Below are 72,089 nucleotides of genomic sequence, written 5' to 3'. Positions count from 1 at the left end.
AAAACGCTAAAATAACAACATTACGTGACAGGAATACAATACAAAAAAACGCAAGAACACTCAGGACAGAGAAATACATACATAAATAATATAATTATAGTACATTACTACATGTAAACCACAGAATAACAACGGACACCGCCCATGTACATCACAATGAATTATGAACTGTGAGTCACATACAACATGTATACTTATATAAGAAAATGGAAATCAAAATTTTAACATAGAAAAAGAAAATGTTTTAAATGGAAAATGAGTAAAAATTAGGACAGCCCTCGTACTACCCACATATTACTATCGTATGGAGGCTGTGATCCATGACAGTCCTGGAGTCTTTCAATAACAGGACTTTCAATGCATTCGTTAGATTTTGTTTTAATTAATGAACTACAATTATGTATTGTTTACGATTTTCTAATAAAGCGTAATACAAAAACAATTTTGTTTTCCTGTTTGGTCTGACCTTATCTTTTTCTTTTTTTCTTCTTCATGTGATCTTGTATCTTGTACACGTCTATAATTCCTATTTCCTGTCATTGAATTAAAATGCATGCGATTCTGAAAGATATTTTACCTATCATAACTTAAAATACCTCAATAAAAGCAACAAATCCCAGAAACAAGATGAAATAAACGTTCATTTGTACCACTGTTGTCATCGCTATGTTGAAGTCTAAAATAACATAGAAGTGCAACAGCCGTTTATACTTGTCTTGAAAAGGATGTTTTTCCCCTAAAATATAATCCCGGATAAAATTAACATTTACTTATGCATACTTACGTTAATAATTCGGTATAGATGCGACAACCGTTATAATGTACAATGTCACCAACATGTGAAATATCAATAATTTAAACAAGCCACACGCATAATTTGACATATGATGCGATTTATTGTTCGCTTTAAATGTAATCTAAAACGTTTTCCAGTGTTACGTGAAATGTCGATTATTTGTCAACAAAAAGGAATTTATACAATTAATCAGACTGGTGTAAATTTACCGCAAATTCATAATTAGAATTTAATGCACAAAATTGTAGAAATACTCAATTTACGTGCCATGTTTTTATATACAAAGAAGGAAACGAGTGATGACTTCTCTTCATCTAATATAAGATTTACTGCAAGTTCCAGGCTACAACATTTAACATCTGTACCTTTTAAAAGGAATCTAAAGATCGAATCAAAACGTTCAAACATAATTGTTTTCCGCCTCAAAATAAATAGGTTCGGAAGAAAAAGTTATCTGTAGCATGAATGTGTTCTTCAATTTTTAGATGCGAAATTTACGCATTGTACGTAAAATATTTCAAATTATTTGTTGTGGTTTGTTTAATTTATTGACATTTCACATATCCATCACAACGTATTACATGTTTACTCTTTGTTTAATTGTGAAATTTATTTACGTTAAAATGCATAGGGAAATGCTACTTTTATCCGGGATTATATTTAAAGTCTAAACCATCCTGGTTAAGACAAGTATAAGTTGCTGTTGATGACAACTGTGTTACAACGTATATTTAAACTTGTATCTGGGATTTGTTGCTTTTTACACTAGTAACGGGTTTTACTACTGAAACGGTCATTTTAAACTGAACAACTCTTAAATGCCTGAATTTACCGCAAGGAAAAATGTCAAGATCTTTTTCAGTTGTTCAGTACATGTTCAGTACACTAACTATCGCGATCGATTAAGTATACGTACCAGTCAGTACTGGTTTAGGTAATTAAGAAAAAACGCGTAGCGTTAAATCCTGTACTGTTAAGTACATTTTAGTACACGTCAGTTCATCGATAAAATAGTTGATTGGGAATTTTCAGTAGCATCCAGTACCAGGTAAATCTATCAATTTTGACATAAAATTGTTTGTGCAGATTCATAAGGTTTGTCTGCCTTTATTCGAGCTTGTTTGTAAAACCACGATTTCTCAATTATATTCATGTCCTTCCATGAACATTTTATTGCTTTGTGCAATTGTCCAAAATAAAATATATGTGAGGGTTAAATGAGAATAAATTACAACTAAAATGAAATATGTTTTCGGAATTGCGTACAAATTTACCTAGCTTTAACGGCTTTCGGTAAAATTCTACAACTTTTAACCTTTAAAAAATGTATACTCAATTGATCGGACTTGACAATTAGACTTTGTTTTTGTAAAAATCAATTTTAACTATAACTATGACATGTAGTTTTATCAGATTAAAATTCATTGAATATCATTTAATTTGCAATGTATATTTGTTCATGTTTTAATATCAAATATACTCTATTGCAATCATAAAAATATAGCAAGTTTTCAAATGGAAAGAAATATTGATGATCGAAAATAACTTTTACATAAAAACTGTAATGTATTTTTTACTTCTTTTTGGTAAATTGTATCTATAAAGATTATGTTCCGTAATGACAGGAATTTTTATTCGAGGTCTGTAAAAATACTAGACACAAACTTTTATTGATACTTCGTTAGTTAGCAAGTAAAAAAAACTCGAAATTTATAACAGTTAAAGAATATTGTTTATACAGCATAAAACATAAAAGGCACCTTAAGTCTCCATTCGTTGCTGCATAATGAGTCGCTAAAAAACGACGATTTTCAAATAAAATGTCCAAAAATAGTTGTCAAATCCGTGAGTAAATACGTAAATACGTTAACCTTAGCAACAAATACCATGTATTGTGTATTTTAGATATTCAAGATAATTGAAATAAAAATGATCACCCCCCACCCCCGAAAAAGCAATTTGATTTTTAAATTACATGTTTACATTTATGGACCCATTTCCCATGTTATAACAGGAGATCTTAACATCGTTCAAGACCGAGAGTTAAAATCATTCCTCAGTAAAGGACCTAAATATCGTCCCCCGTCAATTATTAATTGGTATGAGTGTCGTAATATCATCCACGACTCACTCCATACTTACTGTTTGAAAAGGATAAAACGGGAAAAAGCTGACAAAAAATCTTTGGACTCTTTTTTTAATTCAGTAATGAACATAGTTGATATACGTATTCAATATTTTAAAGAACATTTTACTCTTAACAATAACCACAATAAACCTATTTCTCGTATCAAACATAAACTAAAAGAACTAGCCAAGGAATTTGTTTTTGTCCCGGCCGATAAAGCTGCTTATAATATTATTATTGTTTGACGTAAATTTTACATTGAGGTTCTGAAAAAAGAAATCACCAATTCACCAACATTCCAACTGACTCCATTTTCAGAAAACGACATCTGTAACAAACATAAACTTTTAGCTACCGCTTTACAAGCAGAACCAAAAACACTGAAAGTCCCAACTATGTATTGGCTTCCGAAGCTACACAAAACACCTTACAAATATAGATTCATTTCGTCTTCAAGCCATTGTTCCACTACTAAATTGTCTATTCTTCTTACCAGTACACTTGGTACAATCAAAAACCTGATAATAAATTGTTCAAATAAGGCCTTCGAAAAAAGTGGAATTAATTACTTTTGGAGTGTCAAGAACTCGTTGGAAGTACTTGATAAATTACATGCATATATTGGTGATTTTGAATCTGTTCAAAGTTTTGATTTTTCTACCCTATATACCACATTGCCTCACATTCTCATTAAGAAAAAATTCTCACACCTAATTAAATGGGCATTTAAAAAGTCAGAATGTGAATATATATGTTCAAACTCTTTTAGGTCATTTTTTAGTAGCAATAAACAAAAAAACTATGTCAATTGGACATGCTTTGATACTATATATGCCCTTGAATTTTTACTAGATAACATTTTTGTTCGCTTTGGAGATTCCGTATATCGTCAGGTTATCGGAATTCCAATGGGGACTAACTGTGCACCACTTATTGCGGACCTTTTTTTGTATTGCTATGAGTTACAATTTATGACAAAAATCAGCAAAGACCCATCGAAACAACATCTGATACACAAATTTAATAATACTTTTAGATATTTGGATGATATTTTGGCTCTCAATAATGACGACTTCAGTATGTATACTAAAGAAATTTATCCTGTTGAACTTACTTTAAATAAAGCTAATACTAACAATGACCACTGCCCTTTCCTCGATCTTGATATCTATATTATTAATGGAAAGCTTAATACTAAAATATATGATAAAAGAGATGATTTTTCATTTCCTATCGTTAATTATCCATTTTTAGATGGTGACGTTCCCTTGTCACCATCTTACGGTGTTTATATATCTCAACTTGTACGATTCGCTCGTGAGTGTAGCGATGTTTTGGATTTTAGCGAGAGAAATTTATGTATTACTGAAAGATTACTACACCAGGGTTTTCGATATCACAAACTTGTCAAAACATTTACTAAATTTTATCATCGGTATAAGGACATCATTCGAAAATATAGCTCAACATACAGACTTCTTATACGTTCAGGTATTTCACATCCAATTTTTTATGGAAATATTCTTTATAAAGCACAAAAATGTCAGTATTCACCTCTGAAGCTAACAAAACCTTTAAATAGACTTATTAAGAAGGGATATAGTTACGATACTGTTGTCGGGTCATTAAAGATTGCTTATTTTGGCGTTAATATTGATTCACTTATAGGGTCTTTGCATCGGCACTAAACACATTTACTTAAAAACCAGTTGTTGGCATGACACGGGTTATGTTCTTCTCATATATGTTATGATGGTATGATACTAAACCCCTAACGGGAAGGATTGTGCCTGATATTCATATGATGAAGACATAATCTTTCAATCAGTTTAATTGAAGTCTGGAGCTGGCATGTCAGTTAACTGCTAGTAGTCTGTTGTTATTTATGTATTATTGTCATTTTGTTTATTTTCTTTGGTTACATCTTCTGACATCAGACTCGGACTTCTCTTGAACTGAATTTTAATGTGCGTATTGTTATGCGTTTACTTTTTTACATTGGCTAGAGGTATAGGGGGAGGGTTGAGATCTCATAAACATGTTTAACCCCGCCGCATTTTTGCGCCTGTCCCAAGTCAGGAGCCTTTGTTAGTCTTGTATTATTTTTAATTTTAGTTTCTTGTGTACAATTTGGAGTTTAGTATGGCGTTCATTATCACTGAACTAGTATATATATTTGTTTAGGGGCCAGCTGAAGGACGCCTCCGGGTGCGGGAATTTCTCGCTGCATTGAAGACCTGTTGGTGACCTTCTGCTGTTGTCTGTTCTATGGTCGGGTTGTTGTCTCTTTGACACATTCCCCATTTCCATTCTCAATTTTATTAAATTGGATATTGGTTGGCTTCGTTCTTTGTTTTCTCGTGTTTTTCTTTTTCTTTTAATGACAAATGAAAAAAAGAGTCTAATATTTATAATTTTGTATAAAATAAAATTTTTACCAAAATAAAAGCCCAAAATTTGTTAAATTACTTTAATAAACGAGTATTCAATTATAATGTCCATGCCGTACAAAAAAAGCACCCGGAAAATAGCAGTTTGATAAAGGGATACATTCGTATATGCCCGGCAAATAATGACAAATACCAAATTCAATTATTATGTATACATGTATGTATATTATATAATCATCACAACTGTATATTATTGCTTATGTGTATAATATCATCCAACAAATTTCCACTGTCCAGGTGACTGCGACCGATCGATAATATTAGACAATATGCGTGCCGTATGCAGAATGTCGTACCTCCTCTGGTCGGTGGACAATTTAAATATGAAATGACAAGTATAAACACACAAGAGACAGATTATTCGGTCTGTACATGTCTGTATTGGTTGAAGGCATATAAATGCTGACATATTTGTCATTGAAACTCTGATTGAAATTTGTCTTATTGGCATCATACAACATCTCCTTATTCATATTTTGAATAAAATGTCACTGCCAGCGGTTATGTATAATAAATGATAATATTGATGAACTAATGTTTCTCTTTACGTTAAACCAAATATCAACATTTACTCTTCCACCAGACAGTCTGAAATATTTTATTATTATATAATGTACACTTTTATTTGAAGCTTCCGTTTATTTTCTCACGTGTTGTGTTTAAATTGTTCTTTTCAGTGAAAATTAACAGTAAAAATGAATCGAATTTTTGAGGGTTTTATTTGTCAGTTATATTGATCAAGAAAATGAGCAATGTCCAAGTATGTAAAGTTTTTATTCCACGATTATACTTAATCTAAAATACTGCTCGTTACCACGACATTCAATTATTTTAACAACCCGACAAGTATGAATGTACATTTGTATGAATATATTGGGTATAAGTGAAAAGTCAGCAACCCCACGAAAACAATATGCAGAAGACATCACAAGACCAACATACAGTCAATAGACAGTAGACAAGTTTACCCATATAGAGTTGAGAATTAATCTAACGGAAACAATAAAATATCTGCAATCAACGCCCATTTTATTTTTATAAAAAAAATTCTGAACATGTATGTAATATTTGCCACTGGACGTTAAGCAATTATCAATCGATCATTTTCATGAAATGACATTATGTTTTGAAGCTCAAAGTAAGTGTATATTTATATATACATCGTAACACGTGAAGTTGTGATACTGTGATTTTTTTTTTGTGAAGATGTTTTAAAAATATTAGAATTATTTAGAATCTCTAACTCAAGTTAAACATGTTCACTCAGCAAGGTCTGTGTATAATATAAATTCATTTAGGAAATGAGTGTTTAAAAAGAGTAAATTTGGTGTGGGATAATATCAATTTGGCAATAAACTATGATCATCAACGTGTCGTCTATAGAGAGAATGCAGTCATGCAGCCATTGCCGTGAAAGTACATGCAAATCTTCCATAGGTATACATACAATTTATCATGATCTAATTTTATATCATCTTCATGGGAAGCCTATGTCTGAAACTTATGTGGAGTTCTTGTAGTTTGTATTTTTAATGGTAACACGATAGCATGTTTTAAAACTGACTATTTTAACCCCCTATTTTACATTGTATCATAATCCTTAAAAGTACATCCGAGAAGAGAGTTGAAATAGTTTTGTAATTTGTAGAAATAAAATGTGCAAACATGTACAGCTTGTGCATGCATTTTTTTTAGATTAAAAGTTAGAACTTAATATACACAAGTAACTTTCAACCGACTGTAACATGTGATTTAAAGCCGAGGTGGACATCCTTGATTGGGTTGGCAATTAGCTTTTTCGTTAATTTGTCTGATACATGTATAGTGTAAGCCGATACGAGTCACCGAACACTAAACACCTGGTCATGGAATTAGCCTTATTCGGTCACTAAAATTACGGTACGTCTAAAAACCGCTCAGGACCTCCTGAGTGCACTCAGAACGTAAAAAGTGCACTCAGGACATGTTATAGATGTTTTAGTGTGCGTTAAGGGTATGCATTCAATAGATAATTTAATTTTTGATCTTATATTTTTTTTTTCATCAAATCAATTCAATATTTGAGAAGTTATTTTAGTTTTTATCGGCACGCGCCGTATTTTGGGATATGCATGACCGATGGTCATATTCAATACCAATTATCAGGTTGATTAGGTCGTTTGATCTTTAATAATTAGGAGTGTCACTGTGATTAGTGATGGTAATAAACACATACAAGTAAACTTGGCAAACAAAAAAGTTTTCTTTTGAAAAATGATAAACATACTGAATTGTAAAAATGTTAAATAAACTTTTCGTTTTGTTTGTAATTATTGAAGCCAATTGAGAAATCTTCACAAAGTCGGGAAATTTTCCATTCAATTTATTTCATTTGAAAACGTTAAAAAAATATCAATAAAAGTTATTGCCAAATGTGGCGTCCTTGGGGATCAAAACTCCGTTTTAACAGCGTTTGTCTACTTTTGTCTATTGCCGAACATTCTAAAACATAATGAAACTTGTCGCCAATGTCACCGGAATTACATAAAGTACAAATAAAATTTTCTCTCTGATTATTTTTCCATCTACCAATTTCAATAGAAATTTTTGTGTTCTAAATCTACAAAAAGAATCACTATTTTTGTCATATAGAATATCAAAGTAGGCTTCGCAAGTTAGACTGTTTTTGCATAGTCTTTAATCGTTCCCCCCTAAATTTCTTGTAACCCCTGATTGTGTTGAACATTATTAATAGACAGCTTACATATGCAAAAAAAAACAAAACTCATTCTTGTCCAGTAATACATTTTCTTTAACTTGCTGTACTCATATAGTAAGATTTTATGTTTATTAAAATTGTACTTGTCCAGTATTGCAAGCCTTGGATGAATTTAAATAAATTCTGAAATATTAATTTATCTCCGTTTTCCTCTTAGTTTCTGTCATTTATCATATTTAGGTATTTTTCTAATAATCAAAATTGAGTTTTTTGTATCACACTCCGTGCAGTGTGATACGAGAAATATGTCTTCATGCAAGAAATATATAACAGGTCACGGTCATAAGAGAAACTGTATAAAAATGCATTGAAAGGGAGTTTTTATTGTTTTCTTCATAATCGGAAACATGCACTACGCATAAAGTAAATTTAATACATGTAACATGAAACAATTCCGAAACAACTTAAATGTATAATTTAATTTTATTCAAAACACTGTTCTAATAACATGATATTCATACGCAAAGGCTGAGTAGTTGTGTAATCAATGACACGTGCCATTATCTTATAAAAATAATAAATATCTCTCGAAGTTTGTTTTCAAAATCTACCAAAATTTACCACTAAAATAAACAGATTGCAATGAATACATATATCCGTCATGTGTGCACATACGATAACTATAAAGAGTCCTGGGTGCACGTTTAAGTCCTCAGTGCACTCAGGAGGTCCTGAGCAGTGTTTAGACGTACCCCTAAAATTAAAGTGTTTTAACGGCATTTTTAATCGGTAAGAAACACTTGAATTATATTTTTTTTATTATACAGTATATTGCATTTTACTGGTTAATATACATTTGTACTATAGCTAGGTTTCAAGTTGTCGTTATTCAACTTTATTAATCTTAAGATATACCTGTACATGTATTTATAATATCTTTAACAAATTTAATCATTCAAATATGAAAAAGGTCCCATTTGCTCATATAGCTTCTCATGCAATTTGTTCATATGGACCGACCATTAAAGGGGGTTATGCTTTATTTCTGAAAAAAAAATTAGATCCGGGAGAAAGAAAAAGAACTAGTCAGATTGAAAGCATTTGTCATTCATTTTAATTTTCAGTTTATAAATAAATAAAAAAATCGCGACAAAAAATAAATCACTTATTGATAGCCTGGTACGTTAAAAAATCAGAAATCTTTAGCTAGCTTATATAGGATCAAAGAGATATAACTTAAAGTTGTTATGTCGATTTTATGACGCATCACTTTTTTTCACAATCTGTGGTTCGGTTTGTAATGGTAAATGTTTTGTATTTTTTGTTAACATATACCTTTTTGTCTACTATTTTTATTTAATCGATATAATTAACTTTTAACCATCCACAATATTCATATTAAAAATTCACTGGAACGAATTCGATCATTGTGTTTTTTTTAATGTCCAGTGTCCAAGCACTGCATGGCTTAACCCGGCCGGTGCATCAGATGTAATGTCCCAGGCCATTTTATCCTGTTGATAAAAAATCAAGTGTATCAAATAAAGGAACCCCCTTTTTTACACACACAAATAAAAAAGTAGACTTTTCCAGGGTTTTTTTACCAGCGTGATCATTTTAGTCTTATATGCATTGTTTTTTTTTTTATTATTAGTTGTTATTAGCTTTGAACTAGCTGTCAGTAACTGCGAATACTCTCAGATCTGTACTTTATGGGGATGTATAAATACCATGCCACGTCCAGTCTGTGTTTTTATTAGATGTTTTTCTACTTTGTATCGATCTGATGAGTTAAGACTTTTTTAACTAATTTTTATAGTTTGTTCTTATGTTGTACTGTTACACCACTGCCCTAGGTAAAAAAAAAAGGGGAAGGGGGGGGGGGGGGGGGTTGGCACCTTCAAACATGTTTATCCCCGTCTATAGTTCGGTAGTTGTTGATTCATGTCTATCATATTTGTGATTGGTAAATTGTTTTTCTTCATTTATTCATATTACTCATTTTGGGGCCGCTTATATGGGTTTTTCTCATTGTTGAAGGCCGCGCGGTTGCCTATAATTGTTTACATCCACTTCCTATGAACTGAGGTGGATAGGTGTCTCATTGACAATCATACCACATCTCTACCGTGCTTGAATGGATACAAATATATGTCCGACACAAAAACTCTTGTGAGTGATTTTGATAGACGTAAACCTGTTTCAAAGAAAGAAACTGACCATCGTCTCATGCAGATTTTTGATTGCTTTTGTTTTGACTTATTCACAATTTATTCACAATTTGATAATGACATTAATACACATGAAATTATTAACTTGTTGTTTTGATTTTTTTTTTATAAACTTTGGACAATTTAGAGCTTGCTATATTCTATCATCATGATCATGTCTAATACTCCGGTCTTTTGTTGAATACTCCATGCTGCTCTCAAGATGTCTTTTGGTTGTTTTCTGTCGTTCGGTTGCTGTCATACTGACGTGTAACCCATAGAAATGCCGAACTATATTATACCAATCTGTTACATGTAAACATCGAACGGACCATTTTACCTTGTTTGGAATCTTTTAAATTGTCACATAAATTCGGTTACATGTCGATTTGATTCGTACCGACGCAAAAAAGAGGTTAACCAGGATGCCAGGCTACTTCTACGACCTTCTAAGACTGGAAGGGTGATATTAAGGTGCATCTAAAATGCACTATTAACTAAAACAACTTTAAATGCATCGTACACTTGTGAATTGAATGTAGCTATTGAGTAAATGTTCAAAATTCAATATAATCAAGAAATAATTGCGTATCTTATAAATTTTACGGACGCCATCATGATCACGAGTTGGTTGACCGTTATCGAATATCTGTTTCACATATATATGACCTACAGGATTAGACATATCACCGGGTTTGAACTTGAATGAGCAGCACGACGGGTGCCACATGTGGGGCAGGATTTGCTTACCCTTCCGGAGCACCTGAGATCACTCCAAGTTTTTGGTGGGGTTTGAATTCGTGTTGCTCAGTCTTTGGTTTTCTAGGTTAATTTTGTGTGCTGTTGTTTGTCTTTTTCCTTTTTAATCAATGCGTTGTCAGTTTATTTTCGACTTATGCGTTTGACTGTCCCTTTGGTATCCTTCGCCTTTCTTCTCTTGTAAAGTTGTAAAATCAAATTTAAAAGGGGCAGTTTGGCACGTGTCCGGATCTGTAACGGTATTTTTTTGTAAATTGTGATTATTGAACCAGAAAAAATGTGATATTTTATGAATGGTGTCAAAATCAAAATCATATATTTGTATTTAAACGATATTATTGTTTCCTGCAATTTCCGTGTGAAATCAGGTCCCTGTCCTTAAAAACATTTCGGCAACTAGTCTCGGAAGTAACAATAATTATTTCTTATTGTTACTCTTTGCCGGTAATCGTAGCCCGTGCGGGTTCCCTTTCACAAATTATTTACAAAAAATAACTTAAATCCTGATTTCATTAGTTTTGCTTTTTACATCCGATGGCCGAAGGACTTAACCAGTCGACGGCATAACTGTAGTAAATATAAAGTTTGCGGCAAATTAAATGTGTTTAGTTTAAACAGTATTTATTAATGAAAAATTATAACAATTAAGTAGTACAATGGTACATGAAATTCAAATATGGGATTCGGAAACAAGTTTGGAAAAACTTTTATAAATCCGTCTCCCGAAAATGTGTTTGTTGTAGTTATAAGTGGTTTGACATGGTTGACAAGGAAACAGATATTAACAACATATTTGAAATATATGCATACATGCTTAAATAACACCAAAAATGTTTGGTGGTACATGCAATTGTATTTTTAGGTGTTCGTCGTCGTTAAAGAGCAAGGAGGAACGTGGTTACATGGACCGGTAAAATCAGTTGAAAACGGAAATTTTATGCACTATAAATGCAAATTGAAAGGTCTATGTATCGTGTGAATGTCTATGAGACTAAAATAAGAAACGCAGTGCATGCAATGAATCATAATCGAGATGAAATAGGTTATTTTACAAAATTACAGTCTGGGAGGTTCAATCTTTGTGACCAAATTTTCTTTGGAGAAAATATGCTGTCTGGGTTTTGCCAAGGATTTATAAATACATTCTTGGTTATACTCATTGCTGAAGGCCGTACGGTGACCTGTTGTTTAACTTCAAGGTCATCTAGTCTCTGGTGGGTCTTTGTCTCATTGGCAACTACTATACCACATCTTATTTTTTTTATTCTCTAGTTAAAATCCAAAAAAACTTTTTTATAAGTAAATGTTGACCTTCAGACATTTTTTTAATTCTTGGTTGATGGGTGGATGTCTGCTTCTTTGTATTCATTAGTGTTTGGGATACCAAATATTGGATTTCGTGGTAATAGATAAAGCACAAAATTAAAAGTTCAACGAAGTACACATTTTCTAAAGAATTGTATTTAGACTTTGGCAAACCATGGAAGTCAATATAATACTTCCATGGGCAAACCCACTAAATTAAATATCCACAAGAATACAATTTTTCCTGAAGTGAATTTGCTAAAATATAAGAATCCGCAGTAATGTAGGTCTGGATGGGGTTAAATCAATCTAGAATAATGGGGAAAAATATAAAGAATAGAGAATAATGGGGTGCCAAAGTATAAAGAATAACGGCTGTAAATAAAAATTACAAAACTGATTACAGAAATGAATGATGTAAAAATAAAGAAATCATATACTTGTATAACTAATTAAATAAATGGGGAATGTGTCCATGGGACACAGATGATGCCCCCGCTTGCATATAACATTATAAAAGGATAAAACCCAAGAACTGTAAAATTTGTACTTGATCTGAGTTTTGTGGTAATAAGCATTGTGTATAAGTTTCATAACTTTTGGTTAAGGCAAACTAAAGTGAAAGAACGGAAATGAAAAATTCAGCAATTTTCCCATTTGTAAAGGGGCATAACTCTACAACGGTAACAGTGACGACTCCAAAATTCACACTTGATTTGTGTTTTGTAGTAATAAGCATTGTGTATAAGTTTCATAACATTTGGTTAAGGCAAACTAAAGTTAGAGAACGGAAATCAATTTTGGGACGTACGTACAGACGGACAAGGGTAAAACTTAATGCCCCCTCAGCTACTGCAGGGGCATAACAAGTGAAACTGTGAGCTACTGCTCACTGATGATACCCCCGCCCAAATACTTGACGGTAAACAGGAAGTTGTTGAGTGATGAATCTGAAAACACATCACACGTTATAGCTGACTTATATAAACCCTGAAACCAAATTTCAGAAATCCCTGTAGTGTAGTTCCTGAGAAAGATGCGACGAAAAATATTCATGGGACGGACGGACGGACTGACGGACAGATGGATAGACGGACGGACAGACAGAGGTAAAACAGTATACTTCCACTTTTTTAAAGCAGGGGTATAATAAAATTTAATAGTAAAATGATTTTCAAAAGAATTCAACTGAATTAACACTTTTTTCAAAGATGATGAAAATTGATCTACAAATTTAAAGAATACAGAAATTAACATGTTCAAGGAGCTCCTATTCAGACCACAAGAAAGTTTTGGACTTCTTCAATCCGGTCAAATAATGGGACATACTATTACCATCTATGAATTACTGGTATTGAATCATAGCCTTTACTGAACTTTTTTTTTTAAATGTGACTTCGACCCCAGCTGGTGACCTCTATTAACACAGGTATTCACATGTTTTTTTTGTTCCAATGAATGAAGGAGGCTTTACATCAATCCAAAACACTATGCATATTAAGGACACCATTTTTATACATGTATGTAAGAAACCTGCTTTAATTTGTAGTAGACCGATCTAGGTTTAACTAGATTTTAAGCATGCTACCTCAAAACGAAAGAGTTTGGTGATAGACATTCAACTCTTTTCCTGAATGCTATGTGCTTTGTCATGTATACTGAGGAGAAGCAAATACTAATTTTAAGTCTAGAATAAGAATATGACTTACAATCACCCTTACTTAAATTTGGTAGGCAAATTTTCAGCGGTTGTTGTGGTGGTTGTTCGTTGCAACATCATATTTGTTTTTCATACATATTGTACATAAACTAGGCTGTTGGGCATGTTGGGTTTCAGTTTTGAATTGTTTTTATGTTTTTTTTATGTCTGTCCTTTAATAGCTTGCTATATATATGCAGTATCAGTTTTACTCATCCTTGAAGACTGTACAGTGACGACATAAAGTTGCTACATGTAACATCTATCTCATTTGGTCTCTGGTTGATAGTTATCTCACTTGCAATCATATCACATCTCCTTATTTTATATTATACAAGACTACAATATCATGAATATAATAACATGTACATGTAATTGAATGATTATTGTTGTCTAAATTTTGTTTAATAACTGTGATCAATGGTCATATAAATAAAATGATACTTTGAAGTATTGTTAGTATGCTTGACCAGAATAAAATGCCAGTATGGTGACTATGTACTATAATATAAATATTCACTGAATCTATAAAATCTTGTCATTCCAAATTGCTATTTCAAACGAATATTTATCCAAGGCACTAATCAAATTCAGATACATGTATGATGCACTACAAATATATGCACTAAGACTTTGAATTCTTATAATTCCAAATTGCTATTTCAAATGAATAATTATCCAAGGCATTAACAGCTATCCAGTTGTATGATCTTTCTAACAAATTATTGGTTTGCTATTTATTCAATGCACTATTTGCTTCTTTTCCAGTTTAATCCTAACAACACTTCATGGTAGTACTACTGTACAATGCTGTTTGAGCTATTCATTTTTTCCAAAAACAATGAATAACATACACAAAATTATGAATTCATCAACTCTTTCATAACTTGCAACTACCAAGCGATTGACAGCTATATTTCCTACAAATCATAAGTGCACATTTATCATTTGTAGACTGCTTCATTTTTCTAGCTGGGAATCATCTACAAAAAGAATGGACTTGTTTCTTTAGAAGAAGAAGAAGAAGAAGAAGAAGAAGAAGAAGAAGAAGAAGAAGAAGAAGAAGAAGAAGAAGAAGAAGATGCTTTATTTCCATCAAATGGGCTCACAAGGAGCATAATATAATATCATTATAATATTATTTTTACAAATATGATAAACAATACAGTATACATAGTCATGATAGTTACAAACACAAATAAGAAACAACAGTTTTCACATATTCGTATATATACATGTGATATATAGGGGTATGTATAAAACCTTCGTCTCAGGCCGACCTCTTGAAAGTAACAAAAAAGAATTCTGTGAGTAGGCTAAATATATCTAGCTTAACTACAGGAGGCACCAAGGGACGGTGCTATATGGCATGGTGGGTGCATATTAAAATGTGTATCGGGACATTAACATGATTAATGATATGGTAAGATATTGTAATAATTGATATGTCATCCTCGTGCCTGGTGCAGAGGAGTCAGTACTATTTATATTGACACAACTGCAAGAGGCACCAAGGGACAATGCTAATTGATATGCCAAAGTGCACATATTACAAAAAGATAAAATATTACCAGTTTAATAAAAAAAATATCACAAACAGAAAAGTAATAGAACTTGTACGATGTGTCCTGTACCCCACCATGCCAACCTCGTGCCTAGTGCAGAAAGCCTGATTTAAATATTTATCTTTCAAGTTATATTTTGTCTTCATCAACTAACTCACAGACAGATATCAAGATATCAAGATTCTCTACATTAAGAAGCCATATCAGTTTTTGGCTAGGAATCAAATGCGTAAAGTTTGGGCATAGTGAGTTAATAGTGGAATTTAAACAATTTCTCTTATCTTGAGATGATGTACACGAAAATAAAAAATGTTTTTCATCATCAACTTCATTTGAGGTGCACCTGAGACATATTCTGTCTTGCCGGAGAGTACCCTGATAGCGACCTTGTTCAATTCTTAGTCTGTGAGAAGAAATACGCAATCGAGTGAAATTTCTCCTCTGCTCAGGTAATTGTAATAAAGTAAGATATCTTTCAAGACCAAAATGAGTCTTAAAAGTGCTATAGCTACAAAGCTTCCTATCAGCACAATTGTGCATTTGTTTTCTCCACTGTATTTCATAGTGTTTATAAAAAAACTTTTTAATTAAAATTTCGAATCTAAAGTTGCTTGCAAAGGCTAGACTGTCAACCCTATTAATTCTTTTTTGCAAATAGTTTAAAGATCAATACCAAGAGGGAATTTTTTATTCAAATAATAGCTTTGACTCTAAAGACTCTTTAGTTTATATGTATTGTGTAAGTACTCTAAAATTATATTCCATGAAAATCACAATTACAACAACTTTTATTTAGGTAGGAGAAAGCATTCAAGCATGGCCCGAGAACACAGTTATTTCATAGTGATTTCTTTTAGACAATAAATGAAAATTAAAAAATCCCACCTGCGCTTTCTCAACATTATCATGAATATTTTTACAATGTGGTGTAATACTTTTGGGACAAATTATATCAAAATTATAGAAAACTTCATCAGCTCTAACTCGAAATATGGACAATTTCATGTTAAGGGGGTCTTGAATTCTTTTGACAGCTTCCGAAATACTAATTGTTAACCTTTTTTAGCTGGACCAAATCACAACTTTACTTTAAAATTCATGACCAAATTTTTTTACAGTGTAATTACATCCCCCTACTTGCTATTTGAGGCATAAAACATGAAGAAATAAATATGGAAGGGGTATACAAAAATAGCAAGTAACACAGTGTCCACACTAGGGACTATATTTGTAGACAATGAAAATCAAAGGACATAACTGTGTAGCTTTTGACATTAAAATTGAAGAATTTCAACTATCAACATTTAGGGCTTTAAAAATTCAAAAATTGTAAAAAATAACTTTTTAAATGCCCTAATATTTAAAATATCATGTATTAAAAGCAAAAGAACACTCATTTGATGTATCAGATTTATTACAATTATTCAAAAGTAAAATTTATACGAGCCTGTGAATGAAATTGAAGGTTTTTGAATGAAGGGGGGCCTTACATGAAGATGTAATATTTTCCAGCAATTTTAAATTTGTGAAATTTTTTTGTTAAAAATAATCCTTCCATATGTATTTAATGTACTTTACACGGAAAGAAAAATTACAAATAGTACATCATATGAGTACAAAATGGTCTTAGGCCAAGTAAGACTGAAAATAATTTAGGGTCAATTTAGGCCATAGCAAATAAATTAAATAGTAAAATCAAACTGACAAAAGTAAATTAAATTATGTTAATGTGGACAACCTTCATTTGAATAAATCATTCTATATCTGAACTGAGTGTGTATTAAATAATTAAGCAATCTTTATATGTCGCGAACTAAGTAAATACCAGATTTGTTATGAGGCTTTTTGTTTTCGTTTCAGAAAAAAATGGTTCAAAACTGTTCATTGGAAAATCTTTGAAACCTCTACCAACCTCAATAACTTTCCACATTGTTTATAAAATAATAGTTTCATTATTGTTTAATGTTATTATTGATTTGATATATTGCCACCTTTTTGTTAGTCCCATTTTCTGTACGTTATCTTTATTCAAGCTGTTTTTCTTTAATTAACAGATACTTTAAATCAGGTGCATTTAATTATTATACTTTGTACGATGAACTCTCCTGTTGTTGTGAATAACTGTGTACGTCGTTTTTAATAAATGTCATTTTTATTGAAATCTTTCTCCTTGTTAATAAATGGCATAAAAAAACAAACATAAGTTTTCATGCATTCCAGGGTATATTCAGTTTTGTTACGGTGATTTTCTGTTTGTGATGTTCATAGGTTTCATATATATTTGCAACACCTTTTGTGTTTGTATTCTTTCGTTTCTAAATTATCAAATTGTCCTTACTTAACATGTTTATGCATTTTCCCGCCATTTTTTAGTCTAGGTCAGTTTCATATCTCGTACCATTCGGACAACTGATTTTCGTTTTTTTCAATAGTGGCTGAACCAGCAGTCTGGTACACAACTCGATTTTCACCTGGATATCTTAAGCTTTTTGTGTAGGTCCATAACCTAGATAAGAATATACTGCGAAAGTTTAGCGAAGTTAAATTGTAATCGTTTGTGTTTGAGGTGTTAAATGTATCAAAAGGAAAAGTTGAGTGCATTAGAATGTTCAAGTTAAGAAGTATCTGATTAATATTGTGCAATTTTACAAACCCATATACAATTCAAATCCCTCGATACTGTCACCATGTCCTAGTACTTTAGCTGTCCCTCTTTTACTGTTGGTGAGAATAGATACAGCAAATACACAATTGTTTTGTTAGAGAACCAAATAAATGGCAAAAATCAGAAGAAAAGAATATAATTGTCGTTATTGACGAAAACGTTTTTGAAATATAAACATAATGTGTATTATAAAATTATGTATTATTTGATTGTGTACTATGTTAACATAAAAATTAACACTGTATATGAAAAAAAAACTTAACTGAAGCTTTTTTTTATATTTTAAAATAGAAGTATAATTTACAATGATGTTTCCTAATGATTTTAGTTTCTTAAAACTAATCATTTCGAACTAATGTTTGACAAGATAAAGATCCTTAACAATTTCGGCATCTTCGATAACAACACTTTTCATGTCCCTCACAACTTCTATCCATCGTACATTTTTTTCCACGTTTACCAGAGTTACCACGGCAAGACCCTGCAAAATATACCAAGTAACATATGAGGCCTAAATTTACATTAAAACAAACAAACTTAATGAACGAGATTTATCATGAAATAAGATAGAACTGCTCTGTATCAAAAGTCTAAGGTTTGCTGCATATAAAAGCCTACAGTTATGAATATCTCCTTGGATTTTCTGTTGTTTGAAACTAAAAAATGGTCTTTACAATTTCCGATATTGCTTTTGACAGACCTATTATCTGATGTCTGAATTTCAACACAAATAACATATATTTTCAACTGGAATATAAAAATTTCATACCGTACAATAATTCTTGTTATTATTTTGTTGGAAATTGTAAGTCCTGATTTATTACCGGTGTACAAGATGAAAAATGTGAATAAACATCAGAACAAAAACATTAAAAAAGAGAAACTATATCTTTGATCTTTGGCTTTATTAGCAAACATTTAATGCAGCTATCGACTCTTTTCTTGCATGCAAAAACATAAATCTTGGGACATTCTATTAAAAAGAGATTTAAATTTTATGATAAAATATAAAATTTGCATTATTTTCTACACATTTGAAAATACTGTTGATCGTTTATTTTATTACAAATATGCATTTTTTGATATGATGAGAAACTGCTGCTACAAATGGATGACAATTATTGTTTTGGCTGTACTGGTATGCGAAATGGATATTTATGTATAACTATTGCACGGACAATGTTTTTTTTAAACCAGTACAACAGCACTGAATAAAAAAAAACCGAGTTTAAAAAGGGATAAAGATATACAAATATATATGTCTTGGTACATGACTCTTTTAACTTCACTGTCTGTTAAATTTGAAACGAAAGGAACAGAATTGTTTGCCTATTTATTTAAACATTAAAGTATAATTGAACTGTTGAAAGAGGGTTCTATCCGAATAATTTATTATATAAGATTAATGTATTCACATTTTAAATACTTGCTTCAACACGTAACTAAACAAGACCAATACCGTTTCAGGGCCTGTGTAGCACTGTTGTGTTTTGAAGGTCGGCCTTTAGCTACATAAAGATTGGATATAGTTTGATTCAGGAATTGATATAGTTAATTCAAAAGTCTGTACTCGATAACTACGCTTAGTTTGAACATTCTTGGCGGATAATATTAGAGTTACATATTGCAAGAACTAAGTACTTACTGGCTAGAATTTTATATTCTTTGACAAAAATAGCAAAGTTCAAAGATTAGAAAAACTGTGATAAAAATGATAAAAAAGGAGATACACATGTTAAATATGTGTGTGATGACTATGGAATGTTTGTATGATTTTAAAGGAATTCCCTTTTCCATTTGAAAAACAGATGACACAAGAGCTAGGCATTCTTTGTGTATTTCGGACGTACGGAACGAAAGACGGAATGACTGACGGAATCGAGCTGTTTCTAGATCTGATTTCGCCCTAGGTCACACAGGTAACAAATGAAATAGAAAATTTACAGAAATTTGTACAAAGAGTAAAATTTGATGATTATAATGGTAATCGAGTATAAGTTTATACTTGCTTTTATTTTATCTTTCTACAATGTTGCAAAAAATATTTTTTACATATAGTTTTCATATTGTTAATGAGTTTTAAAATACTCAAGTCATTTATGAGTAAAAAATTCAATGTACTTGTTTATACCATCAGGTACATAGCTTATATATTCATATATTACTACAAGACCGCAATTTATGTGTTATATTAATTAAGCTTAAAATCTTAAAATAATCGCACCATTCCAAGAAAAGTTTCACATATATGATTCGCATACATTAGTTTGAAAATAATGGAATTATGTTGCAGGTTAAAAAATTATATAGTAAGAAATACTTGTAAATTATTGTGAAGAAATATAAAAAAAAGGAGATGTATCATGATTGCCAACGAGACAACTATCATCCTAAGTTCAAATGAGGGGGATTTAAGCAGTTATACGCAACCGTACATCATTCAATAATGAGAAAAACTCATACCGTATAGTCGGCTATAAAAAGCCCCGACATGAAAAATATGAAACAATTTAATTGAGAAAACTAACGGCTTAATTTTTAGCAAAACAATTTACGAAGCACAAATATGACAGACATGAACCAACGACAACCACTGAACTACAGACTCCTGATTTCGGACAGGCACATATAGAATGTGGTGGGGTTTAACATGTTTGGAGGCGCCAACCCTCCCCCAAATTGGGACAGTTGTGTAACATACAACATAAGAAAAAACTAAAAAAAGTAGTTGAAAAGGGCTCAACTCATCAGATTGATACAAAGCAAAAAAAAAAACAAAAAAGACACAATGTACAGATATGAGGGTACTCGCATTTACAGTGTTTCAAAGCTGATAACTGCTAATAAAAAAAAAAGCATCTAAGACTAAACTATTCTTTGAACATTAACATTAATAGAAAAAGAATTTTACAAAATTGATCAATAATACACAAAATCTTGTTGTGTTAAATTTGTTTTGTCATTGTGAGACGAATGCAGAAATTCGTCCATTAATACTGTGTTTATGATCAACAGTATAAAATCATTTCTCTAATTCTTACCCGATTTTTTCCGGACCTGTTGATTATTTTTATTTAATCAACGGGTTGTTCGTTTAATGTCAATTCTTCATTGGTCAAAATTCGATTATGACGTCAAATTGTCTTGCTTTCCTCTAAAATCATATTGTGCAGTCATGAAAAAAGGAGACGTCACATTGAAAGAACTGATATTTTTGCAGATCATTCGAAACGAAGAATAAACTTTTGTCTGCAAATCGTCTAAAATCATAAGAGAAACAGATTCCACTCACGAAAATTAAATTTTAAATATTTAAAACGCTCGTGTGGATACATATCGTATCGCAATCGAAGCAGTGGTAGAATCTATATCTATCTATAAATAATATGAAAAATAATTTCAACAAACTTATCTAAAGGATATCTTTACATTGTCGAAATGTGTATCTGATGCAGTAAAATTTGTACCCTCGCAAATATTATTACTACCATAGGGGAGGATGCATCTGATGGGGTACTGATAGTCAACGAAAGTATCTTTAGCCCAGTCACCAGAACCTTCGTACTATCATGGGAATAAGGATATTGATTTATTTAAATTTATTTTTTTTAAATTTCGAAATCATCTAAATTAATAAATGTATTCCCCTCACGCATAGCTCTAATTCCTTGTCCATGCTTGGCTTTACTTTTGTTTTGTTTTGTTTTGTTTTGTTTTGTTTTTGTTTTATCAGCTCTTCAACCTTTGTATTAGGTTTCGGATTTTTAAATATAGTGTCTTCGAGAATCATTAAATAGACATTAATTGTAGAAATGCACATCTGGTGCACTAGTATATATACCGTAAATGTTTTACCAAAATGGTCATTAATTGATTATAATTTTGTCGGAATTAAATGATACATTTCTGAATGGAAAACTAGGAGAACCAAGACCTCGTTAGTAACCGCTAGCTACATATAGATCAGTATCGTGTGACTCAATATGAGTCGTTGCAAAATTGAAATTCGTTATTCTGCTGGGTATTTATATACCGGAATAAGTATAAAATATATTTAGATATTAACAGAATATGACAGAAATAATAAGTTTGTTATTATAAAGACCACATAATAGATTAAGAAAATCTAGAACTCACAATAATAATTCAAAACAAGATCACACATGAAAGCATGTTATGGTATGTCTTGTTTATAAAATTCGTACTTTGTAGTTGTGAACATACCGAATCTTTAAGGGTCAAATCTGAAATTGAATACAATTATAACGTTTTCAATAATTTAGTTTAAAAAAACAAACCTTAGTGTTTTCCATTAACTGTCACTGCTGCGCATCGTTTATAACAACTATGAGGACAGCATCAATAGCCTAAAAACAGAGTTGAAAATTGCATTTCTATACATCAATGCGACTTAATTTGTAGGTAACTAACTAATTAATTATCGAATTTGATAAGGGACTTTCCCACTTGAATTTTCCTTGGAGTTCGGTATTTTTGTTATTTTACTTTAAACTTCTTATTTCTAGTTTTAAAACAGTTTTTTAATGTAATTGCAAAAATGTATGAAAGTTAGCAGGCTTATGATTTAGTACGGCAGACTAACATTGTATCTACAGAAGGCTAGTTTAAAAAAAGACGGCAAACATTTTATGTCAGTAAAAACATCTAAAGACTTTGACATGTTTGAGCTTGCAAATTACGTAAAAAATTGGTATACAATATTTCTCATATTTAAAAGAGAGGCGAAAGATACCAAATAGAAATTCAAACTCATAAGTCTAAAATAAACTGAAAACGCCATGGCTAAAAAAAAAGACAAACAGACAAACAATAGTACACAAAACACAACATAGAAAACTAAAGACTGGGCAACTCGAACCCCACCAAAAACTGGGGGTGATCTCAGGTACTCTGGAAAAATCTGTAATGTATTCACCTATCTTACACATCAAGTAAAAGAATCAAATACAGATTTTTACATTAGTTAGATAAAAAATCATAGCAATGCAATAATTTTTTGAGAAAGATTTTCCGCACATTTAAAACAATGTAAGTATTAATGGCAGTATGATAATGTTATTTTAGAATGCTTTTCCATACATGAACTAAGTTTGTACGAAACTATATTTTTTGACTGATTGGATTAACATGTTTAAGTAAAATAGCACAGAAAATTCAGCCGAAAAAATCAAATGTCGACAAGATGCTTGTTCACTGTCTGCAGTTTACTTATATAAACCAATCAACACAATGTTGACCGCACGTCATAAAGAAAACGTCCTTTTGAACCACGGGTATCATTTTCTTTTGTCACGCGTTTTGATCGTATGTAAATTGTTTTGTCACGTAAAAGCGTTTTGTTTGTCTGTTATTTGGATATTATTGAGTTTAGATGTTTTTGAGTGCCTATTTTATCGACTACTGTTTATACATTTTTTTCTTAATTGATCACGATAACTGGAATTGTGAATGACTAATCACAATACTAGTTTAACATCATGTAATAAAACTGTGCCTGTCCCATAACAAAAACCTTGGCATTTATTCCAGTTCAATTGTCTTTTCCGGTAACGTAACATGTACACAAATTTATTAATAACGGAAAACTTACCCGATGGACATTGTTTTTGTACAGCACAATGGAATTCAACATTGATTACACATGCTGATACAATGGCAAATTTAGGACAAGCGCCTAGACCTTTAGTGTTCGTTTAATGAAAACAAAACAATAATAATCAAAGTGATGCTACTTCTAATGATGATGATGATGATCAAATATAATATATACTGATAATTGTATTATATGCCCCAAAATTTGAAAAAATTGCATTTCTAACTTGTACATATTTAGACAAGTACGAAGACAAGCAATAAAAGGTACATGGAAATAATAAAAGGAAAGATGTTTCACCAATGGCCAACAGAAAATGAGAAAGAAAGAACCTTCCACAAATAAGTACAGAATGGAAAACGTGGATAAAATAAAATACGGAAATGAGCCAATTGACACTGAATTAATTCCGCAGAATCTTAATTTTTCTAAAATTCTCTTAATAGAACAATATCAAAGCTTCATGGGTGCAGGATTATCTTTTAAAAGCTATAAATTGTTATTTTTTAATATTTTGGCAAATTGTTGGTAGTTATAAAAATCTATTAGAACACAGTTGTAACCAAACCAAAAATTATATTGGAAACAAAAAAAATATATTGTCTTTCATACAAATTATCTAACTTTGGTAAAATATACCCATCGATGCAAATATTACAATACCTTGAAAAAGACTCGTCCAATTATCGTAAACAACAATATGTGTCGCTGGATAACTCACTTTATAAAAAAAATCTCTGAGCATTTTTAAAGACTTTTTTATATTTCAATTTATGTAGGTTTTAACTACTTTCAGATTAAAATTCTGGGCGTTAAACAATTACATAGGTAATTGTCCGTTCCTTTTAAGGTATTTCAGAGTATGCTGTTCTTTTCTATTACAAAGTATGTCTCTCAAAATAACTTTATTATAGCAAACAGTCATTTCATATAATCGCAAGTTGAACAAACGTTGCAATATTCAAAATAGATTTTAAGGGATTGAGACATTTTGAAGGTATCTTAGGAGTACGGTATGTCCTATGATGGTCAAAAGACATCTAAGCGTATTCTAGCACATGCCCAAAAATTTATCGTTAAGTAAGGACAAAAATGTGCATGCCTTAAGAAAGTTTAAGGAAAATCATAGAATTATTTCCTTTAAAGACAAAGCGATACATCTTTTTTTTTTGATAGGAAACCTTTTCCTTGCTTTTATTATATTATTAGATGAGATGAAAAAAATAGCAAAAGAGTTCGGCGGAACCCTGTGCCTCGCCTTCAGTTGCTGTTAGCAATGTAAAAGAGAGACTAAAGATACCAAAGGGAAGAAGAGTGTAATGTAAACTGCCGAAAACTGATTCATCTATCAATCATTTAAACAGTAAAATACGGAAAAATTATAATGCTTTTTCCTCATAATCAAAAAGCTTTTGTCAAAGTTTTGTAACTATCAATTAATTTTTGACAAAGTTCTTGATATAACCCAAACCTTATGCAAATTTTTAAATATAAGAAGACAAAATGGGAAAAAAATAGAAAAAATATATTTTTGATATTTTGTTTCAGATGTTATCTCTTAATCATGAAAAGAGCTTTTATCCGAGTTTAATCAAATCTTTTCAAGTAATTGATGTCTTAATAACTTTTACATGTTTAACCCATTATTCTAGCTTCTATTATTTAAAAGGGAAGCGAACAAAAAATACGTATACGTCCATTTGGTCGCAGGAGTGTCAAACATGTGACTTTCATATCTGGCATTGGCTGGGTATGAAATATGCATTGTGCTTCTAATGTATTCTGATGAAATAAGCCTGCATCTTTTTATAAATGAACGTAAGTGATCTGTATGCTGGAGTTTCTTATTGACAACATATTTGTTGAATTTGGAGGTAGACTTTTTTAACAAATGGTCGGCATACCTATAGGAACGAACTGTACGCTTCTCTTTGTCGACCTCCTTTGGACACTTTTCAAAAACAAGAAGATCAAAGAAGCCAGATCATTTAATTTCACATTCAGATATATTGATGATGTTCTTTCCATCAACAATCCAACTTTTCTTTTTGGGTCCAGTAATATTTCCTCCAGAACTAACAGACACGGCTTCCTCCGCCTCATTTTTAGACTTATAACTCTAGTACCAGAATCTATGACAAGCGAGAGGATTTTGATTTCGAAATCATTAATTCCCCCTACCTTAGCATCAACAAAAATATCGATCTCTTAGGAAAATTCAAAACGGAAAGTTCCTTATCAATTGGCAAAATCTAAAGCTCAAACACATCAAACAAATGGAAAACAACTGTCATATTCCTAACTTGGTTCAGGCATTTACTTGTGTAGAAAATGGTGGATTAAACCTGGTTTTATAGCTAGCTTAAACTCTCACTTGTATGACAGTCGCATAGAATTCCCACCGTTGGTGTATATTTTCGAAATTAAGCTGCGTGACGACGAATTGTTATCCGATACTAACCGACTAATCTACGAAATATACGAAATTAATATAAATTTAATGCCATTAGCCTACTGTTTAATTATTAGTTATTGTCTTTATGTTTATGATAAGTCAATGCACAAAATGTATTCATGACAAATAACTTTTCTATCATTGTTCCCTCTACGTTTTACTTTAAAAATACATATATTTTCTGCATTGTATTATTGTTATTATTGCCATATGCATTGTTTGTATTCTTACGCTTTTTAACGCACGAAATTGATAAAGTGTTTTACCTCGTTTAATAAGACCATTATACTAATATAACATGTATAGTTATCAGAAAATTATATCCTTTATTTTATCGTAGAAATAGAAATTGTCTTAAATGGAACATGAATATAGCTCAGGAAAGCCCTCATACTACCAAACTGTTGCTATCTTATAGATGCTGTGATTCATGATGGTCCTGGAGTCTTTCAATAACAAAACCTTCAATGTGTTCCTTATCCGTTTCAGCTGACTTTTAAAAAAGGAATGAACTACACTTATGCATTGCTTAAGATTTTTCAATAACGCGTTATATAAAAACAATTTACCCTTTTTTGCTTGGTTTGGCTATTTTTTTTTTATTTTTTTTTTTTGTGGTCTTATATCTTGTACACGTCTATCCTATATCCTATCATTTCTATCAAAATACATGCGATTCTGGAAGAAATGTTAACAACCATAACTAAACAAAATACCTCTATAAAAGCAACAAATCCCAGAAACAAGATGAAATATATATTCTTGATTCTAGCGTCACTTGATGAGTCTTTTGTAGACGAAACGCGCGTCTGGCGCGAATACAAATTTACATCCTGGTATCTATGATGAGTTTATTTGTACCATAGTTGTCATCGTGTTGCCGATATATGAAATAACATAGAAGTGCAGCAGCCATTTATACTTTTCTTGAAAAGGATGTTTTTGACCTGAAATATATTTCCGGATAAAATAGAAATTTCCTTATGCATACTAACATTAAAAAATTTATTTTTTTTAACAATTAAACAAACGTTATAATGTATATTGTTGTCAGAGACATGTGAAATATCAATAGATTATACAAACCACAACACATAATTAGACAAATAATGCGGTTGAATTGGGAAGAGGTACAAATGTGTACTGATGTAGCCTAGAACTTGCAGTAAATCTGATATTAGCTGAAGAGAGGTCATCGCTTGTTCACTTCTTTGTTTATGTAAACACGTCAAATTGCATAAATTCTTTTGACTAATTGTTGACATTTCACCTCACACTTCAAACCGTTCTAGACATAAGACAAATTTTCAGATGAGCAAATTATAATTACAGAGAACATGCCCAATAAAACCGAATCATATGTCAAATTATGTGTTGTGGTTTGTTTAATTAATTGATAGTTCACATGTCCGTCACATCTTGTTATCTATGATGAGTTTATTTATTCACAACATAGTACATTTTTACTTTTTGTTTAACTGAATTTTTTTTAATATACCTTTGCATAGGGAAATGTTAATATTATCCCGGATTATATATTAGGTAAAAAACATCCTTTTCAAGCCAAGTATAAATTGCTGTTGCACTTTTATATTATTTTTAGATATAAGCAAAAATTATGACAACTGTTATACAAATGAACGTTTATTTCATCTTGTTTCTGGGATTTGTTGGTTTTATAGAGGTATATTTAGTTATGATAGGTAAAACATCTTCGAGAATCGGATTGCTTTTTAATTCAAATGACAGGATATAGGGTAGACGTGTACAAGATACAAGACCACATGAAAAAAGACAATGCCATACTAAACAAGAATAGGGAAGTTGTATTTACATTAAGCGCTATTGGAAAATCTTAAGCAATGCAAACTTGTGATTGTAGTTCGTTACTATTTAAAATTCGACTTAAACAAGTAACGAATGCATTCAAAGATTTCAGGACTATCATGGATTACAGCATCAATAAGATAGTAATATTCGGGTTGTATGATTGATTGATTGGTGTTTTACGACACTTTCAACACTCTTGTGCTATTTCTTGGCGGTCAATTTTTATTGGTAGAGGAAGCCGGAATGCCCGGAGAGAACCTTCGACCTTCGGCGGGTTGTATGAGGGCTGTCCTAAGTTGTATTCATGTTCTATTCAAAACATTTTCTTTTTTTCGTAAAAATTACGGATTCCATTTTCCTTGATAATTATACATGTTATACTAGTATAATGTTCATATTTAAGAAAAAAAAACTTTATGAACTTCGTGCATCAAATGCGTAAGAATACAAACAATACATATGATAATAATAACAATAATATAATGCAGATAATACTTCGGAATCTTTTGAACTTAGTTTTACTGTGCGTGTTGCTGTGTGTTTTTTTATTCCATATTGGCTAGAGGTATAGGGGAGGGTGAGATTTTACAAAACATGTCTAAACCCGCGCATTTTTACGCCTGTCCCAAGACAGGAAAACCTCTGGCCTTTATTAGTCTTGTATGTTTTTTTGGTTTTGGTTCATTTATATGTTTCGAAGTTTAGTATGACGTCCATTTGCGCTGAACTAGTATACATTATTGTTTAGATGCCAGCTGAAGCCTGCCTCCGGGTGTGGGATTTTCTCGCTGTATTGAAGACCCATTTGTGGCCTTGGGCTGTTTTATGCTCTTTGGTCTAGTTGTTGTCCCTTTGACACATTCCCCGTTTCCATTCTCAATCTAAATATTAAAATTAAAAGGTCGAGGGAACAGTTTGAGAAAAAATATATTCGTCATGAATACATTTGGTACATTGATTTATCAGATACAAACCTTTATTTGTTCGAAATACTAACGATTTTCCACCCAAAGAATATATTACTTAATCTGTATTTGGCAAAACCTTTCGGAATTTTTGCCCCTCAATGCTCTTTTACTTGTACTTTGTTTGGCCTTTTAATGTTTTGATCTAAGCGTTTCTGATGAGTCTTTTGTAGACGAAACGCGCGTCTGGCGTACACAATTTCAATCCTGGTATGTACAATGAGTGCATGAATTGGGTTTTTTAAGCTTTCTGAAGTACAAACTTATAAGCCTAATGTTTTTGATAAGCTTTTACAGTATGATAAAAGCAGTAATTCTGCGTTAATTCACTATCTTACATAGATTTTTCTGTTCATAACGTTATCGAAATGCCATTCATCGTCACTCAGCAAATTCCTGGAAATATACACAAACGTTGCATTTTTAAAGGGTAATACACAGGTGGATGAACGATACGTAATAGAAAAACAGGAAAATGTATATTATAATGCAAAACAAATGATCCGATGCATGCATTGGTTTGAAATTTTAAAACGTTTTGTTGCTCTACGAAAGTGCACAAAGTTTATGTTGGACTGTTACTACATACATTCAGTTATAGACAGGTGAATGCTTATTCCGTACTAATACATTCGAAGCACAATATATAGTTCATACGCAGCCTTTGGCAGATATAAAAGTCACATGTTTGTCACGCCTGAATTTTATTTGTTTTCGTTTTGTTTGGCAATTAATATTCAGATACATTACGGGGTTAAACATGTAAAGACTAATTAAGACATAAATAACGTCAGAGAGTTTTATGAAACTTGGATAATTTTTTTTTTATGATTAAGAAATAACATCTGAACCAACTTGTTGTTTTCATTTTTCATTGTTTTTCTGATAGCAAACACTTGCATTATTTCTAATTTGTTGTCATTTGAAGAACTTTGTCAAACCTCCATGGATAGTACTTTACTGAAAAATGGACTGATTAATGGCTATATCAAAATGGATTTCGGACACTCATTTAAGACTTCCAACTGAAGATTTGCGCCTTGGTATTACAAATAATTGAGACATAAAGTGTGTCACATATACACAATTTAAAGTCTGGGTGTATTTAATACAATTTCGCGCTTCACAATAATTGTAAAATCTGCATTAATCTTCTCGAAGTGACGGTCTGTCCATTCAACAAATGTGTGCAATATACATATATTCCTACGCTAAAAAAGTACAGTGAAATTGAAAATACAGAAAGTGAATCCAACAAACTCCAGTTACACAAAAAATACATTTGCTATTCTGTTTTTATGTAAGGTATAACGTATTCCCGTATTTGAATTTTAAATAATAAGATCACTTGTGACCGAATGCCACAATTAGTTTAACATGTGCTGCGCATTCGTTTAATCCATGCGTCGTTCGGTTACGTAAAGTATTATTTTTGATATTCAAATACGGGGATTAGTTATACTATAATAGTTTTTGGCAGTCAACATCACGCTTTTACAATGATAGCATCAATCGAATGCGAGGTACAGTGTTCCACGGAACTCTCTACTAAAATTTTATTAAAAAGCAAAACGCATTGACTAACAACATCATGGCAATTATAAAAAAAAAGTCATACAAATTAAACAAGAACATAACACTGAATAGTAAAGATTGAGAAAAAATTAGCCTTACCGAATCCAGTTTAAATCTGTATTTAATTTCTCACCACTGTAATTGTAAAACAGGTATAATATTTTTTCACCAAAAAGATATATTTGATGAGCTTCTACAGTATGCTAAAGGCAATAATTCTGCATAAATTCAATGTTTTTCGTAGATTTTTCTGTTCATTCAGTTATAGACAGGTGAATGCTTATTCCATTCTTATACTTTCAAATCACAATATATATTTCAAACGCAGCCTTTGGCAGATATAAAAGTCACATTTTTGTGACGCCTGTATTTTATTTGTTTTCGTTTTGATTTCAATTAATATTCAGATACATTACGGGGTTAAACATGTAAAATTTAGTAAGACATCAATAACGTGATAGAGTTTTATAAAACTCAGAGAAACACTTTATAATTAAGGAGTAACATCTGAAGCAATTGGTTTTTTTTTCATTTTTAATTTTTTGCTGATAGCTTACATTTGCATTATTTCCAATTTGTTGTCATATAAAGAACTTTGTCAAACCTTCATGAATGGTACTTTACTGAAAAATGGACTGATTAATGGCTATATCAGAATGGATTTATTTTATAGATGATATCAATTTCGGATCGCAATAAATTCCGATAATTTCACATGTGAAATAATTCGTTTATTTTCACTGTTGAGACTCTCCCCGCCCATTACCGGACACTCATCTAAGACTTCCAACTGAAGATTTGCGCCTTGATATTTACAAATAATTGATACATAAAGTGTGTCACATATACACAATGTAAAGTCTGGGTACATTTAAAACAATTTCTTGCTTCACAATAATTGCAAAATTTGCATTAATCTTCTCAAAGTGACGATCTGCCCTTTTAACAAATGTGTGCAATAAACATATATTCGTACGCCAAAACAAGTACAGCGAAATTGACAGTACATAAAGTGAATCCAACAAACTCCAGTTACACAGAAAATACATTTGATATTCTGTTTCTATGTAAGAAAAAGTATACTTATTGCCGTATTTGAATTTTAAAAAATAAGATCACTTGTGACCGAACGCCACAATTAGTTAAACTTGTGCTGCGTATTCGTTTAATCCAGTCGTTGATCGGTTACGCCAAGTCTTTTGATATTCACATAAAGGGATTAGTTACACTATGATAGTTTTTGGAAGTCAACATCACGCTTTTACATTGACAGCATCAATCGAATGCGAGGTACAGTGTTCCACGGAACAAATATAATATTTTTTCACCACAAAGATATATAATGGTTAAATCAATTAAATTGAAATCGTAACGTTGTTGTTAATCATTTTGCAAGTCGTTTTTAATAAATGTCATTTTGATTAGAATATTTCCTTGTTACTAAGTGGCTTTCAAAAAACTGAGTTGTGTCCTAACATACGCGGTAATGCATTCACTCATAATTGATGGTTTTATGCTTATGATATCCAAAGATTTAATAAACATTTGCAATCTGATCACGTAAAATCAAATTTACGAAAATAAATTCATTTATGTCCATGTGGATAACTTCCTATTGAATAAAACATTCAATTTGATTAAAGTGTGTATAAAATAATTATTCAATCGTTATAGCCATGGCGCTGTCAGTTTATTTTCGACTTATGAGTCTGAATGTCTCTTTGGTATCTTTCGCCTCTCTTTTATATTTAGCGAACCAAATAATTAACAGAGGTGTTATGACGTTTAAAGTCGTTTCAGACAAGAACGGTTCAAAACGTTTCTCTTGAAAATATTTTAAACCTCCACCAACCCCAATAACTTTCCACATTGTTTATAAGATATGCGTTTCATTATTGTTGAATTTTATTGATGATTTGATACATTGCCATCTTTGTGTTAGTGGTCTTTTGTGTACCCAATCTTTTTTTAATCTTTTTTTTTAACAGAGACGTTAAATCAGGTCCATTTAAATGTTACACTCAGTGAGATGAACTCGCCTATTGTTGTAAATAGTTGTGTATCACGTTTTAATAAATGACATTTTGATATGAATCTTTCTTCTTGTTAATAATTGGCCTCTAAAAACCGAGCATAAGTTTTCATATTTAGGGGATAATTCAGTTATATATGGTGGTTGTCTGCTTTTGATATCTGCAGGTTTGATAGATATTTGCAACCCTTTTGGGGTTTGTATTCTTTCGTTTATAAGTTATTAAATATCCTTTCTTATAATTTATAATTTTCTATGTATTTTCCCTTTTTTTCTTTAGTCTAAATCAATTTCACACCTAGTACCATTGCGACTATTGTTTATCGTTTTTCAACTGGAGACCATTAGCTTTGAAACCCCGGAACCTAGATTAAAATTTGAACAAGCACGAGATTTTTCAGAATTTAGATGGTCGAGTTTGGGCAGAGTATGATTAATACGAGTGAAAAATTTTCAAAGCATATGTAGGACGAGACCACTGGCAAATTTTCAAAGCATATGTAGGACGAGACCACTTTCAAATTAATATTAAATCCGGAAAAAGAGTTCTGGGTCTGCAAACTGGGTTGACCGGAATGAACGGCGTGAATCAAGATTGTCACTTGCAAATAAGAATATTGCAGATAGAACAGATATTTTGCTTTCAAACCGGCCCTTTATGTCTCCTAAAACAGTTGTTATAGCTGAAATCGAAAAGAAGAAAAGTTACATTCTTTAAAAAATACTAAAATTCCGATACGATTCTATCGAAAAGTAGTTTAAAATTCATTCAAATCGCATAGAAACTGATTGATAAAAAACAACGTTATCGTTGATTATAAATGGTTTCGTATCTACAGTTACGTTGTTCCATGACAAGTCCATCACTGCCCTGAAAGTGCAGAAATAAAATTCAAAAAATTGTCGACAATTATAGTGATATTGAGTGGATTACAGAAAGATCCGATGCTGCAAAAAACAACACTAATCAAATTTAACAAAGTATTGTTCAATCCATGATCGCTTTGCAAATTTAGTTTATAATGGTTACAGACGTATCAATTGAGATATGAAGCGTGATACGATGGAACAGAGGGTATGCTACTGCTATAGGAAAATGGTAAGTTGACGTTTGGAAACGTAAAATCATCACGTTTGTCATAAATTGTTGTTTGAAGTTGTCCATGGGTATCAATATCGAGAACAAATATACCAAGATATGAAGAAGACCTTCTTTTTTTGAAAGTATCCTTAATTTAAAAATCACTGAGATGTACGAGATGCAATCATAAACAGTTGTTGTCCATTCGTTTGATGTGTTTGTGCTTTTGATTTTGCCATTTGATTAGGGACTTTCCGTTTTGAATTTTCCTCGGAGTTCAGTATTTTTGTGATTTAACTTTTCACTGAAATATGGGTTATAAACTGCAAGGACATCATCAATACAACTGAAAGTGAAATTTAAGATCTTTACAAAATGTTTTTTTTCTTTTTGTATTGACAAGTTTTTGGATGAATTTTACATTATTAGATTACAAAAACAAGTTGACCAGAAGGGGTGCACAATAAGTACACTTTGAACTGTCTGTTGAAATACCAATCCAGCAAATTCAACAAATATGTTGACGAACAAAAAGTCCAGCATTTTGATAATATCATCCTTGGTGTATTAGTCTTAAAATTAGTGCGGTTCTTTAAAAATTTAGATATGTCTTGACCTTAAACATAAAATTTGGCAGAAAAAAGCTCTCTTTTTTTAGACGATGTATTCGATCTTTCAATTGAGCATGGAGATATTATTGAAAAGCATAGAAAAATCAAAAGTTTTCTTATAACTGCAAAAGGATTGTGAAAGCAGATTTTTCAAAACATTTTAAGAATTTTCAAGAATTTATTTCTAATCAGTAGGTAATTGTTTATATCAATGTTCAATTTTCCGGAAGAGGGAGACAACAAAAGCCACGACATAGGGAAAGAATTAAGAACAATTTCAAGTCTTCTTTATTAGTTTAGTAGTGAGATTATCAATTTGCGACCGAAGATAGTCATCCACTTACATTAAAAGACACGATGCGGACTTATAATGCTGTACGTAATGGGATAGAATAGTGATTTATTCAATACCATTTATGATACTCCGGCATATCTCTGTGTCAAGATTTTATTCACAATGCTGATGGCTGTCCACAAACAATGTAGGGTATTTGCAACCCCATCAAAAAAGATTTTTTTACATTCTCATTAATGATAAGAAGACAGTTGAAGTAATAGCGTTTGAAATTTTTCCTGAATTAATTGATTAAAAACATTTGGATAACAACGGTCCGTCAGTAAGATTCTGACGATGGTGTACCTATGCTTCAATATTAGTGTAAATAAATAGGGAAGAACCTATTTTTATAACATATGGATACACTATGTATACTATAGCATACAAGCATTCGTAAAATCTACACCACTGTTCTTTTAAAACAGGAAAGGTCTGAAAACTATAATAAAAAGGTTAAGTTTTGATTAATTTCTAAATTGCCTACCTGTTATAAGCAGTCGATCCAATGTACATATATAAAAAGAATATGTATTCATACCAAGTTCATAATTTCCCCTGAAAACATGTCTTACACCAGCTGGCAAAATACTTAGTGAATATATTTGTATTTATTTGTAAAAAGCACTTAATTACACCTTCATACAAAACCGTACATCCCCCTTTATACCATAAGAACTTTATTTAAAGGGAGGATTCATGTGCATTCTAAGTCTATCATGTTTTCATTTTACATTACCGTCATAATGCCATGTGTTTACTCTCTTCCATTTATTGTACATTAAACCCATGACTAAATGGTTTATCGCTTTGGATTGGTAAGTATTAATGTTATACTACGCACATTAAACACTGCCAAATCTACTTTTACAGCAGAAAAGCACTTCTGAAGATCTTTGAAATGGTTTCCAAGGATATATAAGCGAATTTGTGGAAAATTAAAAGCAGCAATAGTTAGCTGATGTTCAAATTTCCTTATTCCATGAAGAAGATACAATTCAAGGTAAACAAAATTTAGGGAAACGGATGAAGTCAAAGAAGCGATAAAACCATGAGGTATAGCGTTTGAATTCATAGCACAAAGTACACATACAGACTTGACTTAACAAAGCTATTAAATAAAATTGTTTGTATTGGTTTCCTCTTCTCAATCTAGCAAACACTCGCAAATCACCGGTTCAAGGAATTTCATTAAACCATTTTCAACAGAATAAGTTGGAATTGTAAAACATTCAAAAGATGTATTCGAATATTTGAAATGTAAAATATACTAAAATCTGTATCTTTACTCATTTGTAATAGTATACAATTTACTCCTTGTCCCCTCTTAAAAGAAAAGAAAATATCGTCTTTGAATGTTGAAATATGATTGTTCTTTTTTTTATATTTTAAGATAACAAAATCCTCTTCGGCAATCTTCAGGGGTGACAGGAGAATAGAAATATGGTCACTCTCGGTCTTCTTCCGACCGGCAGTAAAACCCTTGCAAAATTGGGGCGTCCGTTTGATGTGCGGGGTGTATAAATACGCAGCAGTCCCGTCCGGCCAGAATGGGGAAGTGTAATCCGATGCCTCGTGTTGAGAGAGTGCTCTTCGCCCTTGAAATAACCCTTGGAGGAGTCCGTAGCTGACCTGTTAGTTTCAACATATTTTATTGTTCAAAAGGACAAATGAATTAGGCACAACTTTTCAACTTAATAACGTCTTCTCCAATACATACATGAATATAAACATGAATGAACATTACACATATCTGACTTTAACAAATTATTTTGTTTTCAGCTTTGAAATATATAAAAAAAATACATAGAAATTTGATTAATTCAATCAATGGAATTTTATCCAGTAAATATAACGAATTGAGTGCGTCTAATTTTAGAATAAACAAATACACACACACCGAGCTGTGTAAAATAAAAATAAGTAAATGTACAAAAATAAGTAAATGTACAAAAATAAGTATATGTACAAAAATAAGTAAATGTACAGACCGTACTGTGACCTATAATGGTTTACTTTTATAAATTTTGACTTGGATGGAGAGTTGTCTCATTGGCACTCATACCACATCTTCCTATATCTATAACAATTCATGTATGTGAATTGCTTTGAATACAAATAACACAAGTCTGTTAGGGCCTCGGTAGCCCAGTGGTCTCAGTAGTCCAACTACTGTATCACTAGCCTGTCAACACAGCAGTTGTGAGTTCGAACCCCGCACGTGGCAGGTGCGTTCGACTGCAATATTAATTGACTAGGATTGTCATTTTTTCTTCCGAAGGTCGTTGGTTCTTTCCGAGCACTCCGGCATCCTCCGCCAATAAAAACTGAACGCCACGAAATAGCGCAATAGTACTAAAAGGGGCGGTTAAAAACAAGCAATCAACCAATCACAAGTCTGTGTAGTCTCATATGAAGCTCTTTAACTTGTGTTTTAAAAAGTAATCAAGATCTATTCTAATTGAACATTTTAAAGGGAAACAATTTTTCTAACTTTTTAACATGTTTACTCACACATGACAATAAGGAGACAGACCTGTAATTAGAAGGTAATGGTTTGTCACCATTTTGGATGAATAAGGGAATAACATGTGCAATTTTCCATTGGTCTGGAAACCTTCCTATCATTTGAAGATTTATAAAAACATAGACATAATAGTTTAGAAATTTCAATTCTGACAGCAAGTAAAATTCTATTGCTAACAATATTTGGTCAAGTCGTGTGTGTGAATTGCTGTAAATACAAATTGAACAAGCTTGTATAGTCCAACAACTTCATTTGCATCGAACATTGAAACAATAGCAAGTACATCTTATCCGATAACTACAATTTGTTAAACAAACTCAAGACAACAGTCTTCGAATTCCCGCAAATCTTTACTAGCGCCATCTTAATAAGAAATTGAACAAACATTTTTTTTTATTAATATCGGACTTTTCTTAACCCTAATACGCAAGTTTAAAGTTATGATTCGGGTCCTTCATCGGAGGCATATCATTAGTCGGTCTATCACTTTTAATTACCACTTTAACCAATTTTCAGTACTGCTATATTAAGAAATGAGTAAAAAAAAATATATAGCAGCAACATGAACGTCACTTGCAATAGAATTTATAGAATCTCAACTACTTTTTGTTTCATTAGTCTATAATCCCATATTAATCTATTATAAGTTCGTCTTTAACTAAAACCACAATCAATTGTGACGGATGTCTCCATTGATCCCTAATACCACTAACAAAAAGTATTGTGACTTCATCTAAAAGTAGGTAAGCTACCTGTTCGTGTGTCAAAATGAGTACTTTTGTCAAAAGTGTTAAAATGGCCATTGATGAAAGTAATATCTTTTATATTTGATGGTAGATCTGACATAAAATGTTTGTACAGATCACCTAAGCAAATTAAGCAATTATTTTCATTCAGGGCGTTTCTCAATATTTGATAAAATTACTGCCCGAAAATACTGAAGATTGTCGTTCCGACGTATAATTGATATTGATCAATATCGATTGGAATTTTGTTTTTAAATCAAACCACATACTCTCAATTTGGCAATGTTCTAAATGTTAAGCTTGTGGACGTACTATGCGAACACAGCTTTTAAAAACATAATAATGCCTTCACCCATGAGAATTTCCATCTTTTTGAAATGGTATTCAAAATCCGGATATACATATATCAGAATCTATAATATTGGAGTCTAAATGTGTTTCTGTCAAGAATACAACATCGTTATCTTCAATAATATCGACAAAACTAGTCAAAACATTTACTAAATTTTATCATCGGTACAAGGACATTATTCGTAAATATAAATCAATATGCAGACATCTTATACGTTCAGGTATTTCACATCCAATATTTTATGGTAATATTCTTTACAAAGCACAAAAATGTCGGCATTCACCTCAAAAGCTAACCAAACCTTTAAACAGACTTATTCGGAAAGGATATAGTTACGATACTGTTGTCAAGTCAATAAGGTTTGCATATTTTGGTATCAATATTGAGTCACTCATAGGGTCTTTGCATCGGAAATAAACACATTTATTCTAAAACCAGTTGTTGGCATGGTTATGTTCTTCTCATATATTTTATGATGGTATGGTACTAAACCCCTAACGGGAGGGATGTACTTGATTTTCATATGATGAAAACATAATCTTTCAATCAGTTTAATTGAGGTCTGGAGCTGGCATGTCAGTAACTGCTAGTAGTCCTTTGTTCATTTATGTATCATTGTCATTTTGCTTGGTTTCTTTTGTTACATATTCTAACATCGGACTCGTCCTTCTTTTAAACTGAATATTACTGTGCGTATTACTATGCGTTTTTTTATTCTTCATTAGCTAGAGGTATAGGAGGAGGGTTGGGATTTCACAAAACATGTTTAACCCCGCCGCATTGTTGCGCCTGTCCCATGTCAGGAGCCTCTGGCCTTTGTTAGTCCTGTATGGTTTTTAATTTTAGTTCATTTATATGTTTTGGAGTTTAGTGTCACGTCCATTTTCACTGAACTAGTACACAATTTTATTCAGGGGCCAGCTGAGGACCACCTCCGGGTGCGGGATTTTTTCGCTACGTTGAAGACCCATTGGTGGCCTTCGGCTGTTGTCTGCTCTTTGGTCGGGTTGTTGTCTCTTTGACATATTCCCCATTTTCATCCTCAATTTTAAAATAATTCAGTTTATTACTAAGGCTTCTAATATTACAATTACACAGTTACAATGTTTCTCAGATATTTCTGGTGTGCGCTTAGTATCTGGGTTCCATTCTAAGTCGCCACATATATCTAATAAATACAATAGCAGTTTGTAAAAATGAATTATATTAGCACAAGATCTGTTTAACAATAGGGTCGGGTGTCCTTGCGTCACTGTTCCCCTCATGTATACTTAGGTCCCGTGAATTCCGACAAAATCAAAAACCAACAGACTTTGACCTCAACCAGTGTAAGTGTAAATATTTTAATCTTTTGAGCACATTACGATAGACGATGGATGTCTTTACTGTATTCAGACGACAGTTATATACCACAATGTTTTGTACTAGCAATTCAGGTTTCAAGTCCGATCCCCTGGGAGATTGCGTTATTGCAGAGAAGACTCAGTATGTTTTTAAGTTCATCTACTATGTATACTGATAACGTAAATCAAAATCTAACTATCAACAAGTATAAACGAGATTCAAAATAAAAAATATATCAAAATGACAATAGAAAAACTATAAAAAGGTGTTCAATAAACGTAACCTTAGTCAATGTATCAGTATTTTGTAAACAAAAGTAAATCAACAAAATTAACAGAAAAATATAAGATTCTTTATACTGAATTAAATTAAATAGAGAATTTAAATGTAGCTGTCTAAGTATACAGTTGAAATATCGAAACACCGTGTCACCGGAATGTCAAGTGCAGCCCGAACACGTGGTGGAATATAACTTATCTATTTTTTTTAATTTTCATTGTAAAAGAATACTTTATTGAAAAGTTAAATTAGAAGAACGCACTGCAGTGAAGAACAAAAGCGGTAGTCCAAATTTCAAAAAAATCCTACATTTTTAATCTAAATCATTGTCTATGCTCAAATTGAACTACTTGTATACGGACAATATATAATCAACCACTCTAAAGGTTGACAAAAACTTGACTCTATACTAAAGAGAGGAAAGAGAAGTAGATAATACTGAAGACATTGGCCAAGGGACAAATTTTACTTCTAATCAGCCGCTCTTATACCACCGTTAACCAATGAAATTAATTAGTCAATTGTATTTCTTTGATCCGAAATTAGCCAATGAAAATCGCGGTATCGGACATCATAAGGAATATAGGTGCCAAAATGGATGACATACACACATTTTTGAATTTTAAAGTGAAAAATCGCGACTGTCAACTTAATAATTCAATTAGCATAAACTAAATGGTAAGTGACAAACGTCTCTCTTGGTAACATAAACACGATCTATACAAATTAAGATATTTACAAAAGTCTGCCAAAATTAATTTTACCGGTAAATGTATAAAATCTAATTTATATGTTGTAAATTTTTATACATCCATTATATTTTGCCAAAACAAGAAATAAGGTATTAAAAGACCTGTGAGTTATCAATATTTTATCATGTTCATATATTGATATGTTCTATTTTATATATGTATTTCTAATCTGATACTACTGATGTTTTTTGTTTTGCTAACATTTTCTAGTTTATGGTTTTTGAAATTAAAAGCTCATTGAATGGCTGGCGGCTCAAAAGTGTTACTATTATTGTTTATTGTCCTCATGTGAACATACATTCAAGGCTTATTAAGCCTAATTACAGATATTAAATATGTCTGCTAAGTGATTCTGTTATACAGACTGTTGAGGCCAGGATTTGCCTGCTCATTAACAAATAGTTACTTTTATAGTGTTATGTGTAGTACTTTTATAGTATATCTGAAGTATAGAGTTATATGTTTCAATTATATTGACTGGATCTTTAATATTTCATAACTCAAGACACACCTTGGATGGCGTGGGCTCATTCAGCTTTAAGTAAAACCTGTATTTCGCTTTGGCCTTTTTTGTACGCCACCTTTCTTTAGGCTGGCTTTTTATCAGGGGAGTTAAATCAGGGGCATTTAAATGTTACCCTTTGTAAGATTTTCACCCCTGTTGTTGTAAATAATTTTGATCGTCGTTTTTAATAAATGACATTTTGATTGGAATCTTTCTCCTTGCTACTAATTCGCCTCCAAAAAACCGAGCGAGGTGTGTCCTGACATAAGTGTTCATGCACTCAGATATTAAGTCGTAGGGTAGTTTCTGTATTCGGTATCCTCAGCTTTGATATACATCTATTACACTGATCACATTAGACATGAAATCTAATCTATATTATAAATTCATTTATGTCTATGTGGACAACTTCTATTTGAATTAAACAGTCAATTTGAACTGAGTGTAAATGGCATAATTATTTAATCTGTATTTTAACCAACCAATCAGATAACAGATATATTCTGAGGTAAATATTTTATCTGCGACAAGAAAGATCGCAAATTTTCTCTGGACAATTTTTGATCCCACACCCTACCCCAATAACTTGCCACCTTGTACATTTAAATATGATGTGAGTTTTGTGATTTTAATTTTCATGATTTTTGCCATTATGTTGTTAATGGCATTTTAGGATATGCTACTTTTTGTAAGTGGCCTTTTTGTGATACGCCACCTTTTTGTAAGTGGTCTTTTATTGATACGCCACCTTTTGTAAGTGTCCTTTTTTATACGCCACCTTTTTTGTAGGCTGGCTTTTTATCAGGGGAGTTAAATCAGGTGCATTAAAATGTTACCCTTTGTAAGATTATCTCCCCTGTTGTTGTAAAAAAATTTGATCGTCGTTTTTAATATATGACATTTTGATTGGAATCTTTCTCCTTGTTACTAATTCGCCTCCAAAAAACCGAGTAAGATTTGTCCTGACATAAGTGTTCATGCCTTCAGATATTAAGTCATAGGGTAGTTTCTGTATTCGGTGTCCTCAGCTTTGATATACATCTATTACGCTGATCACATTAGACATAAATATAAATAGGCAAAAACCAATCCCGCTTCATCTGTATAAATTAATCATACATAGTTTAAGTCTTGAAACATTCATAAATAAGACTGCAAAAGAGAGGCGAAAGATACCAGAGGGACATTCAAACTCATAAGTCGAAAATAAACTGACAACGCCATGCAAGTAGTTCAATCACGGAAAACAATACAACTAATTTTATCAAACAACCCAAACTTATCTTGTGATAAAACAGTCCTATTATCATTCTTACGCTACGATGTTATTTCCCATTATCAAATGACAAAAGATAAAAATCAGAAAATAGGACTGCTTTGTAATAAATGGTGCAAAATATAAACACATATACATCGAATGATTATTCATGAAATTCATGGGAAAAAACAAATAAGGGACAACAAATGTATATGTTCAAAAGGCAAAATTAGAACATCATAAAAATGTGCGATGCAGTTGTGGTGAAATCAGAGAGATTAATTTGTCATGAAGAACTTAGTTTCGATGCCATTTTAAGAGAGAGAAAACAATATGTAAAATTTAAGACAGAAAACACATGTAAAGTTTTTAGACAGAATAAACATTAATTGATATAACAAGAACGTAACAAGGTCACGTGGATGTAAGTGATTAATCACTCAAGTGTTAAGAGTTTAAACTTTATTTCACATGTTTTAAAATAACAAAAACATAAAATAAAAATAAACACAAACACAAACACAAACACGTGCTACTTAACGCGTGTATTGAGGGAAGACATGTATGTCCTTGTTACAATAATAAATGGAGAACAAGTCTATTTATATAGTCATGTACATATAATTACATTTGATAAAACAATTCATCACCTTCAAGGACTTCTCCATAAAGTCTATATATGTCCTGCCTTAAATTTGCCAGTTTAAGACGAGAATTCTCATGTTGTGTCACTTATATGGACCCGTCATGTGTCCAAAACGAATACATTTTCCCTTTAACGCAAAGTGTTCATTGCAAAAGATTATTTAGAAAGGTTTTCATCAATGAAAGTTTTGTTTACTTTTCCCTTTAATTTACGTTCATTGCTGACAGGAAACGTACAATAATTGAGATTTTGTCGTCTTTGACCTCACCATAGGGATGGGATCTGCCAATATCTCTCGTGTTTAAATTCAATTTCAAATTTGTGTTGTAAATACCAAGAATAAGGGCATCTGTATTAATAGGCTTTATAATGTCGCAGTTGACGTCAGTTGGTGCAGGAATACTATGGAATCGTAAACCGGCTTTCTTTGATTTCAGTTCCTGTTCCTCAACTCTTGCTTTGATGTTGTCTAACTTGCTTTTTGACGATTTTATTTGCTTTGATGGTTGTTAATTTCAATATCTTTCAGAATGAGTGCTGCTTTATTATGCTTAATGTAAGTAAGTGTCGCTGAATAAATTCATCAACAATCAGTCCAATTTTAAATTTGAACATTTCAATTACTTTTTCAGTGATGGAAGGAATGATGGAGTCCAAAAACTATTGATTTTTTAACCGTAGCAAGACACAACTTCCGATTACTTAAAAATAGTTTTTTTTTTCAATGGGTGATATGATCTGTTCAGAACTATTATGTTCAGAAACGATAATGCCACTGAGAGATAAACAAGGTTTACTAGTCTTGCTTCTTTTTTCAACTTGTTGCATAGATGGAGATAAGTTGGTTGGATTCTTTTAACGCTTTGTTTTGGCGTATTTTGAGAGTACCTATCTAATTTTGATTGTTGTTGTTAGTCTTTCGTTATCTGGTCAGCCATTTTGTGTGTTGTAAACTCCAATTCAAAATCACTTTCGAAAATCTTTGCAAAAGTCACTATTTGATCACTAAATATTCAATTTTACTAAAGCAACTTTACACATAATATCTATATATGGGATATAAAATCAGAAAACATCTAAAAATAACAAAATTGGAAAATATAGATTTTCTCTTTTTTTAGTCTCCCAAACTTTCGTACCTTCATGCTCAAGGACGGTTAATTCTGTTAAGGTGAACTGTTGCAAGGCACAATGTTTGTCCCTATCCATTATACTCTCATTTTCCAGTACCCTATCATTATCCTGGACGGCCCCTATTACAGGACATACCTATTGTATTTATTGTTAATGTATTCTCGTCCTGAATATGCATGAAATATTTGCCATAAGACGTCCTCTGCAACATGAATGTTTGTTCTACAATTTTATGCATTGTTTTAGTCTGGTAATGTCACTGCAGCAGTATTATTTAATGGCAACTCAAATAAATTCTTTCGACTATTCATTCAAGTAATACTGAAAAAGGTTTAAGAAATACAAGACAATTTTCAGAAGCTCAGATTACATTTACACCGTACATGCCCAATCCAACTGCATTATATGTCAAATTATGTATAGTTTGTTTAATTTATTTATATTTCATTCTGCACGTACATGTCGTGACAACATAGTACACTATAACGCTTGTTTAATTGTTTGTAAATTCTAATTTTTAATGTAATTACATCTCATTAGCAATTATAACACATCTTCTTATTTTTAAATGCCTAATGAAATGTCACTTTTATCCGGGATCATTATATTTCAAGTAAAATAAAACCCTCCTTTTCAAGACCAGTATAAATTGCTGTTGCACTTTTATGTTATTTTAGGTATCAGCGAATGGATGGCAGCTGTGGTACAATGAACGTATACTTCATCTTGTTTCTTGGATTTTTTGCTTTTATAGAGGTATTTTTAGTTATGAAAGTTGAAATTTCTTCCGTAATCGGATTCTTTGTAATTGAAATGACAGGATATAGGGTAGACGTGTACAAGATAAAAGATATCATGAAAAAAAAGATAAGGCCTGACCAAACCGGAAAAGGGAAGTTGATTTTAGGTTACGCGTTATTGGAAAATCTTAAGCAATACATAATTGTAGTTCATTATGTTTTTTTAATCAGCTTAAACGGGTAACGAATGCATTGAAAGTCCTGTTATTGAAAGACTCCAGGACTATCATGGATCACAGCCTCCATAACATAGTAATATTCGGGTTGTATGAGGGCTGTCCTAAGTTATATTCATTTACTAGTTAAAACATTTTTTTGTTTTCAACGTTAAAATAATTCATTCCATTTTCTTCGATAATTACAAATGTTATACTAATATTATGATTATATTAAAGAAAATCAACACTTTATAGATTTCGGGCGCCAAAAGCGTAAGAATACAAACAGTTTATATACTAATAATATTAATAATAATAGTAATAATAATAATATGTATAATACAATGCAGATAATGGTTGTTATATGGAAAATAAAAAGTAGAAGAAACAATAAAAGAAAAGTTATTCGTCATCAATATATGTTGTACATTGATTTATCATGTACATAGAGGAGATAACTTATAACGTTTACAGTTTTCGAATAGTATAAATTATAAGTTAATTCAAAATCTTACGCAGATTTGTCTGTTCGTAGCGTTATCGGATTGCAATTCGTCGTCACGCAGCAAATTCCTGAAAATAATCACCAACGTTGCGTGAAAAATAAAAACCAGGAGGATGAAAGATATGTATCATATTAGGAAACAGGAACATATAGTATGATGCAAAACACATAGTTCAATACATATATTGTTTTCAAAAATGTTGTTCTCTTCGAACGTGTAGCAAAATAAAAACTGATTGCACAATTAAGACCTGTCTAAAATGTTTTCATAACATTTTTGTTAGTACAAAAACATTAGTGTGAAATCACCAGAAAATATACGAAAGTTGGATATTTTACGATAAGATATTTCTTATATATATTAGAATTTGTTAATATTTTTTAAGTAAAATATTTTTTATAAAATGATATATTTTTTCACTGGGAGGTATATGAGGTATTATCTTCCACTCTCGGATTGAGTATCATGACATAGGGCTGATAATACAATTGATATGACAACAGTCATGTAATAATCAGATATTATTGAAAACTTGAATGGTAGGAGGTGTACAATACAACACGATGTTAGAAGTATAATGACAAAGAGAAAAATTTGGATTTCGTACATGCATAATTATAAATCGATCCATGCTTTAAGCCTTTTTCATAATAATCAATTGAACAACTCTTTAACACTTGTACCTAACGTTTTATGGTGGATCGTTGCTACAAAAATTCAGTTATTATTAGATGCAGGCCTATTTCATCAGAACACATTTAAAGCACAATACGTATTTTATAAGCAGCCATTGACAGATATAAAAGTAACATTTTGACACACCTGTGACTGAATGGACTGATACGTACATTTTTCGTTTTAGAAAATACAATATGGGGTTAAACATGTAGAGGTTATTAAGCTCTGACTCCTTGTCCTGATTTGGCTATATTTTGGTTTTTTTTTTTCTTTTGATCAGCTCTTCCAACATTTTTATTGGGTTTTGGATTTTTAAATATTTCGGCCGAGAGCATCACTGAAGAGACATTTATTGTCGAAATACGCATGTGGTGCAGTTTATGTTATTATTAGGACAACAATAACTTCATAGAGTTTAATGAAACTTGGATAAAAGCTTTTTAAGAGTTAACATCTGAACAAAAATTTTGAAAAGATTTGTTTTCCGTTTGTTTCTTATAATTAACATTTGCATGAGTGTTGGGTCATACGTTAGTCCTAGATACTTTCAGAGGGCTCAATCCCGTTAAAAATGTTTTGAATATCGCAACGTTTGTTCCTTTTATCAACTTGCGATTATTTGAAATGACTGTTCACTTTTATAAAGTTATATTCGGAGAAAACCATAATTTGTAACGGAAAAGAAAAAGTACCGAAACAGGAACAGCCATATACCTATGTATTTGTTTAACGCACTGGATTTTAATCAGAAAGTTCTTAAAACCTACTTAAAATTGAAATATAAAAGAGTCTTGAAAAATACTAAGAGACATTTCTCACAATCTATAAATATAAGAAGATGTGGTATGAGTGCCAATGAGATAACTCTTCATCTAAGTCACACTTTGTAAAGGTAAACCATTATAGGTCAATGTACGGCCTTCAACACGGAGTCTAAGCTCACACCGAACAGCAAGCTATAAAGGGCTCCAAAAATTACTAGTGTAAAACCATTCAAACAGGAAATCTAACTTATTTTAAGAAAAAAAGAGCGTCATCCAGCGATACATATTTCTTTTTTTTTTTATGTACGACAATTTGATGGATGCGTATTTTTCATGGTTTTGTAAAATTTGTCATCGACGGATATTTTCAACCAAAATGAAATAATTTATATGAAAGACAATAAATATTTCTAATTCGAATATAATTTTTAGTTTTGTAACAAATGTGTTTCCTATAGATGTTTTTTATAACCCTTATAACTACTCAAAATTTGCAAAAATTTTTCAAAATAAAATTTAGAACTTTTTAAAGATACTCCATTAAATTGAACACACAAAGCTGAAGTATACATTTATTGAGATACTTTTAAAAAAAATGATCATCGTGTGTAATTAATTCAGTGTCAATTTGCACTATCTCTTTTCCAGATTTTTTCATTCACGCTTCCCATTTTGTAGTATTTTATGGAACATTGTTTATTTTTCTTTTGGCAATTGGTGAAACATATTTCCTTTTTATTATTTCTTTTGCATCTTTTCTTATTTGTCTTCTTATTTTTCTGAAAACTATTACTTCAAAAAGAAAAAGAAAAAAAAAACATCTGCGAGTGCTCTCAGATTTGTACTTTGTTTCTATTTTTTTTTGTTAGAGATGTATAGTTACTCTTCCACGTCCGGTCTGTGTTTTTTTTAGTCGTGTTCTTCTTTGTATCGAGCTGATGAGTTAAGCCATGTTCAACTGATTTTAATAGTTTGCATTGTTGTGCTATAACACTACTGTCCCAGGTTAGAAGAGGGTTGAGCGCTCACAAACATGTTTAACCTCGCCACATTCTTTATTTGTCTGTCCCAAGTCAGAGCCTGTAGTTCATTGGTTGTCGTTGGGTCATGTCTGTCAAATTTGTTTTTTTCGTAAATTCTTTTGTTTTAAATTAGGCCGTAAGTTTTCTCAATTGGATTGTTTCATATATTTTTTTCATGTCGGAGCCTTTAATAGCCAACTATATGGTTTTGGTTTTTTCATTGTTGAAGGCCGTACGGTTTACCATAATTGTTTACATCCACTTCATTTATACTTTATTGGTTAGCTGTCTCATTGGCTATCATACATGTACCATATCTCCTTATTTTTATACGTATAAGTCCATTTAGTCAAAGGTGTGACAAAATGTGACTTATACCTGTCAATTTGTGCTTATGAAATATGTATTTTGCTTTGAACGTATTCTGATGAAATAAGCCTGCACCTATCTATGACTGAAATATCATGTTATAACTGAATTTGTGTCATTCTCATCATCATTAGACTCCCTAAGTCTGAACCGGCAGTAAAACCCTTGCCAGAGTGGTGCGTCCTTTTGGCTGTGCGGGAAATACAAGTACGCAGTCACGTCCCGTCAAAATGAAGACGTTAAATCCGATGCCTCTTGTAGAGAGAGAGTGCCACGTTCTCTACACGTTTATTACCATTGCAACAGTTCTTTGAGGGGTCCTTGGGTGGCGGTTACAATGCAAAATTAATGTCCCTATCCAATATACTATCATTTTCCAGTGGCACTTCAAATTTCCCAGACCTTCATCCCAGACGGCCTCTTTTTCAGGACCTACCTGTTATTATTGTCAATTTGTTCTCGTCCTAAACATACATGAAGTATTTGCCACTGCACGTTAAGAAACTAACAATCAATCCATCATCATCATTAGAAGCAGCTTCGCTATGATTATCATTTTTGTTTTTAGGTGAACTCTAAAAGAAGTAAAGGCCTAGGTAGCTGTCCTAGTTTTAACATTGCAACACCATGTGTTCTGGATTATAAATTTCATTGTTTTGTACAAAAACAATGTCCATCGGGTAAGTTTTTCGTTTTATTTATACATTTGTGTACATATTACATTACCAGAAAAGACAATTTAAACGCATTAAATGACTAGGTTCTTGTTATTGGACAGGCACAGGAATATTAAACCAGTGTTGTGACTACTTATTTAAAATTTTACCCATCTTGATCAATAAATAAAAACGTTTATAGAAAGAAGTCGATAAAAATGGGCACCCCAAAAAATCAATTAACTCAATAATATCAGTATAACAGACAAACAAAACGCGGTTATGTGACAAAACAAATTGCATACGAACAAAACAAGTAACAAAAAATTAATAAAAATGGTACCCGTCATTCAATAGCACGTTTTCTTTATGTCGTGCGGTCCACATTGTGATCAGTGGGGTATGTACTAAGTATACTTTAGAATATAGTAAAGTGCTCTCGACCAATGAAATTGTGGGATTTGGTGTTTCCTAACTGTGAAGAATGAATGTAAATCATGTTCTTAGTTAGGGATTATCCTACTGTTTATACCTATTTACAGTTCAAAACAAATATTTTCTATAAATGAATTACAACTGCCCCGAAGCACATTTATCAGATTGAAAGGATTTATGATTGAAACTGACTAAAAGCTGAATTCCGAAACAAACAAAAAAATCAAAATAAGTTTAAGTTTACTGGTGTAGTAAAATTGGTAATGGTAATGCTATTATGAGAACATTAATAACTTCAAATTACTAAAAAAATTAAACAATATCAAAGCAATGCAAAAAAAAAGAAAAAAAGGTTAAAATTATATATAACCTAAATCTTTAGCTAATAAGCTTACCAAAACTCAGATTACGGATCCGTGCTTGGTTGAAATTAGTAATTTTCAATAATTTGATAGAATAGAATTGAATAATGTTGTGTCATCTAATGTCTAAAACACAAGTTACTATTTTTCATCTAAATTATAAGAAAGTCCTAACATCACTAAAACAAATCCATAAACGAAATGCCTAAAGAGGAAGTCATGCATTACTTATGACCATTGCACTGACAATGAAACTAATTCTTGAATACAACCAATTGTTTGAGCCTTGAGCACGTTACAATATTCTAGATTTGTAAGAGAATGATGATCCCTCTCTTCATGATAAGAATTCATTAACGCTCGTACTTAATCGTTAAGAAAGGGATTATCATTCTCTTACATATACGAAGACAGTGAACAAGTATCATGTCGACATTTGATTTTTTCGGCTGGATTCTCTGTGCGATTTTAATTTTTGCGTTGATGCATGCACATTAAATTAGCCTAAATTCATTCATATAAACTTAGTTCACGTATGGAAAAGCCTTCATAAAAAACCTTTTCATACTGCCATAAATCCTTTCATTGTATTAAATGTCCGGAAAATTTTTCTCATTTTCGCTTTGCTATGAATACTTATCTAACCAACAGAAAAATCTGTATTTGATTTTCTTACTTTTTGTGTAAGATATGTGCATACATTAAAGATTTCTAATATAAGAAATACTGTATCGAATTTGTTTTCGTAATTTGCAAGCTCAAAGTCTTTACATGTATGTACTGACATAAAAGGTTTGCCGTCGTGCATTTTAATTATCGGGCCACTAGCCTTCTGTATAGTAAGATAGTCTGCCGAACTAAATTATATGCCTGGTATCTATGATACATTTCTATGATTACTTTAAAAAAAATGTTTAAAACTAAAAATAAGAACTAAATGTGGTAATTAACTACAAAATTAGTCAGATAGATGTATAGGAATTAATTTTCAAATGTGTTTTTTAGGATATCGATGTTGTTCCTATGGTTGCAACAGAAGATGTGTAGCAGTTAGAGTTAATGGAAAACACTTAGGTTTGTATGTCTAAAACAAACTTATTAGAAAACGTTAAAAAATGTATTTAATTACAGATTAAGGTTTTAAAGATTCTGTATGTTCATAACTTCGATGTACAAATTTCATCGTACGTAACGTGATATGCCATTACGTGATTACGTGCGAGATTTTCTTTTAAATATTTATTGTAAGTCCTAGATGTCTTCACAGTCTCTTGTATAGTTTTCATAGGCACAAACCTATCATTTCTTTCATATTCTTGTAATATCTAAAGAAAATGTACCCTTCTTCTTGTATACAACGACTGCCGTATAAAGAATTAAGATTGTATTTTTCAAGGACTCTCATTGAGTCACACGATACTGATCAAGTGGTTGCAAACGAGGCCTTGGGTCTTCTTATTTTCAGTTCAGAAATGTACCATCAAAATTTCTTCTAAATCGATGCACCGTTGTAAAGAGAACTCTTTAGATCAGTATTTTAACATTATTTTTTCATATTATTTGTTGAGAATGATAACGAATTTCTTCATTCTTCTCACATTATCACAACAATTTTATCATTACAAGAGTTTTCGTACTATTTGGCAACTCATGTAAAATCGTATTTCAGTTTCTATCCAAATAGAAGTTAGGTCAAATTTTCCCTAAATTTCATAACCTGTAACAACAATTCCATTATTTTGACACTTAACATATGCGAATCATATATGTGAAAATGTTCTTGGGGTATGTGACTATTTTGAATCTATATAAACATAACACATAAATTGTTGTTTTATGGCAATACATAAATAAAAAAAAAATTTCCATGCAAGACAAGGGTCGGTAGCGGAATTTTTGCTAATTCAGCCTTAGATATAGTTTCTCTTAATTAAAATTTTGATATATGATGTTTATTCACATTTTGTCATCTTGAACAACGGCAATAATTCAGGACTCGCAACAGTCCCCCTCTCAAAATAGTAACCATATCATAATCCGATTCATTGTATCATATGACATGCTTGTAATTCAGTTGTAATTGGTTTTGAAAATCAAACATCAGATGATAGATCTGTCAAAATAAATATTGGAAATTGTAAAGAGCTTTGGTAGTTTCAGTCCACAAAAAGCCACGGAGATATTCATAACTGTAGTTTTTTTAAATGCAGCAAAACTCAGACTTTTGATATAGAGCAGATAAAACATAAGTCATGATAAAGGTCTATCTTTAAGCTCTATTGAATTTATGTATTTTATACATAACATTTACCTTATTATATTTTGCAGGGTCTTGCCGTAAAAGTTCTGGTAGAAAGGGGAAAAAATGTAAAAAGGATAGCAGTTGTAAAAGACATGAAAAGTGTTGTAAAAAAAGATGCAGAAGAGTCAGAAAAAAAATTGTTCCGGTTCGTCGTCCTTTCAAAAAGTAGTTCGAATGGATTGTTTATTTTGAAACGAATATCAATTAATGGGAAACATCATTGAAAAGCATACGTCTATAAATTAATTCAAATTGTATAACCAGCAAATAACTGTTTGTCATTTGAGAAATTAAAATGATTCACTTACTTTACTAATCTAACACCTTTACCAAACCAATTGCAACTATAGTGTTCAATTACAAACACTAACAGGACCTCAATATTGACGAACTCTTGGTTGCAGCTGTGCTAGATCTCCATTCATATGTAATCCGTCTGACCATGTTATTTTCGGCGACCTGAATAATGTCAATTACCCTTTCCTTCGAAATGTGTTATCCATAGGCTCGAATTATCATGAGCCTAAATCCATCAATTGGTCTTTCAAGTCCTCCTCGAAACCTCTTTCTAAATTATAAACATCAATTTCATCAGCTGTCAAAGCCGGGCTTAAAGGTGATTGTGAAATACCTACTCCAGGGACTGCGTGAATCAGATATGGATACTTAAAAATTCTAAAGATCTTTTTGAGTACGTACAATCTAAGTCTCTTTCCTCTTGCAATAGTATTAACACATTTTACTTTTCTACCCTTCACACAAGTATTTCCCCTTCCAAAATAAAAGATAAATTGAAAGAATTGATTCTGCTTTGTTTCATAAAAATAATGGCCAACGTAGATACACGTATCTTGTCTAAGGGAGTGATAAATCGTACTTTGTAAAAAAAAACACTCTGATTAAAAAACAAAATCTCTGAAACTGATGCTTGATTTCTTGATTGACAACATATTTGTTATGTTTGGAGGATGTGTTTTTTCAACAATTAATCTGAATTCCCATGGGAACCAACTGTGCTCCTCTTCTGGCCGACTTGTTTCTTTATTCATATGAGGCTGACTGCATACAGAATATTCTTAGGAAGAATCAAAAGAAGCTAGCAGTATCATTTAAATTTGAAATTAAGGATAGAACAGATACAGTTAATAATTCCTCATATCCTGAATTACATCTAAAAATTGACAATGCGAATCGGTTGAGAAGAAAGCTTTACTACAAAAGAGATGATTTCCGCTTCCCAATTGTGAACTTTCCATTTCTATGTAGCAACATTCCAGCAGCGCCTTCATATGTAATACTAGTATATATCGCCCAATTTATACGATATTCCAGAGCTTGCGTCTTCTATCACGATTTCCCGGATAGAGGGTAGCTGCTTACAAACAAGTCACGAGTTGATTGACCATTATAGAAAATCTGTTTCACAGATGATGACGAATATGTTCCAAATGTCATAACCACAATCCTGACCTCTTTTCCTCGAATGTGACATAACGAATTAGACTAAACACCGGGTTTGTACTTTCATGAGCAACACGGCGGGTGCCGCATGTGAAGCAGGATCTGCTTACACTTCCGGAGAACTTGAGATCACCCGCGGTTTTTGGAGGGGTTCGTGTTGCTCATTCTTTAGTTTTCTTTGTTGTGGTATGTGTGCTGTTGTAGTCTTTTCGTCGTTTTTCGTTTGTTTACCAAATTGTCAGTTCGTTTTCAATTGATGAGTAGGTTGTCAAATCTCCCATTTTAAAAATCATAAAACTTCCTGGTATTTTTCCTTATAAACGAAAAGTTTTCAAATTTCCAAATGGATCACAATTTTCATTTTCATACCACAACCTAAGAGAAACAACTCGCACACACACACAAACTGATCAACAAATCATGCTAATTCTTCATCTGTATTTTGTCTTGATGATGGCAAGATAAGGACGCACCTTATCTTACTATTTTGGTTTTAACTCGTAATACAATCGGACAGGTTTAGTTTGAAACGACTATATTTAGGGATGAAATGCTTGTAAATCACAAGCACATCTTATCTTCTTAAGATTTTCGTCAATAACGACAATCATATTGATTAATTTCTTCTTTGCTTCTGGTTTTTATCCATATTTTTGGTTCCCTACAAAACAATCGATAAACTTTGCAGGGTATTAACGTTTACCTTTAAGTTAGTACATTCAAACATATTGTCATCTGTCTTACTAACAGTAAAAGAGGGACATCTAAAGAACTAGGCTATGGTGTCAGTAGCAAGTGACGTGAATAGTATATGGGTTCGTTTAATATCAAAATATTAATTGGATAATTCTACATTTGAAGACTCTATTCTGTGCTGCACTTAACTTTTCATCTTTATACATTTGACACCTAACTCCAAAACGATTGAAATTTAAAAACCTGTGCCAAACTTAAGCCCAACAATATTTTTTTCTCTTCAAAAATGGATAGAGAGAAAATGTAAATGTCTTTATAAAAATATCATATCTCTTTTTGGGCAGATACACACCGATACAAAAAGAGCAATACATATCTTAGGCTCAACATATGTTCTTCAACTATGGACAAGTATCCTAAAAAAAGTTGGAAAAAATTTAAGAGAGGCTACTTAATATATATCACGAACACCAAATTCCAAGAATTACAAAGTACGATTACGATAAAACAAAAGACAACACTTAAAAGCGTTCCTACTAAGCACAAGCACATGTAAATTTCGAGGTGTTAAACTAGTTTTGTTTTAGGTATTGACATAATTTTTAATAACGATTGGTGAAATAACAAATGGTGCATAAAGGGACACAAGAACATCATTCAACTCTAAAATGTTACTATAAAAAAAAAATGCAGTGCAACCTTAAACAGAAAGTCCTTGTTAGCGCCCTCGTGTCTCCACAGACAAAAAAATAGTAAATAGTGAGATCATTACAAACGCTTCAATAGTAGTATTAAAGTCTTTCATAATAAACTCATCATACATACCAGGATTTGAAGGTTGTACACCAGACAAAAAAGACTCACCAATGACGCCAAATTTGTTCGTCTACAAAAGACTCATCAGTGACCCTAAATTTAAATTCTAATTTTAGGTTAAAAAATTCCGAAGCTGTATTGAGAACAGAAATGTTAGGCTTAGCAAACTTTTCCTCTTTTATTCAAAAATGATTCTGATCATATCAATAAAGTAGCTGTAGGATAAACTGTTATGGGGCAACAACCCAACTACACAACAAAAATCTTAAGAGACGTATATTTTCTACACAATTTTTTAAATCGCACAATATTACCATGTATCTACTTCAAACTAAAGAACATCTAACTTAAAAGGTCAGAATGCGATGTACCCAATACCAACAAAATCCTGTATGTTCCATTCATGTTTTGTAAGTATATTATAAAATAATACATTGATTTTTTATACAGCTCGCATATGCTGTATGAAATACTATTTATAGTTCTAACGTGCTTTATCAAAAGACAGTCTTTTTTACCTTATAAGTCTCCGTTATGTTCTTTTCAATTGCTTAACACTTAAGGTAGCACTCCACAGTTAGGTGTGTAGTTTCGCATTTTGGCCCCTGTGGATTTTTCAAATATGAGAGCTAGTGTGCAAAAAAAATTCATTTTTGGATAGCTGAAGATTAATATAGCCTTCATAGTGGGTTTATAGGAACATCTAGATTGTGTAATGCATGTATTATGGGCTGTTTTCTGTATGACAGTCCGTATTTTCATATCCATACAAGACATCGGTCCGGCAACTATTGAATTGTTTTTTTCTAACTTTTTGTCGCACGAACCTTGTGATTAAATTGCGACAAAATGAGGCGAAAGACACCCAATTTTTATTTGATCATTTGGTAGATTAATGTCAACAATTTCAGAAAAAGTATCACTCATAGGCATTGAAATTCTAGTTTAAACCAAATTTTGGGGGAATATGTGACATTTTCATGCCCCTTTTTGCAATATTTTATGATAAATAAATGCAGAATGTTGCCATGGATACACAAAAAAGGAATTATTTTTCACCATTTTAACTTTTGAAAATCTATGGAAGATACTGATTACATACATATGCACATGTAAGACACAAACAGTTTGCTTAATGTATTAGAAAGCCAGGAATAGAAGATGATTAAACATTTTGTGGTTCAATTTTAATTTTATTTTCTAACTGTGGAGTGCTACCTTATGGCACATCTGAAAGTACAGAAATGCACTTCTTAAGATAAATTTTACCACAAATCTATTGACTGTTAGATTCTTATTTTAGTTCTGAGGGAAAAAAATCTGATAGGAAGGCAATACATGTTAATTTTACTGTTTACTGTCCTTAGCAACCAAATATAAACATTTTGACACTAAGATATGGTTCGGTCTTAAATTTGTACTATATTAGCTTCTCCCTTGTAACCAAAGATTGCGCTTTATATGATAGCTTCAGAATATATCGCTTTATATTTTTGCATGCAAATAAGTGAAATAAACGTTTTTAGCAGGATTTGATGTTGTAATTTGGCATGAATTAATCGAAAGTTGCCACTACTGTTAGAAATTTATACCCTATTTGAGAGTTTCTAAACTAAGGTTTGGTATGCTATTTACATCAAAATTGACCTATAAGTGCTTTCGAATACCTAAATATTGCACAAATTTCCCTCTTTAGAGGAAATTTTATGATTTTAAACAGAAAAAGGGGAAAAGATTTAGAAATTTAACCAAAAAATGAGACAGATTTGAGATTTTACACTTTGATAAAGAATTTTTTTTATATCACTTTTTATTGCGTTTCAATGTCAATTGCTAACCTTAATAAAATCTTTATTACTGAACCAATTTTAAAAAATAAGGTACCATTTTATTCGTTACAGCTAGCAAAACCTAGAAAAATGTATTAAAAGTTGAAGCAAGGGGGAAAAAATTCATATTAAGGTAGCACTTCACAGTTAGGTGTGTAATATTGCATTTTGGCCCCTGTGGATTTTTCAAATATGAGAGCTAGTGTGCAATAGAATTAATGTTTGGATAGTTGAAGATTAATATAGCCTTCATAGTGGGTTTATAGGAACATTTTGATTGTGTAATGCATGTATTATGGGCTGTTTTCTGTATGACAGTCCGTATTTTCATATCCGTACAAGACATCGGTCCGGCAACTATTGAATTGTTTTTTTCTAACTTTTTGTCGCTCGAACTTTGTGATTAAATTTTACGACAAAATGAGGCGAACAACACCCAATTTTTATTTGATCATTTGGTAGATTAATGTCAACAGTTTCAGAAAAAGTATCACTCATAGGCATTGAAATTCTAGTTTAAACCAAATTTTGGGGGAATATGTGACATTTTTATGCCCCTTTTTGCAATATTTTATGATAAATCAATGCAGAATGTTGCCATGGATACACAAAAAAGGAATTATTTTTCACCATTTTAACTTTTGAAAATCAAATCTATGGAAGATACTGATTACATACATATGAATGTATGACACAAACAGTTTGCTTAATGTATTAGAAAGCCAGGAATAGAAGATAATTAAACATTTTGTGGTTCAATTTTAATTTTATTTTCTAACTGTGGAGTGCTACCTAATATGTCCATTGTGAGAGAATTCTAAATATGTTTTTTTTCCATTAGTTGTTTCATGTAAATGATATGATATAAATGTTGTTTTCACTATTTTGAAGTGATATTAGCATAATCGTAAGAAGGAAAGTAAAACACAAACTCACTTTAATGAACAGTGACATATGGTTTTTGATTTAATTTGATAAAATTGCATTGATATTTCTGAAAAAGGTGTTTGATAAACATGATAGAAGGGGGATAATCAATTTTAGTATTAATACGGTGATGTCTCAAAGTAATGTCTCAAAGTACAAAATGTCTTTGTATCAACAAAACATACATATTTTTGTTATTATTAAATGAATATGTTTCTTTTCGTGACAATAACAATTTGTTAAAATGTATTTTCGGCTTTTTCTTGTCTAAATTATCATTTTAACAATTCCATATCTTTTTTTCTTATTTGCACATTATTATTTATTATACAACAACTTTTTGAACAAAATTGAAATACACTTTGGGAAATTGTAGTTTTTATTTGAGTGTTTAAGAAATAAATTAACTATCAAGTTCTATCCCAAATTCGTTTGATTATATTACTTTTATTGACGCAAGTAGGATAAGGTACAGGTTCTTTCTGTGTCCAACTACATGTAAAATATGTAGCAATAAAGTATGATAAAACTGAAGATTTTATCTTTCCAATCGTCAACTTTTCAATTCACGACAGTAACACAATTCTCAGCCACATCGTATGGCGTTTACATTTCTCTATTGCCACGTTTCGATCGTTCATGTTCACACTATAAGGGCTTTATTTGCAAGTGTGTTGTCTTTGCACAAAAACCGCTCCAGCATAGTGACTGAAATTAGCTGTACGTTACAACCACGAACTGATTGACTGGTACGATATGTCTGTGTTTCAAATCACTACCTACATGTTTTCGCTGTCTTTAATCTTTAGCTACCAGAAATGTCGTCTAATCTGTAATTTTATCGATTGTTTTCTATGATGATTGTGTCATTTTATCTGATTGTTGATTCACATAGCGTTCGTTGCATGGATAGAAGGAGATACTTACCCTGTCGATGCAACTGGTTTCGCTCCTTCTGGAGTTCATGCGATTCTTGACGTTTTTGTTGTTACCGTGGTTCGGCTTCTTTATCGTTTAATGAAATTTAAATATCGGTAAACTACTGTTGCCTTAATACCCACCTCCCCCTAAAATTAATTACAAATTTCAGAATTTTAGAATAGAAAATAAAACACTTGAAAAACTAGAAGAAAAACTATAATAGACAATACCATATAAAAAAATGCTTACAGTTGCCGAAAATCAAGCGGAAAATTTAATCGGATGAAATTAAATATCAAATCTTACATTGGTGATTTAGTTAATATTGAATTTTGTCACAACATTTGAATTGATAACGGTTGCAAGAGTACTAGTCAGACAAACCAACATTAGTTTTGTTGTACATTTATTGGATGCAGATATAAAACGTAATTTAACACGTTTCTTGAGTAATCATGAAAGCAAATACATATATTGAACCCTGCAGTTTCAGAATAGTCATTATTTGAACAGTACTTCAGTAGAATTAGTAAGTATGAACGCTCAATATACTTTTATCTCAGCTTTGAGTATTACAGTATATAACTAACATCAAACAATGAAACCATTGTTGACTGTTTTGTCAGGTGGTACAAACACTAAACGCTTTATGAAAGTATTTAGTTTATTTATTCAGTGTGTATTTTATTTTAGTAGGTAGAACACTTTTTTATTAAAGTTAATTACGAATTATACAAATATGTTTTAGTTTCTTTATACTAATTTATCAACAAACAAAAATTTGGTATGACGAAACAATTATCCGCAAGAGACCAAATGACATAGATGTAAGCAATTATAAACCATCCTATGTCTTTCAAAACGAGCAAAGTCCATACTGTGTAGTAATGTATAAAAGACAAGACAAAATTTAAAACAATTTGGCGAGAAAACCAACAGTCGGATTCATGATGAAACAACAAACGAAAAGCATTTATGACGGACACCAACAAAAAAGCAACCACTGAATTACCATTCTGAGAATACTTACAGTTACTGAAAGCTAGTTCAAAGCCAATAGACCACTTTCGAGTTCATTGCATTTCCGTCAAAAACTTTGGTATAAGTGAACATCATTCGTGCATATAAAGGCATCTTCACTTCTTTCCATTGTTGAGCAAGCGGTTAAAAAATATGATGCTATATTGCACGAATTATTCGGCAAATGTAGTTCTCATAATTGATAATCAGGACTGCTTTCATTAGGGAATTGTGATTAAGTACCTATGGAACAAACATTATTTATAGTTTATCGTGCATAATGACGATCACGAAGACGCTTGGTGAACTTTAATAGTGCTATCTGGTAAATGACGTCATAAAGGCGCACATAATTGACGAACTTTTTCGGTGAAAGACATAACTCGAAAGTGGTCTATTACAACTAATTAACAAATCAAGTTTTCCTGGAATAAAATATAAATCTTTAAATCACTCTGAACTATATCTTAAAAGTGGACATAAATCAACCACGTAAGGTGGCATGACAGTATTTCCTGGGCAATAGGGATAATGATATACTTTAGAATTTTCACCATTTTCTAACACTAACCAAGAACCTACATCAACTGAAGAACTTTCATTATAATATCCAGAAATAAACTTGAATATGTATGATGACTGTTTTCTTTTTCTGCTATCTTTATAAACCTAAGGTCACTAGTGTTTTTGGTCTTTTATCATGTAGTGAATACACAATTTAAAAAAAATTCTGAAAAAAATTCATTCTCAACTGTATGTAAAATTATTTCATATTTATCTACACCTGATTCATCCCTTAGCTTGGGAAAATTGTTCAGTAGATGCTGTATGTTTATGTCCAATCACAGTGTTCAGATACATTGATCAAAGAAGGGTACAAAAAAGAGCAATCTAGTTCCCGGAAAGTAAATACTACCGTGCCACCGTAAACAAGTTACTATCAACATCAAGCAAAACATATTAGACTACAAAACACATCGGTGTATATGCTGTGGTTCCTGAAATATAAGATGTCATTAAATAATATGCTTTTCGTTCTATACTTACCTGTATGTGATATATTAGTATTTTTTATGCTTTTTGTATTGGTCGTACCTTCAATTTATGATCGCAACTGATATATATATATATTTCCTCAAGTTATCCTGTTAGTATTAAGCATTCTTCAAGCGACATAAATCTCCTTCTCTAAACAAGTATAAATTGCTGTTCAACTTCATCTTTACAGAATATCATTAAAATGATGTATTATGGTACAAATGAACATCTGTTGCATATTGTGTCTTGGATTGTTTGCTATTACAGAGGAATTATTTGAAACGGCTTTCTTTCCAATAATTTCTAATTTTTTAATTAGTTGCAATAGTCCACTTTCGAGTTATGTCCTTCACCGAAAAAGTTTGTCAATTATGTGCGCCTTTATGACGTCATTTACCAGATAGAAGGGACGGCCTGTATCCCTGCACTATTAAAGTTCACCAAGCGTCTATGTGATCGTCATTATGCACGATAAACTATAAATAATGTTTGTTCCATAGGTAATTTATCAGTTATGAAAGTTAAAATTTCTTTACAACTTTGATGCATACTACATGAAAGAAAGAATATAAGTTAATATGTACAGATGATAATATCACATGAACTACTAAAAAAAGAAAAAGAAGGATGTTTTCTTGTATGCGTTATTAGAAAGTCGTTTCCAATAATTAATTGTAAATTTCTTTAAAAATCAACTTTTAAGTCAAGATGAGTAACGAATGCATTTCAAGAACTGCTGACGATGCATATATTCTCACCCATATTGAAATTAATTTGAATCGTTCTGCGTTTTGTCCAGCTATTTTCCTCATCTTCAGCCCTTGACTGTTGTAAACTTTCCATAAGAAAACGTGTATTGTGTATGGTTCAATGGTGAATGATGCATGGTGCATGGGAAGTAGTAAAAGGTGAAAAGGAATGTTTTATGGTTTTTTAAAGTTCGTTATTCGTTTTATAAAAGATATATTGAAATTAGCATTTCCCTCAAACATTTAACATTGTGAATAATTTTGAATGAGGAGAAACGTGTATTGGATGGTGCACGGTGTAATTGGAAAGTTTTTCGAATTTCAGTGACTCTATCTATACTTACAAAATTCGAAATGACCGTTTTACTATCATCTTTTAGGAGGGAGGAGGGACCAGAGGTCATGATGTAAAAGCATAATATGATCTGATGTGCCTCAAGTAGGAAGGTCAATTGCCCTTGTATTGTTTCATAACGATAAAAAGCAGAAAATCGTTTAAACCTACTGGAACTTGAATATTAAAAATTCAATATAATATATATCATGTATATATATATATATATATATAGACTTTAAACATTTCCTTACAATTTTAATTAAATAGTTCAGCACTACATGTTGCTGTTGAAGGCAATTTGATACGAATTTGCAAAGTGTCGTTTTAATAATAGCTAAATGTTGTTGTTGTTGGGTTTTTTTAATAGTTGGACTAACGATACACTAATCAGAATATTTTATCATTATTAAGATCATTTTTTAATCATAACTGTTTAAAGCGAACTATGCAGGCCTAGGCACTTGTCCTAAATTTGACTTGGCAACAGATTGTGAATTCATAGCAAAGATTCTTTGTATTGATCAAGTATAATGCCCATTTGGTAAGCTTTGAAATTCACTTAAGTTGTAAATTTGTGACTATTAAAAAATAGAATTCAATCACCCGGTAAGGAGCACATTTAACTAATGTGATGCCCACCTATCGAAATTTGACTAATTGAAAAGAGGATAGAATATATTGCAGAAACAAATTAAGATCAGTAGCGAAAGTTTAGCTCCAATATTTCATGAATGCTATGAGATGTTTAGTAGAAATCAATCACACGTTAATCGATATGATTTTGGACACGGTGTTAACCAGACTAAATAAAAGATCTTTCGGCAATACCAAATGCTAGAGAGGGTTAAAATAAAGGTGGGAGGAAGAAACAAAGAGCGATCTTTCTCCATTTCCGAAGGCTCACACATACAAGAAAAGGCAAACATATTAGATACAATTAAGGATGCAAACAAAGACAAATTGGAAAAAATCACATCCTATGGCAGTGTTCCTGATTTGAGACTGGGACAGTAATATATGACAGTCTTATCTTGATCAGTAGGGAAAAAGTTACAGATAAAATTGTCAATAAAATTGACGTCCACAAACAGTACTAAACGTAATAATATCCATATTCAGACGAACAAAGCACGAATAATCGATAAAACCATAATAAATATGGCATTGACTTGTTTAAAATAATGGGACACAGATATCCCCGCTTTTAAATATCCAAGAGTTTTAAAACTATATACTTATTCATACCTATTGACGTTTTTGGTTTTTTTTCAAACTTAAGGAAATGTGTTTCTATATGTTGTCGATAGGATTTGGTAGGAGTTTGAGTGCTCTCACTGTTCAATAACAAACAGTTATTGGGTAACTCGAGAACAACAAAAGTTCTATTATATAATTTAAGTTATAAATAACTTTTGTTCCATACCATTTTGTTCCATGTGGAACATATATTATGCGGAACAAATATACAGTTACAACACCACCCGAATTCGCACTTGATCAGTGTTTGGTGGAACAAAGCATTGTGTATATAATTCATAACATTGGTTGATGCAATGTAAAGCTAGAGTATGAAAACAGCTAATTGCCATTTTTTTCATTTATAAAGGGGCATAACTCAAGAACGCTTCAAGTAATGCCACCAAATTTCGAACGAGGTATGTGTTTGGTGTTACATATCATTGTGTATTAGTTTAGAACATTAGGTTGTTGCCAAATAAAGTTAGGGTGCGGAAAAAGCAAATTCAGCATTTTTTCCATTTATAAAGGGATATAACTCGAGAATGGTGAAAGTGACGCCACAAAAATTTGAACCTGATCTATGTTTGGTAGTAACGTGCATTGTGTATAAGTTTCATAACATTTGGTTGAGGCAAACTAAAACCAATAATTATTTCGGGACGAACGCGGGGACATAAAAATGATTGGGCTACTGGAAAATTATAACTCATTTGAACGCCTATTTTCGCAATGAACAACCCATTTTATCATCATTCAACGATAGTTATATTTATTTGAAAAGCACGTGCTGTCAAAAAATAGGCAACTTGACGATTTTTTTAATTTGAGCGGCTTGATTCTGTATGTGTGGTGTCTTTTAACATATGCTATATTCAACTTTTATATACAATAAAAAGTAAATTTTGCTGAAATTTTTGTTTTCATAATGCCATACTGCCTATGTTATCTATCAAAAGATATTTATTTGATTAAAATTTCAGTAATAAATCAGAATATTCTAAATATAAGCGTTCCACTCCAATCTTACTTGAATGGGATTGTCAGCTTTCCTTCCGAAGAACGGTAGTTCTCTTCGGGCACTCCGGCTTCCTCCAACAATAAAATCTGGTCGCCATGACATATCCAATAGTATTGAAAGTGGCGTAAAACACAAAAAAATTAATCAATCAATCAATCATTGAAAAAATAGCAATGCTGCATCACAAAATGTTCTCACTGATGAGTCTGAAGTAGACGAAACGCGCGTCTGGCGTACCAAATTATAAGCTTAGTATCTTTGATGAGTTTACGCAATTCTTAAACTCAAAGTAAATGTATTCAAATTGCTGTTATAGAAATTACGTAATTTAACATTGCAATGTCGTCTACTGTACTCGTATTTATGGTTATGTTATGTACTACTTTACGTATCAATACGAAATAAAATAGCAAAAATAGCGAACTCCAAGGAAAATTCAAAACGGAAAGTCCTTTATCAAATGGCAAACTCAAAGCTCAAACACATCAAACGAATGGAAAACAACTGTCATATTCCTGACTTGGTACAGGCATTTACGATTGATAACACTTGGTACAGGCATTTACGATTGATAACACTACAAAGGAACCATTTTAATTGAAATAAGTAGTTGCACAAATTGAAATTGGGTCAATTTAAAGCATAATTTAAAGTTTATTTGTAGGATATCGATGCTGTCCACATGGTTGCAAAGGACGATGTTAAGCGGTAACAGTTTTTGGATAAGTTGAACACTTAAGTTTAGAGAACCCCACCTCATCAATTGGAACCATAACTTCAAAAAAATTATGGATTCCATTGAGGACTACGCCAGAGCATGGGCTAAACGAGAAGAAGTTGAACTGGACACTTTGTCAGAATGGGTCAAAGCAATCAGGTCTCTGATAAAATGTCGCATTCATAAGTTGAAAAACTGTGTGAATGATCGACCAAAGTCCGTTTTCACAGACAAAGAGGCTTTGAAATGTCTATCATCTCTTCACGACAAGTATGTTGTTGTTCCTGCGGACAAAGCTTCAAATAATATTGTCTTTGTATGTAAATAGTACTTTTAAGAGTGTCTTGTTAAAGAATTGGGAATAAATGAGCACTCAGGTAATCCCACATACAAAACCATATCATTTGACAAGGATGAGATTTTGGCAAATCATAAGTCCTTCATGGCTTCAATGAACATTACATTGAACAGCAAATCGGAGGATTTACTTTGTTTGTTTGGATTCCTGAGCTTCCCAAAATTCCGTACAAACAACGGTACATTCCAGGCTCATCTGCATGTTCGACTAAAGAATTTTCCATTAGATTGACAAAAATTCTGTCCGCAGTAAAAGAGGGTCTTCAGAAATACTGTGAAACCTTTTACTCGCGTAGTGGTATTAACCATATGTGGATTCTATAAAACTCTAAAGAACTTCTGGATAATTTTAAATCTCGATCTTTTTCTGAAATAAGTTCTATCAAAACTTTTGATTTTTCAACCCTGTATACCATCATTCCCCATGTGAAATTGACAAATCGTCTAAGAGAAATAATCCAGAATGCTTTTCAATATAAAAATGGTTGCATACGCTATAAATTTATTACTTTGGGATATCATACGGCATATTTTGTTGATAGTGAACAAAAAGGTAAAACATGATACACAGGAACAAGTAATCAGTTTGCTGGAGTTTCTTATTGACAACATATTTGTTGAATTTGGAGGTAGACTTTTTCAACAAATTATCGGCATTCCTATGGGAACGAACTGTAGGCCTCTACTTGCCGACGTCTTCTTATTTTCATACGAGTCGGAGTTTCTTCAGACACTTGTCAAAACTAAGAAGATCAAAAAGGCCAGATCATTTAATTTCACATTCAGATATATTGATGATGTTCTTTCCATTAACAATCCAAACTTTTCTAATTGGATTCCATTTATATATCCCCCAGAACTAGAAATTAAAGAAACAACAGACACGGCTTCCTCTGCCTCATTTTTAGACTTATACCTCGAATTTTGAAATGATCAATTTCCCCCACCTTAGTAGCAATTAACCAACTTCACCTGCATATGGAATATATATTTCCCAACTTATTCGGTATTCAAGAGCTTGCAGCTGCTACTCAGACTTTGTAAAACGTCACCAGTGTCTGAGTAGAAAGTTGATGAACCAGGGGTATGTCAAAAAACGTCTCGTCCTTTTTCTAAAAAAAAATTCATCGGAAGGTGTTAAGACCTTGTTGATAAATATTCCGTATCAACTTCACAAATAATACACGATGGTCTTTAAGTAGATTCTGGGTACTGACGTTGTTTATTATCTTAATAACTTGTTATAGTATTCTTTTATTTGTCTTTATGAATATTGCTTTTACTGTTTTGTCTGTTTTTGGTGATATCCATTTGACGTGGTTCTGTACTTATACATGCCATCATTGTGTAGTTGTTCTATATTATTCTTGTCTTAAATTTTTTCTAATGTGCTTTGTCTATATGCCTTTTTGTGTTTCTTTGTTACATATGACGTGGCTCTGTACTAATACATCCCGTCATTGTGTTATTGTGCTATGGTAAATTTTTTCGTATTCTTGTCTTTCATTTTTGCTAATGTGCTTTGTCTATATGCCTTTTTGTGTTTCTTTGTTACATATTTGTTTGTTTTTGTAGTGATTAAGATTATTACACAATGTTGACTGATGTACCCCTATTTTTGACATTTTTACCTAGTATGTCTGTTTGTTTTATTCACACATCGTTGTCAGTATAATGGAATTTTATGCGACTGTCATACAGGTGAGAGGTTTAGCTAGCTATAAAACCAGGTTTAATCCACCATTTTCTACATAAGAAAATGCCTGTACCAAGTCAGGAATACGTGTTTATTTGCTTTGTTAATCTGCAATATGCACGATTTGTTTTGCTAAACAATGTTCCTATACAATGTTTACAAAAATGCATTATCTGTATTTTATAACTTCTGCCAATCTAGACACACCTCCAGAGTCGTGTCTGTTTGTAAATGTTTTAACTTTCAACAAGTAAAGTGAACAAAATTTTTAATCCATTTTATATCAATCAATATGTAAAAAAAAACACATTTCCAATACTAAATCAACAACCACATGTACACATATTACCTTAAATTAGGATAGAGCGAAACAGTCCACAGCTTTTTAGAAAGCTCAAACTTGTTCTACTTTAGTTTCACAATATTAACTAAGAACAAATGAGTTGTCTTCCTTTTATAGACAGTTTGAGTCGTGATCCAAATTATCTATAAGCTAATTTTTCAGCGGATAAGAGTTAAACAAAGGAAAACAAGGCAAATTTTATCCATATTACGTACAAATAAAACTATTTATGCCATTTCTTTGACTGAAATTTATTTATATATAAAAAAAACAGATGATAAGGCTAGTTTATGTTTCCACTTTTTATTATTCAGATTAAATTATCTGTGAAATAGTTTGGAAAACGATAATTATGATTTTTTAATGTTCTTCCCATGATCCAATTCGGATTCATATCAATACTTCCTGTCATCACTCGATCATCGGATATGATCATAAATCAAAAACACACCACAATAACCCAAATGAAACTAGACGGTACCTGAAAACATAAACCTTTCCAACACCAGTACAAGACGTTTTAAAGCAAAACAAAATTGGTCTAGATACTACGACTTAAAAACATAAGTTCATAACAACTGCTTAAAAAATATAAATGTGCCGAATAAAGTTTACTTACTTTTTTCAACAATTAGTAACTGCTACTTGTGCTTTATCAGTTTGTAATATGAATTTTGAAAAAGTAAAATAACAAAAATACCGAACTCCAACGAAAATTCAAAACGGAAAGTCCTTTATCAAATGGCAAAATCAAAAGCTCAAACACATCAAACGGATGGAAAACAACTGTCATATTTCTGACTTGGCACGGGCATTTCTTTATGTAGGAAATTGTGGATTAAACCTGGTTTTATAGCTAGCTAAACCTCTCAATTGTATGACAGTCGCATATAATTCCATTATATTGACAACAATGTGTGAACAAAAAAAAGACATAAGAGGTACAAATGTCAAAAATAGGGGAACAGCAGTCAACATTGTGTTAATCACTATAAAAACAAACACTATAAAAACAAACAAATGTGTCAACAAAGAAAAAACAAAATGGAATAAAGACACTGCACATAAGAGAAAAAAATGAAAGACAAGAAAACAAACAAAAAATTACCATAGCACAATAACACAATGGCGGGATGTATAAGTACATGTACCGAGCCACGCCAAAAGGATGTAAATGAACACATTTATCCCTAAAATGTCATCTAATATACATTCTACGCGACTATATTATTTGACGCGTCCATATCAATTAGTACATTAAATTCGACTTACAGACTTCTACATCTGAAACACAGCAAATAAGTATTATATTTGGTTTAAAAGGGAAATTGAAAATAAAATTGACTAAATAAATTGTTTTAAAAAATAATATTTGAAGATACAACAAAACAGTCGAGTATCATGGACAAGCACTTGAACATGTAATATATGGTAGGGTTAAACTTCTTAACTCGAAGAGTGAACTTACAAATTTGAAGGTGCACAACAAAACTGTTTATTATATTTCCGAAAATTTATTAATAATTCATTAAATGTATTAATAATTTATTAAATGTTCACTCGATTAACAGCTTTCTTTTTTTTTCTCATTCGAGTGTGTGTGTGTGTGGGTTGTTTTTTTTCTTAATGGATGATTATTTGAAATAATTAATGTGTTAAAAAACTACAAATAATATTAAATATATAAAAACACTAGCGCAACAAAATTCGTTAACGAAGTAAGTCTTCCAATTCCAAAATTAATTTACTACCAATATTTCCACAAGAATCTTTTTAAACCTGCATCTTTTAAATTTGTCAGTTAGGTCATTATTTTTATAACTGGTCATTTATATAATTAAATTAGTAAAAACAATGTGTCGTAATGCTTTGTGGACCTTTTGGGCAATGTTTCGCGAAGTTTAAGAAAGTGTTGATGACAAATTTCAGACGTGCCATGGTTATACATCATATTTGTTAAACATGCATAAGTTAGCTACAATGGTGCTTCACACAATTTCCACCCCCCCCCCCCCCCCCCCCCCCTCTCAAAAGGTAAACACTTCTTCACAAATTTACAGAATTTCTTCACATGACTTTTGTATAGCTGTTTGTATGTTTACGGTACGTCTAAAAACCGCTCAGGACCTCCTGAGTGCACTCAGGACATGTAATAGATGTTTTGGTGAGCGTTGAAGTTATGCATTCGATAGCTAATTTAATTTTTGATCTTATAATTTTTGTTTTGATAAAATCAATTCAATATTTAAGAAGTTATTTAAGTTTTTATCGGCACGCGCCGTTATTTGGGATATGTCATGCCTGACCGATTATCATATTCAATACTAATCATCATGTTGGTTAGGTCGTTTGATCTTTAATTTAATAATTAGGAGTGATTAGTGATGGTAATAAACACATACAAGTAAACTAGGCAAACAAACAGAGAAGGTTTCTTTGGAAAAATGATAAAGATATTTTGTTTTTGCAAAAATGTTTAATAAACTTTCCGTTTTGTTTGTAATAATTGAGGCCAATTGAGAATTTAAGAAATCTTCACATAGTCGGGAAATTTTCCATTCAATTTATTTCATTTGAAAACGTTACAAATATATAGATCTAATCCATTGCAAAATGTGGCGTCCTTGGGGATCAAAACCCCGTTTTAATAGATTTATGGTATAGTTTTTTTTATAATCTGAACTCACCTCGTAAAACAGTCCGCCCGATGAAGTTGTAGCCTAGACAAACTTCGCAGATGGATGGTTGATGGTTAAAATACACGGCAATGTGATAGAAAATATTCTGAAACAGGACACATTAAGAGCAAAAGTTATGATTGTGAAAACTGAGGAGAATGGTATTAAGAGCAAAAGTTATGATTGTGAAAACTGAGGAGAATGGTATAAATTGTTTTCCCAAATATTCTTGAAACACAGTCATTATAATTTATACATCATGATTTTTTTTAATGAATAACGCAAACATTGTACAATGCACACATTTTAAAAAGTACACTATAAGGAAGGGGCGAAAGATACCAAAGGGACAATCAAACTCATATGTCGAAAATAAACTGACAACGCCATGGCAAAAAAACGAAAAAGTCCAAAAGACAAACAAAAAGTATACAAAAAACATTTGAAGTTTGCATTACTTGCTATTTATAGGATTTCTGTTTGTGAGGACGTGTTTCGTCTGCATGGCCTTTGTTGATGGCGTTATCTAAAGATATGAACCATATTTGCATCGAAGGTGCATATAGCAAAATGCAACGCTTAACGTACGTTGATAAAGATGACCAACAATTCTTCAGACTTAATTGCACTTTTTTCAGACACTAGTACCTTTTTTTCTTTCTTATTTAACAAAAGAGAAAAAAAAATACAATCTTACTAAATATTATATTGTTTTATAATTTTCAAAAATTTGGGATTTTGGAAATATGTTTTGTAAAGAGAGTAACAAATGATAGTGCAGCGAAAAACTACTACTTTTAATGAGCTACGAACCCTTACATTTTAAAACTGTAAAAATGAGTAAGATTTGCATCTTACCGAGAATGATAACAACAGGCATCACAAACGCTGATGTCTCATTACACAATAGTCTTTTGAGTAAAACACTAAGATAGTTCACGCATACTTTAAAAAAAATAAGTTAAACAATTGATGTGTCTGACGCACTTTTTCAAATTTACATCACAAAGGAGCACACAAAACCAAAATTTTAATACTTTAAAGCCAATGATGTATACAAAATTGAGGAGCTATATATATATGACTAAAAAGGACCATAATAGAATAGTCGAAACCAACTAGAAGAAACTTTGTATAAGAGTGTTGAAACCTTAGTTAATCCTTTTTAGGAGGACTTGAATAACATAGGAGGAAGACATTTTCAGACATAAAATACACCCAAAGGAGACGATAATTTAAGAACAACAAAATAAGAAACTTTATAAGTAAGTTTTTAAGCAACAAAAAAAAAAGGTTAACAATTCTAAAACTGCTAGTTTTTCAATGATATTGGCCTAAACAAGTACTTGAAAAGCAAATTAAAAATAATGATATCAAATATCTATGATCATCTATAGATAGAAAGACCGATGCGACAAAACTCTTTTTAAAAATCATACAAACAAATCTTGAAACGTTTAGAGCTATATTTGTTTTGCATTACCAACTATAACAGGGTCAAAATGAAAAGGTTTTAAAGCCAAATGGCTTTTGAAACCTACTGGAATTTGAATTGTAAATAGTATTTTCAGTATTGTTGAATCGACTATTATATCATTTATTTGTGCGTTTGTCTGTGGTGAGTGTTCTTGCGCGTGTTTGTGCTGTATTTCTGTCACGTAGTGTTGTCATTTTAGCGATATTTTTTAACATTGCCATATAAGCGGGAGGTTTGGCTAGCCATAAAACTAGGTTTAACCCACTATGTATTCTTAAAATGTCCTGTACCAAGTATGGAATATGGCAGTTGTTATCAAATAGTTCGTTTCTATGTATGTTGGTGTATGTTTTTGTTGCACTCTTAGCCCATAAACATCATCAAGAACAAGAGAGAAAGTGA

At 31.7% G+C, this 72,089-nt stretch overlaps 2 protein-coding genes and 1 long non-coding RNA gene across 3 annotated transcripts in view; 1 reads left to right on the top strand and 2 right to left on the bottom strand.

Moving 5' to 3' along the window:
- The window catches only part of LOC127729882 (perlwapin-like protein), an 11,056-nt gene extending 10,328 nt beyond the window's left edge, over positions 1-728 (bottom strand). Inside the window, exon 1 of the mRNA XM_052237819.1 lies at positions 597-728. Coding sequence (XP_052093779.1) covers positions 597-662 — 66 coding nt within the window. The 5' untranslated portion in view covers positions 663-728. The remainder of the gene's footprint in view (positions 1-596) is intronic.
- A 14,389-nt stretch (positions 729-15,117) lies between these two features.
- LOC127729887 (uncharacterized) lies at positions 15,118-29,500 on the bottom strand. Its single transcript, XR_007994879.1, has 4 exons — positions 29,478-29,500; positions 22,574-22,642; positions 18,580-18,756; positions 15,118-18,328 (listed from the first exon to the last, which is right to left on the bottom strand). It is a non-coding gene; the product is annotated as an uncharacterized LOC127729887 (long non-coding RNA).
- A 15,439-nt stretch (positions 29,501-44,939) lies between these two features.
- On the top strand, positions 44,940-52,679 carry LOC127729881 (perlwapin-like protein). Its single transcript, XM_052237818.1, has 4 exons — positions 44,940-45,071; positions 49,181-49,292; positions 51,071-51,139; positions 52,394-52,679. The coding sequence occupies exons 1-4, from the start codon at positions 45,003-45,005 to the stop codon at positions 52,534-52,536; spliced, it is 393 nt and encodes a 130-aa protein (XP_052093778.1). The 5' UTR covers positions 44,940-45,002; the 3' UTR covers positions 52,537-52,679.
- Positions 52,680-72,089: the final 19,410 nt, after the last annotated feature.

This window comes from Mytilus californianus, unplaced genomic scaffold (genome assembly GCF_021869535.1).
Source record: "Mytilus californianus isolate M0D057914Y unplaced genomic scaffold, xbMytCali1.0.p SCAF_2, whole genome shotgun sequence".
Lineage (NCBI taxonomy): Eukaryota > Metazoa > Mollusca > Bivalvia > Mytilida > Mytilidae > Mytilus > Mytilus californianus.
Note: the sequence above shows the minus strand (reverse complement) of the source record. Positions and strands in the feature narration are given on the sequence as shown.

Excerpts from the sequence above, each read along its gene's own strand:
- LOC127729881 (XM_052237818.1), top strand. The coding sequence starts at position 45,003 with ATGGATGGCAGCTGTGGTACAATGAACGTATACTTCATCTTGTTTCTT. Across the intron at positions 49,293-51,070 it reads ACAAAAACAATGTCCATCGG|GATATCGATGTTGTTCCTAT; the intron begins GTAAGTTTTTCG and ends TGTGTTTTTTAG. Across the intron at positions 51,140-52,393 it reads AGTTAATGGAAAACACTTAG|GGTCTTGCCGTAAAAGTTCT; the intron begins GTTTGTATGTCT and ends TATATTTTGCAG.